The 72,089-nt window shown below is 36.6% G+C and overlaps 1 protein-coding gene across 7 annotated transcripts; it reads right to left on the reverse strand.

Moving 5' to 3' along the window:
* Nucleotides 1-10,519: 10,519 nt before the first annotated feature.
* On the reverse strand, nucleotides 10,520-31,814 carry LOC136234126 (uncharacterized). Of its 7 annotated transcripts, XM_066023897.1 has the most exons (5): nucleotides 31,384-31,814; nucleotides 30,969-31,066; nucleotides 24,975-24,999; nucleotides 24,698-24,761; nucleotides 24,314-24,495 (listed from the first exon to the last, which is right to left on the reverse strand). In XM_066023897.1, exons 1-5 carry the CDS (start codon nucleotides 31,469-31,471, stop codon nucleotides 24,408-24,410), a joined length of 363 nt encoding a protein of 120 aa, XP_065879969.1. In that variant the 5' UTR covers nucleotides 31,472-31,814; the 3' UTR covers nucleotides 24,314-24,407. The 7 variants fall into 7 exon arrangements, 1 of the variants encoding a protein (XP_065879969.1); XR_010691060.1 differs by lacking the exons at nucleotides 24,314-24,495; nucleotides 24,698-24,761; nucleotides 24,975-24,999 and adding exons at nucleotides 10,520-10,931; nucleotides 14,254-14,355; XR_010691063.1 differs by lacking the exon at nucleotides 24,975-24,999.
* Between the last annotated feature and the right edge of the window lie 40,275 nt (nucleotides 31,815-72,089).

Genomic DNA, 72,089 nt, shown 5'->3' on the forward strand with positions numbered 1-72,089 from the left:
TTACTCCTAAGTGTTTAGATGACAAACCTTAATTGTTAATAGACTTCGCGAAGGTGAGCTCGAGCGTTCTCAATTAAAACATGTGCTTGTGAAAAAAACTCATAAATAAAACATGCAATTAACTAGATAAATGAAAAATGAGATATATACCAATTGGTGTAAAGAATAAAATGATACAATTTATCATTTTTAATTGGACCATTACCTAGTAAAACTTATCAGAATATCATCTTAAAAGAAACTTTGTTTATTGAATTATTTAGGTTGGGTTTGTTACGCTAAAATGCAATGATAATAGTGTTAAATTTAATAATATTATAATTAACCATCTAAACCATAATTATTATTAATAAAAAAATCACCACCAATTACCTTAAAAACAAACATAAATATCTAATACACTTACTTCACTCTCATTTTATAAATCATCATTAACCTTAAAAAAATAAAAAGGTCATTCTCTCCGGCATTCCTTGACCACCGCCTCTACAACCACCAATTAAATACATCTAAATTACAAAATTATTGTAAAATGAAAGGACTAAGCAAACCTGATCCGCCTAATGATGAACCTCTGAATATATAATATCAACACGACTATCAATCACGCGACCATATGGTAATGGAAATCTAGGATCCGCCAAAACTGGAGTTAATATATGTTATGGTGCCACCTAAAGTTGTTAAGTCAGTCAAAGTGGTAGGAGTAGTAGAAACTAGAGTTGCATATACTATCCCCTACCACATATGGTAAGAAAAAACACAAGAATATCTCAATTTTTGAACAAATATAGGGTATACGCATTTGTTGGGTAAATAACACACTTACAAGAAATAAATTTGATCCGTATTTAGTAAGAAAAATTGAATTCACTGTTATTTGATTGTTACATAAATCAATTACAACATTTAGATTCAACTTATAGGTTTCGTCCTGGCGTTTGTAGTTCTAAAAAAATCTCTGAATTTTTTCAGGGGCTCCCCGAAAATATTGTGGACGTAATGGAGGATGTAAAACCGTCCTCACACCTTCCCTTTTCCACTATCTTATATTGGAAGAGTATTCAATTTTATCGAGAAAAAAAAGGTAAAGTTAAAACTAAGGATGACCATATTTTTACAGGGAGCAACACGATGGGTTATTTAATTTCTACAGGTTCAACCTATAGTTTTTGTGCGGGCGTGTGTAGGTCCAAAAAATTTCTGAATTTTTTTGAGAACTCCGCAAAAGCATAGGGGACGTAATGGGGGATGTAAAATCGTCCACACACCATCCCTTTTCCACCCCTAGTTCGCAACCTCTATGTCAGGTTGTGTGCATTACTAGAAATGAAATATCCAAGGTAAATGGAAGACCGAATGGCTACTGAATTTTCTAGAAAAGTTATGGTCTTATGATAGGCAAGTAATGTATAGGGACATTGGACTCTGACGTCCTCTATGGGGTATATCTTGTTAGTGCTTCTATATTTGAGAAAATTCGTTATAAGGTGAGAAAAATGTTGATTGTAAAGCTGATTCCTATAATTCTTTATGTTTTAATTGTTTTTTCGAGATTAGATGGATGATTAAATAAATTCTTTATATGACTCCTCACGGTGGCCATAATTTCTGGGGACCCGGCACATGGTCCTACAACATATACAGGAATGATGGTACTGAATTTAGAGAACATCGAATTTTATCTAAGTCTACAAACCAATGTGATTAGTATATTCGTGAAAGTCTAAGGGTAGAGACTAAAAAGTTCACCGAGAAAAACGTTAGGGACTAAACAGTTCATCAAGAAAAAGGTTAGGGACCTTACAATGTGTTTTTGAAAATACATGGAGTAAACAGTGTGTTTTGTCAGGATATAGGGACTAATAAATTAATTACCCTATAAATTTTTTTAATTTTTCCAAATATCTCTATTGATGCTTTTCACCAAATTATTGGCAAGTTCTCTTACTTTTCTTTGTAATGCATTTAACAATCTTCGAATTATCCAGCTCAATCTCCAAAATCCTAAACTCTATGTCTAATTAGAAGCATTCCATATTGGACATGATATCTATTAGCTTCAAAATATAAATATTAAAAGAAAAAACAAATACAAATACTATATCCATTTATTCTATACGAGTTGCATATGTCATTTTATAATAGATTTGGAAATGAAAATTTTTAAACTCAACAAAAAAAATATTTGGATTTTAATTTTTTTAGAAGACATATAAAAACATTAGATATCATAATGATAAAGTTTTGTTAATAATATATGAAATTGACTCAATTTGTTAATAGTAGACTTAAAATTACACGAGCATAAATGTTAAGTGTAAAATTATTTTTAGGGTTAAGGTGCAAAAATACCCCTAACGTTTTGGGCCAGGAGCAATTTTACCCCTAACATCTAAAATGGTGCAATTTTACCCCTAACGTTGGAAGTCAAGAACAATTTTACCCCTAACGTTAATAAATTGGGTCAATTTGAGAAATAATTCATTGAACTGTCTTCTCAGTCATGAATCTTGTCATCTAGACTTCATACGTGTGTCATTTTATTAGTAACAAATCATAAACATACGTTGGGATGTGAAAAAAATAAAAAAAAATATACTGTCTTTTTTGTACGAATTAGACAAAATAAATTCAAAAAATTCACCGAATTTATAAATATTAATCTCAAATTCTATTATTAAATTATAAAAAACATGAAATCCTTTTTTCAGAATGAATTGTTATGCAATTGGTGCTTAATAAGGAACAAAAATATGTGTTTTATAATAGTGTCTGAAATTGACCCAATTTATTAACGTTAGCGGTAAAATTGCTATTGACTTCCAACGTTAGGGGCAAAATTGCATCATTTTAGACGTTAGGGGTAAAATTGCTCCTGACCCAAAACGTTAGGGGTAAAATTGCTCCTGACCCAAAACGTTAGGGGTAAATAACACACTTAGAAAAATAAATTTGATCTGTATTTACTAAGAAAATTTGAATTCACAATTATTTGATTGTTACATAAAGCAATTACAGCATTTAGATTCAACTTACATAAAGCATGTAAAACCGTCCTCACACCGTCCCTTTTCCACTATCTTACATTGGAAGAACATTCAATTTTATCGAGAAAAAAAAAGGTAAAGTTAAAACTAAGGATGACCATATTTTTACAGGGAGCAACACGATGTGTTATTTAATTTCTACAGGTTCAACCTATAGTTCTTGTGCGGGCGTGTGTAAGTCCAAAAAAATTTCGAATTTTTTCGGACACTCCCCAAAAACATAGGGGACGTAATGGGGGATGTAAAATCGTCCAAACACCATCCCTTTTCCACCCCTAGTTCGGAACCTCTATGTCAGGTTGTGTGCATTACTAGAAATGAAATATCCGAAGTAAATGGAAGACCGAATGGCTACTGAATTTTCTAGAAAAGTTATGGTCTTATGATAGACATGTAATGTATAGGGACAATGGACTCTGACGTCCTTCATGGGGTATATCTTGTTAGTGCTTCTATATTTGAGAAAATTCGTTATAAGGTGAGAAAAATGTTTATTGTAAAGCTGATTCCTATAATTCTTTATGTTTTAATTGTTTTTTTCAAGATTAGATGTATGATTAAATAAATTCTTTATATGACTCCTCACGGTGGCCATAATTTCTGGGAACCCGGCACATGGTCCTACAACATATACAGGAATGATGGTACTGAATTTAGAGAACATCGAATTTTGTCTAAGTCTACAAACCAATGCGATTAGTATATTCATGAAAGTCTAAGGGTAGGGACTAAAAAGTTCATCGAGAAAAACGTTAGGGACTAAACAGTTCATCGAGAAAAAGTTAGGGACCTTAGTATGTGTTTTTGAAAATACAGGGAGTAAACAGTGTGTTTTGTCAAAATATAAGGACTAATAAATTAATTACCCTATAAATTTTTTTAATTTTTTCAAATATCTTTATTGATGCTTTTCACCAAATTATTGGCAAGTTCTCTTACTTTTCTTTGTAATGCATTTAACAATGTTCGAATTATCCGGCTCAATCTCCAACAATATAATCAGGGACAGATCTACAGTGGTGGCAATGGGGGCACTTTTCCCCACTGAGATCTAGAAGTCTGTAAAATCTTGAGTATGAATTTCAAGTTTTTTTTTAGTTTGCTCTCTGATTAATCGCAGCGCCATTGTTAACAGCTGAAGTTCTCGCAAGCAAGAAGGAAGAAAATGAGTCTAGGTTTTAATTTGATTGCTGAAACTTGTTGTACAAAACCACGCCAGTGAAACGACATCGTTTTGTGCTGCACGCTTGATAAATCAAAATTTAAACCTAAATGATCTAATCCCTTACACAGCATACCACCTGGGCCCCTTTTGTCCTCTTTTCTTTTCTTTGAGAAACAATCTCTCTTTTCATAACCACAAAATCCCAAATGTCCCTCACTCTCTCTCTCTCAATTTCAAATTGAAATCTCTAATTTCTATTTCCTTTTAATGTATTTTGATTTAATTTGCTATTTTGTTAATAAAATTATGCCTTTTGCATGTGCAATCTCTGATTCTTGCTGTATATAGTAAGGATGACCGTATTTTTATAGAAGCAACGTGATGGTTTATTTAATTTCTTCAAGTTCAACCTATAGTTTTCTTACTGCGTGTGTAGGTCCTAAACCATCTCCGAATTTTTTCGGGAACTCCCCAAAAATATTGGGAACGTAATGAAGGATGTAAAACCGTTCCCACAATGTCCATTTTCCACCCCTAGTTCAGAACATCTATGTCATGTTGTGTGCATTATTAAATATGAAATATCCAAGGTAAATGGAAGACCGAATGACTGCTGAATTTTCTAAGAAAGTTATGGTCTTACAATAGGCAATGAAGTTATAGGGACAATGGACTTTGACGTCCTTTATGGGGTATATCTCGTTACTGCTTCTATATTTGAGAGAAACAGTTACAAGGTGAGAAAAATGTTGTTTGTAAAGCTGATTCCTAAAATTGTTTATGTTTTAATTGTTTTTTTCGGTATTATATGGATGATTAAGTAAATTCTTTATATTGCTGCTGACTGTGGCCATAAGTTATGGGGACCCGGTACATAGTCTTACAACATATATAGGAATAATGGTACTGGATTTAGAGAACATCGATTTTGTTTGGGTCCACAAACCAGGGTGATTAATATATATTTTACTTATAAATAAGATTTGTTTTTTTTGTTTTTTTTGATAAAATTATGCTTTTTGTATGTGCAAACTCTGATTCTTGTAGTATATTGTAAGACGTGCAATGTTCACGTAGGCATTAATACCTTAGAAGTGGTTCTCCAACTGAAACGTGGTAGATTTTGTCTTACCTTTACAACACCTAAGCGATGCATACAACGCAACAATGATGCCAATAAGAGCTTCCATATGGGTGACACTTTAAATTTATTGAAAAAAGATGGAGTAAAATCGGAAGAATACCAATGACATCTAAATGATGCAGTGCAGTACCGAGTTAGGAGTTGAACCTACCAAATTTTTAATATCATTCCATATTAAGTTGTAATTTTTTTTGTAAAATTGTTAATTCTGTATAAATTTTTAACTTTTATTTGGGGATTTGGGATTCCCTGTTACACGTGTAAAACCGTGCTGGCGGGTGTAGGTTCCAAAAAATCTTTAAATTTTTTTGGAAATTCCCCGAAAATATTGCGGACATAATGGGGGATGTAAAATTGTTCCCACACCGTCTCTTTTCCACCCCTAGTCCGGAACCTCTATGTCATGTTGTGTGCATTACTGGATATGAAATATCCGAGGTAAATGGAAGGTTGAATGGTTACTAAATTTTCTAGGAAAGTTATGGTCTTATGATAGGCAAAGAAGGTATAGGGACAATTGACTTTGACATCTTTTATAGGGTATATCTCGTTAATGCTTCTCTATTTGTGAGAATCCGTTATAAGGTGAGAAAAATATTGATTGTAAAGATGATTCCTAAAATTCTTTATGTTTTAATTGTTTTTTTGAGGATTAGATGGATGATTAAGTAAATTCTTTATATGGCTGCTGACTGTGGCCATAATTTATGAGGACCCGGTACATTGTCCTATAACATATACAGAAATGATGGTACAGAATTTAGAGAAATCAGATTTTGTCCGAGTCCACAAACTAGAGCGATTAGTAGATATTTTACTTATAAATGAGATTTGGTTTTTTGTTTTTGTTAATAAAATTATGCTTTTTACATATGCAACCTCTGATTCTTGTTGTATACAGTAACAGGTAGGTGTTAAAACCTTAGAAGCGGTTCTCCAACTGAAGCGTGGTAGATTTCGTCATACCCTTACAACGCCTAAGTTATCCATACAACGCAATAATGATGCTAATAAGAGCTTCCATATGCGTGACACTTTAAATTTTTTGAACCAAGATAGAGTAAATCGAAAGAACACTATTCTTTTCAAGGACCTCTAAATGATACAGTGCAGTACCGAGTTAGGAGTTGGACCTACCAAATTTTCGATACCATTTCATATGGAGGTTACGAATACAATTGCCAAAATTGGAATTCTGTGAGTCGACTTGCTGATTGGCTCAAAATGAAGGGTCATTCATTAGATGTTATTATTCGTGGGTGGATCATAACTCATTGGATAAACGATTCACAACAAAGGAAAACGTTTGAATGATCGGTTCAGAATAGGGATGGCAATGGAGCGGGGAAAAACTGAAAATCATGAGAATTTGAACCAAGAGAGTCGGAGAAAAACCAAAAAATTTGGATGCGGGGGATATTCTAATCTCGAATATTAAAATTGGATGGGGGTGGATGTTAATATCTATGAACCGCGGGGATCCGCAAACCGCCCGTAAATCCCTGAAAAATAAAATAAAATATTATATATATATATATGCGATAATATATAAACTCTAATTAGAAATTGTTTTTAATTAAAAGTCTGACACTAGTTTATATCAGTATGTTGGTATAAACGAGTAACACTGGTGCAAACCAGTCTGCTGGTATACACTAGTGTTAGGTTTATACTAAAATTACTATTAAGTTGCTATTTTTTTTAATCAAATTTCTAATTCTATATAAATTTTTAACTTTTATTTGAGGATTAAGCATTTTGTGTTACACGTATAAAATGGTGCGGGAGGGTGTAGGACTCAAAAAATCTCCGAATTTTTTTTGGGATTCTCCGAAAATATTAAGGGCGTAATAGGGGATGTAAAACCGTCCCCACACCACTCTTTTTCTACCCCTAGTTCAGAACCTGGATATAAAATATCTGAGGTAAATGGAAGATCGAATGGCTACTGAATTTTCTAGAAAAGTTATGGTCTTACAATAGACAAGGAAGGTATAAGGACAATAGACTTTAACGTCCTTTATGGGGTATATCTCGTTACTGCTTCTATATTTGAGTGAATCCGTTATAGGTGAGAAAAGTGTTGATTGTAAAGCTTATTCCTATTTTTTTATGTTTTAATTGTTTTTTCGGGATTAGATAAATGATTAAGTAAATTCTTTATATGATTGCTGATGGTGGCCATAATTTCTAGGGACCTAGTATATGGTCCTACAACATATAAATGAATGATGGTACTGAATTTAGAGAACATCAGATTTTGTCTAAGTCAATAAATCAGGGCGATTAATAGATATTTACCTTATAAATGAAATTTGTTTTTCTATTTTTGTTGATAAAATTATGCTTTTTGCATGTGTAATCTAGGATTCTTGCAGTATAGTAAGACGTGTAATGCACATGTAGGCATTAAAACCTTAGAAGAGGTTCTCCAACTGAAGCGTGGTAGATTTCGTTCTACCCTTACAACGCCTAAGCGATCCATACAACGCAGCATTGATGCCAATAAGAGCTCCCATATGTGTGACACTTTAGATTTTTTAAAGCAAGATAGAGTAACACCGGAAGAACACTATCTTTTTCAAGGACCTTCAAATGATGCAGTGTAGTACCGAGTTACGAGTTGGACCTACCAAATTTTTTATGTCATTCCATATGGAGGTTACGAGTACAATTGCCAAAATTAGAATTCTATAAGTCGACTTTTTGATTGGCTCAAAATGAAGGCTATGCTTTGGATGTTATCAATCGCGGGTAACACTAGTTCAAACTAGCCTGCTGGTATAAACCAATGTTAGGTTTATATTAAAATTACTATTAAATTATAATTTTTTTTATAAAATTGTTAATTCTATATGAATTTCTAACTTTTTCTAATTAATCGCATATCCAATGAGTTACGATCCACCCGCGATTGATAATATCCAATAAATTACCTTTCATTGTAAAGCTAATCAACAAGTCCAATTATAGAATTCAAATTTTGGCAATCGTACTCGTAACCTTAAAATGTAATAATATCGAAAATTTGGTAGGTTCAACTCCTAGCTCGATATCGCACTGCATCATTTAGAAATCCTTGAAAAGGATAGTATTCTTCCGATGTTACTCTATCTTTCTTCAAAAACTTTAAAGTGTCATGTGTATGGAAGCTCTTATAGAAATCAATGTTGTGTTGTGTGGATAAATCAGGCGTTGTATGAGTAGACTTTTATCTACCATGCTTCAGTCGAAGAACCGCTTCTAAGGTTTTAACGCCTATGGTAGCATTGTATGTTTTACTATATACTGTCAGAATGCGATATTGCACAAGCAGAAAGCACAATTTTATCAACAAAAAGAAAAAAAAAATCTCATTGGTAAGTAAAATATCTACTAACCGTAATGAGTTGTGGATTCAGACAAAATCTGATTCTATCTAAATTCAATACCATCGTTCCTATATATGTTGTAGGACCATGTATCGAGTTCTCAGAAATTATGGCTACCGTCAGCGGCAATATGACCACTGACGGTGGGTATAATTCATGGGAACTCGGTACATGGTCCTACACCATATATAGGAATGATGGTATTTAATTTAAAGTGTATCGGATTTTGTCTGAGTAAATAAACCAGGGCGGATAGTAGATATTTTACTTACCCACGATATTTGTTTTTCTTTTTTTGTTGATAAAGTTGTGTTTTTTGCTTGTGGAATATCTGATTGATTCTGACAGTATATAGTAAGATGTACAATACTCATGAATGCGTTAAAACCTTAGAAACGGTTCTCCGACTGAAACGTGCTAGATTACAGTCTACTCATACAATGCCTAAACTATCCATACAACATAACATTGATTCAAATAAGAGCTTGCATACGTGACACTTTAAATTTTTTAAAGAAAGATTAAGTAATATCAGAAGAACACTATCCTTTTCAAGGACTTCCAAATGATGCAGTGCAATATCGAGTTACGAGTTGGATCTACCAAATTTCTGATATCATTCCATATGAAGGTTACGAGTACGATTGCCAAAATTAGAATTCTATGAGTCAACTTGTTGATTGACTTCACAAATTAGGGCATTGAATACTTTGGCCCTGTTTGGTAAAGAGCTTTTTGGAGTAAAATTAGAGATTGAGCCACTTTAGAGGCTTTGACTAGTCAAACCTCTAATATTGGTGTTTGGTGAAGAGAGGTGATAATTTGTGAAAAATCTTCAACCGGAGCTCTTCCATGTGAGGCGTCGTTGGGTTCGGCCGGAGACATTCCGATGCTTAAGTTGGTAATAATTCTAGAGAGAATAAACAGTAAGCATAAAGCAGGGTTAGAATAGTGTGTGTGTGTGCGCTTTTGATCCTAAGAATCTGAGGTATTTATATAGGTTTCTGTAACCTTCAACATTAATGGAAAAGCAGGTGAAGAGTTATGTCATTACTCATCTTTAATTGCTATCAATTCTCCATTAATCTCAACATTTATCCTTGACGACACGGCTGGATGAGATGAAGAAGAAAAAGGAGGAGGATTCCGAGAGTTACCTGGATACGGTCCGAGTAGCGATGGAAGCTCATGTGTTTCAGCTTGCAAATCAGCGCTAGTAGAAGGAGGCGATGCCACGAAATTTGTTGCAGGGAAGAAGTCCTCATGATGCCGAACAAATTTGCAAATATAAATTCTCTTAGTTGAGAAATCAAGACATAGATCACCAGAATGGTTTGAAGAGGGACCTAAATAGACACATAATTTTGAACGAAACTCAAACTTATGTCGATTATAGGGACGAAGTAATGGGAAAATGCCACTTCAAACAACACGCAAAGAGGAATAAGCAGGTTGTTTTTTGTGGAAGAGAAAAAATGGGGATTTATTACAAAGAGTTTTAGTAGGAAGAATATTAATCATGCACATGCTATGAATCATGGCATAGTTCCAAAAACAGAGAGGTAAAGAAGCATTAGCCAACAAGGTAAGACAAGTATCAACATGTTGAATTTTGTGTTCAGCAATACCATTTTGTGCATGTGTATGTGGACATGCAATTTTATGAACAATACCATTTGTTTGTAGGAATGATTGAAGTGCTTAAAATTCACCCCCAAGATTAGTGTAGAAATTATTAACATGAGCATTGTACTGATTTCTAATCATGGCATAAATTTTTTGAAAAGTAATAACAACTTCACTTTTATTTTTAAGGTAGAATATCCATCCAAAACGAGTGAATTCATCAATGATAATTAAAAATTAACGATGTCCATTGAAAGAAAGAACAGGCGTAGGGCCCCAAACATCCAAATGTAAATTTTCAAAAATAGAGGTGCCGGAACGCACAATTGAAGGTAAATAAGTTTTGGCTAATTTTCCTAGAGGACAAAATAAACAACTATTGATTGGTGCTGTTAACACAATCTTATTATTCTTCAAAATTTTGCTAACTGTTTGATTCTGACAATGCCTCAATTGTGCATGCCACCGTTCAAAAGACCCCTTCTCTCCTACTAGCGCCTCCTTTAACCTTGGTGGAAGCACATAAAGCCCATCCTTACTCGGAACGCGTAACAGGATTTCCCCATTTGCTTGATCTTTTACAAGAAAATGGTTAGGTCAAAATTCAAATAAACATGCATTATCTCCTCAGTAAGTGAATGCAGTAGTAGAGACATAACATTATTCTCAAAATCATCCCAAGCAGTATAAGCAGAATTAAGCAATAAACAGTTTTTTCGCGATTGAGGTTGTTTCCAGGTAAGTTAAAGTCTAAATGGACGGGACCATATTTAAATCAAGTCCAGGTAATTGATTTTGTTCAACATTTAGATTCTCCTTGAGAATTCTTAAGGATTATCATATTTTTAGTTTTCGTATTTTAAATTTTGCATTTCATTTTTAGTTTAGTTTACACATTAGTCTTTAGTTTAGAAAATAATAATTAGATTAGAAATAATAATTTTTTTTCATTAAAAGATATTAAAAATATATATTATGTATCTTAGTTATTTGTAATTAATTAGGAAAGTGTCTAAAAAAATCTCAATTGAATAAAAATTAAGAGAAATCACATCAAACTTAAAGTTTCTGCTCATATAAAGATTTTAAAAATCTCTACAGAGATTTTTGTTTTTAGAGTTTGATGAATTTCTGCTCATGCAAGGATTTTTGTTTTTTTTCAGCCTTAGATGAATTTCTACTTGTGCAGAGATTTTGAAAATCTCTACAGAGATTTAGGATGACCAGAGCACAACACAGCACCTTGCCAAAGGGCAAGGCGTGTCGCGATCAAGATTCTGAGAATCTCGATCGCGACACGCGTTTTCTTCTCGTGGTCATCCTAAGACATCAAAAGACATCTTTTCATTTTTCAATAGTCATGATTTTTGGTTTGAAACCTATAAATTAAAAACTTGACATCTGCGTCACGTTCGAAGAATAAGAAAATTGGATATAGGAATATTATTAGTGGAATTATTATTGGTTTGGTTCTAATAATAAAGAAAAAAATAATTATAAAAAATAGGGACACTACATAAAAAAACCTTGTGGTTTCAGCATTTGACAATTTGAGGACTATGAATCTTTTCTTGACAAAATGATACCTGAGGTTTGCTCCATTAGCAAAGTGAGGATTGTTTGTTCACATCATTATAATTATCATTATAATTAAAGGGCCTTTTCATCCATCAACTTATAAAACTGTGAATCCTATTATATGTCTATCAAAACTCTCTCTTTTCTATTACTGTAACCTTAATTATTAGTTATCTACTCAATCTACACTATCCAGACAAGACAACATCAATTATGCACTTGAGATATATACCACTTTGAACAAAAATAAATTTTTTTCTTATTGTGATAGTTAATGTCCAGAAAAAGCATTCCCTGTCACTGGTGTGAAAAAAAGAGAAATGGTAAATTCTTAAGGAATTAGAAAATAGAAGAGTTTTAAGAGACATATAATCAGATTCACAGATTGTTGATGGGTTTTGCCAAATAGCTAAATAAAATATTTTATTTTATGAGTTTTATAAGTTCATGGACGAAAAAACTCTTTAATCATGTCATATGTATTAAAGATGTGAAGAAATAATCCTCAATTTGCAAATGGAACAAACCTCGGGTATCATTTTGTCAAGAAAAAATTCATAATTCTCAAACTGACAAATGCTGAAACCACAGGGATTCTTTTTAAACTTATTCCTAAAAGATAATAATAATTATAATAAGTAATGATAAATTACGGAACTGAATTGAACTGATTGATACTGAAATTAAGTAATAAAGAACAGGTCTTAAAAGCCAATAAACAAAAAAAAAGTTTCTATATCAACTAACAATGAATTAATTCCTACAATGACTTGTGTACATGTAATTTTATATTTCAACTAATCAATGACTTATTCATACAATCAATTAGTAACTATTTTATCTTAAAATTCTCCAAATTAAAACAAATGCTTAATTAACTAAACTTTAGCAGTGCAACTAGTTGAAAATGGGGTAAATAATTTATTAGTCCCCTATTTTTTACCTAACATACTGTTTAGTACTCATATTTTGAAAAACACATTATAAGGTCCCTATCCTTTGTCACTGTTAACCCTTTGATTCTTTTATCTATTTTTTTTAGACTTTTAACCGTTATATTTGGCATAAACAGATATACAGAAAATAACAGAGTAACATGATCATTTTGTATTGTACTATAGCTATCTTGAAAGCCAAGATAAGTTCGGTCAAAAATCTAAAAAAAATAGACAAAAAGGATCAAAGGGTTAATATTGACAAAAGTTAGAGACCTTATAATATGTTTTTCAAAATAGGAGGACTAAACAGTGTATTACGTAAAAAGTTGACAACTAATAAATTATTTTGAGTTTCTAGACAAGTATAAAGAATATAAGAACGGGATGGCTATGAAACAAATAGACTACAGATGAAGTATATCCAAAGTATTATGCAAATTATCTGTCAAAATAGGACATAAATTTTTTTTTTAAATTCAATGGCATAAAAACTAAAAAAAAAAACTAGAACCAGTGACGAATACAGGATTACTCATTTACGGGGGTGATTTTACATGTGCGTTTGAGGATTTTTTTTATTTATGCGTGTTATAATTTGAATTTGATTTCAGATGGACTACTAGGCCAAAAAAAATTAGTAATTTGGATTTAAGGAGGCCTAAGAGGCAAAAAAAAAAATTAGAAATTTGGATTTAAAAAGGCATAATAGGCCAATTTTTTCTTAGAAGTTCTGATTTATAGAGGCCTAACAGACCAAAAAAAATTAGAAATTTTGATTTAGGGAGTACCTAATAGGTATAAAATATTGAAATTTTGAATTTTGGACAAGCTTAATCCATAATGAGATATATTTAGTTTTTTTATTAGTAAAATGCTAGTTTCTAAAAAAATTATAACATATTTTTATTTTTATTTTTAGTTTTAAAATTTAATTTAGAAATTAAGTTGTTTGAGTCTCAAAAATAAGAAATTAATTTTTTTTAATGGAAAAGACATAATAAAAATGAGTTCAAAAGTGTTATGCAAATAAATAAATAAATTAATAATGATAACCTATTTTATAATTATTGAAAAATAAAATTTAAATAAATAAACACTTTCTAAAATAAATTTAGGTTAGGGGAATTGAACCTATGATCTTTTAAAAAGGAACAAATGTTTTTGACCATCTCATCTACCTTTAAACAATGAAAAATTACTACATAGAATCTACATAGAGTAATATTAGGGGGGTCGAAACTACTCATGACCATGGTGGTTCCGGCAGCTGGAGGGGCCCGGGCCCCTGACTAGAACTATCATTTGTAGAATAACAAAATAGGTAGCATGAGAGAAGCATATTCTGTGTTAAGTAAATTCTTTATATATTTTTTTCACATACCCTGCGAGCCTACATTTTCCTTATCCGTTAGTTCTTGCAACAGCCGGAGACTCTCTATTACTCTTGTAGGAACACAAGAACAGATGAATCATCCATCTAACCCTGAAGAAAACAATCAAAACATCAACAATTTTAGAAATCAGCTTTATAATCAACATATTTCTCACCTTATAACGGATTCTACCAAATATAGAATCAGTAAGGAGATATATCCTATAAAAGACGTCAAAGTCCATTGTCTCCATACATTCCTTGCCTATCGTAGGACCACAACTTTTCTGGAAAATCCAGTAGCCATTCGGGCTTCCATTTATCTCGGATATTTCATATCCAGTAATGCACACAACATGACATAGAGGTTCTGAACAGATCATTCAAACGTTTTCTTTTATAGTGAATTGTCTATCCAATGAGTTATGATCTAGCCGTGGTTGATAACATCCAATGAATAGCCGTTCATTGTGAAGCCAATCAACAAGTCGACTTATAGAATTTCAATTTTGGCAATCGTACTCATAAACTCCATATGGAATGATATCGGAAATTTAGTACGTCTAACTCCTAGCTCGGTATTGCATTGCATCATTTGGAGGTCCTTAAAAAGGATAGTGTTCTTCCGATGTTACTCTATCTTGCTTCAAAAAATTTAAAGTGTCACGTATATGGAAGCTTTTATTGGCATCAATATTGTGTTGTATGAATAGTTTAGGCGTTGCAAGAGTAGACTGGAATCTACCACGCTTCAGTCGGAGAACCGCTTGTAAGGTTTTAACGCCTACGTGGGTATTGCACGTCTGACAATAAGCAGGGAAGGTATAGAGACAATGGACTTTGACGTCTTTTATGAGATATATCTGCTTACTGATTCTATATTTGGGAGAATCCGTTATAAGATGAGAAATATGTTGATTTTAAAGCTGGTTGCTAAAATTGTTGATGTTTTGATTGTTTTCTTCGGGGTTAGATGGATGATTCATTTGTTCTTGTGTTCCTACAAGAGTAATTCAGAGTCTTCGGCTGCTGCAAGGACTAACGGAGAAGGAAAATGCGGGCTCGTAACTTTTAGTATGTGAAAAAGAAGACTATACTGAAATTTTTAACATCAGTGACAATAGATGATGACTCATTTGTTCTTGTGTTCCTACAAGAGTAACAGAGAGTCTTCGGCTGCTGCAATGGCTAACGGAGAAGGAACATGCAGGCTCGTAACTTTTAGTATGTGAAAAAGAAGACTATACTGAAGTTTTTAACATCAGTGACAAGAGACGGTTTACATGGTCCTACAACATATACAGGAACGATGGTACTGAATTTAGATAGCATTGGATTTTGCTCGAGTCCACAAACCAGTGCGGTTAATAGATATTTTACTTACTAATGAGATTTGTTTTTCTCTTTTTGTTGATAAAATTGTGTTTTTTGCTTGTGCAATCTCTGATTCTTGCAGTATATAGTAAGACATGCAATGCTCACGTAGGCGTTAAAACCTTACAAGCGGTTCTCCGACTAAAGCGTGGTAGATTCCGGCCTACTCTTACAATGCCTAAACTATCCATACAACACAACATTGATGCCAATAAAAGCTTCCATATACGTGATACTTTAAATTTTTTGAAGCAAGATAGAGAGTAACATCGGAAGAACAGTATCATTTTCAAGGACCTCCAAATGATGCAGTGCAATACCGAGCTAGGAGTTAGACGTATTAAATTTCCGATATCATTCCATATGGAGGTTACGATTGCCAAAATTGAAATTCTATGAGTCGACTTGTTGATTGACTTCACAATGAATGACTCTTCATTAGATGTTATCGACCATAGGTGGATCATAACTCATTGGATAGACGATTCACTATAAAAAAAACGTTTGAATGATCGGTTCAAAACTTCTATATCATGTTGTGTGCATTATTGGATATGAAATATCCGTGATAAATGGAAGCCCGAATGGCTACTGGATTTTCCAGAAAAGTTGTGGTCCTACGATAGGCAGGGAAGGTATAGAGACAATGGAGTTTGACGTCTTTTATGAGATATATCTCTTTACTTATTCTATATTTGAGAGAATCCGTTATAAGGTGAGAAATATGTTGATTATAAAGCTGATTTCTAAAATTATTGATGTTTTGATTGTTTTCTCCGGGGTTAAATGGATGATTCATCTATTCTTGTGTTCCTACAGGAGTAATGGAGAGTCTCCGACTGCTGTAAGGACTAACGGAGAAGGAAAATGCAAGCTCGCAACATTTAGTATGTGAAAAAGAAGACTATACTGAAATTTTTAACATCATTGACAAGAGATGGAATTGTCAACTTCATATACCGTTGCATGCAGCAAGGTATTATTTGAACCTAGAGTTTTTCTATACAAACTTGAACATAGATGATGATGAAGAAGTTCGTTCGGGTTTGATCGAAGCTATACAAAGATTAGTTCGAAACTATGATGAATAAGATAAAATCAGCAACCAACTTCTTTGGGATCGAAATGCTGAAGGTTGTTTGGAAAGGAAGTGGCTATTAGGCTTAGGACAACAAAATCTCTGGGTGAATACATTTTGTCTGTTTGAAAAGCTCAAAGCTAAAATAATTCTAAAAATAGGCAGTAGCATGCGCAACTTGCCTAATAACCTAACTTACAATATCTGTTTTAAAAAATATTCTTTTTTTTTTCAGCCGAATGGTGGATTGCTTACGACACTACAACACCACAGTTGCAGAACTTTACTGTGCAAGTGCTTAGTCTAACTTGCAGTGCATCAGGTTGTGAATGTAATTGGAGTATATTTGAAAGTGTAAGTCAGCCTTAAATTTAATATTTATATCTTAGTTAATTTCTTATGATTTACTGTTTTTATTTAATAATTATACTTATGATTTTTTTTATATATATTTGTAGATTCACACTAAGAGGAGAAATAAGCTAGCCCAAGAACGTTTGAATGACTTAGTATTTGTGAAATATAATCAGGCGTTGAGACGTCGATATGAGATGCGAGATCGCATTGATCCGAACTCTTTGAAGGATATAGATGAAAGTAATGAATGATTGATAGGTAGAATGGAGGGAGAAGAAGGAAATGCAGATGATGCTTTAGTGTTTGAGAATGATGATTTAACTTGGGGTGTAGTTGCTAGAGCTAAGTGGGGTTGAGGAAGAAAGATATCCATCTCGAAGCAAAAGTATTGCTTTGACCTTATGTGGTAAGACTAAAGGAAAGGTAAAAGCGAAAACAACTCCTCGTCCTCATGTGAGAGCTAAGTCATCTATGCCACTAATAGATGAGCGGGAGAAGGATGATGAACATAAAGAGGAGGAAATTGGAGATGAAAATGATAGTGGAGGAGTTTATGGAGAGGAAGATATTAATTTGGAGGATGATCATGATGATAATGATTAGTTTCTGTTATATGTTTTTTATTGACAATGAATGGTTATTAGTAATATCATTAGTTATAATTAGGTACTTTATGAAGGATGAATGGTTTTTGACATTTATGATTTAGTATTATGTTTATGCTGTTTTATCTTGTTTGTGTGGTTATAAATGTTTTTTTGGTTTATACTTAACTAATAAAAGAGTATATATTTTTATTTTATACGCCTTTAACAACTATGTTATTTTATGAACAAAAATTGAAAAACAAATCTAATTGGAAAGTAAAATAACCGCCCTGGTTTGTGGATTCAATTCCATCTTGTTTTAGAATACAATGATTTGAAGAACAACATTGAAATACCACCAGAAAACAAAGACATAAAGCCCAATTTAGCCCTTAAACTACACCTAAAATCAATTAGGTTCCCACTCTTTCAAAATCACCAATGAACATCTTATCCTCTACTCATATTCCCAATCAACTTCTATTTTTACTTAATATTACTTTAAGTATTTGTGGGAGCTATTATTATTATTTTTTTTTTGAAAGGAAGAGTTTCACTGGTTCAAAAAATACAACCATACCATTTTTAAAAGCACTATAGTAGGTAATACTTATTTAAGATAAAATCTCTAATCAGAAATAATACATAATTTTTTTGGTTACAAGATGGTACCTAATTTATTTTTATGGCATAATTGTTAAGGGTTTAACCATTATTATTAATAAAATCAAACTGAGTTTAACAATATTGAACTTTAAAGTGTTATTGTATTAAGGGGTGTTTAGCTTTTCTGAACAGTGTTTATCGTTTCACTCCAAACCACAGAAAAAGTAGTGTAACATTTTTTTTATATAAAAACAACAGCTTTTTAGAGCTTTTCACGAAAAGATGTTTGTATATATTAGATGTTAATATTATTCCTATTTCTATAACATTATTACTAAAAAAACAAGATGTTGTCCTATTCAATAAAATTATTATTTTTAATAATCATTTATTTATTTAGATTATTTTTATTAATTTGAATTGAATTTTTTATTGGGGCAAATTCCAAATGTAATCATGTGGTTTCACCGATTTATAAATAGATGTTTGTGTTTTTTTGTTGCTAAAAAAGGACTAAGGTCCTCGTTAGCAAAACTAAAAGTTTTGAAGTTGACATGATCGGTTTTGACCGTTGATTAACTCAAATTAGAAAACTCCAATAATTGAATTTGTTTAGTACCACATTTACCATGAAACTATGTTTTTTATTTTCCAAAATTATAATTTTTAAAACTTTCTCACTCTAAACGTGCACTCTCTCTCCTAATAAAAAAATACTTAAATGATCTCAAAATTAAAAATTAAAGAATTAAAGTTGCTCAAAAATACTTTCACTGTATTTCCTCTGGTTTGGAATGAAACGTTAAAACGATGTTCCGAAAAGTTGAAACAAGCACCCTCAGTTAATCGCAACATCAAACAACTAACTACAACAAAATTAACAGCTATTAACTAACAACTGAACCAAACAGAATATAAAATCATTAACCAAAAACATTTCAAATAAACTTGACAATCAAGCATGACTAAAACTGTACAAATATTAGCTACATATAATTAATTAAAAAAAAACTCAAAAACGACACTATAAGCGGGAAAAAAGACTTGCATTTAATATTTGTCTCTTAAACAGGTACCAAGTCTTCTCTCCCAAATCTGAACGAAAGAAGGGTAAATGAACCCAAGTCTTCTCTCCAAATTCCTGTTGAATCTGCAAATTGGAGCAACAAGTGGAAATGAGTTAAAAGTTTTACTCATATGACCCAAAAATTCCAAGAATCCACTTGATTCTGAAATTCATGCAAGTTAAATAGAAAAGATTTGCCAAAAACTACATCAGAAATTAATGATTGGAAATTGGAAAATCAACTTACTAAATAAAGAATGCTACCGCCATGGTTAAATTGAATGAAGATCACACTGGTAGAAGAAACCCATAATTCGAATAACACTTTATTCTGAAATTCATGTGAATTGAATAGAAAATGTGTCTCCAATCTCAATTCAGTTGCTGTTATCCCGCTGCAAAAGTGAAGAACCTCTTTGTTTCTTGTTTTGATTTTCCACCCCAGAGACGAGAAATGAAGAAACTGAAGAGATGGTGGTTTTTTTTTTTTTGTAATTATGAATTTTTATTTTAATTTAATGTTTTGAATAATTATTATATATTAAAATAATAATTTACTCCTACTTTAAAGGTTACCAAGTTTTATGTTAAAAGTAGTTTAAGATTTTTATAATTTGACAAAAGTGAAAATTTGTTACCTACCATGGGTTATCTCTATGGTTACTTTGTTTTTGACAAAGTATCGTTACTTGGTGTGTTCTCACCATTGGATGATGGAGCATAAAATTAATCCAACGGTGAAAACATACAAAGTAATGCTTACTTTGTAAAAAACAAAGTAAGCATAGCCTTTACCATTATTCTCTAATAAAGCACTGTATTTTGACTTCTATGTGATTAACCCTATAAAGTTTACATTTAAAAAATTATTTATAATTATATCAAGTTATAATTTTGATTTATGTGAGACTATCTATTTTAAAAAGTGGAATTTATAAATTATAGGTTTAGAATATATTGGCTAGGATTTAGAATTTATGAATTGGAATTTAAAAATTTTAAATTATGATGTAAAATCATACTTTATTTGTTATATATGAAAAATAATGACATATTCATAATTAAACTTACTAAACTGATTTAGTTGTAATTTTGTAGTTAATTATGAAATTTATATAACTAACCCGAAATTCCATTTCTATTTCTATTTCCTTTTTATTTTATTTATTTTCTTCAAATAAATGTTTGTAATTTAATCATTAACTAGTCGAAAACCCGTGCGATGCACGGGGTATGAAACTTTTATATAATTTAGATAAATAAATAAATTGACATATTTACTTTTAAATAATTTTATATCATGCTATGAAAAAAAAATTTATATTATGTATATTTGAAATTAATATATATTTTTTAATGATAATTCAAATTAAATTAATTTTAAAAATAATTGACTACTTTTTTATAGAATTTTAACTAAAGATGAATGATTTATTTATTTTTATAAAATTCAATGATTTGTACTTTTTAGGAATTTTAATACATTTTCATATTCCAAATATTCTGTGAAACAATAATAATAAAATAGCAGATTAATTAAGAAATATATTATAATATAATAAAAAACCAAAAATTGAATTAAACTATAATTAAAATTAAATATTATATTTACGATACAAAAGAATTACAATATAGGTTAAACAAAAATTGAATTAAACTACAATTAAAATTAAATATTATATCTACGATACAAAAGAATTACAATCTATGTTAAAATGGAAGCAACATCAATATATTATTCTATAAACTATTACAATCAATACTTTTCTAATGTTGCATATGAAGAAACTTTATCAATTCAATATGTTACATATAAAAAAATAAAATTCGTAAGAATTAGTCACAAATTCATCTTGATGATAATTATTTTGGTTGATGGAATTTCATGATCACCAAGTATTCGAATTCAATTATTCATTCTGCTACAATAACCCAATATATCTAATTGAATCAATTTAAGATGATGATTTCTCCTATTTTCATCTCGTAATATCTCATCAAGACATTCGATTAATTTGTTCTTCATTCTTTCACTATATAGAATATCAGCAATACTCGTAGATATCACTTATTTGACTTCATTAATATTTTCTAATAATTATATATTCTTGAATTTTGTAAGTAAGAAAAACAAACAAAAGAATTGAAAAAAAAATGAAGGGACGAAAAAGATAATTAGGAGAGAACCATCTTTCTCTCGGGTTTTTTTTTTTGAAAATAAGAGAGAATATCGAGACATAAGCGTATAAAAATGAGAGTGGGAATATTTTTTGCCCATTAATTAAACATTTTATTTTTTCTTAATGAAGTATTAAGTCCATAAATTAATTTTAGTTAAATAGAATTAAATCGCAATTGTAACCACTCAGTACAAAAAAAAACGTTTTATAATTAATATGTGAAATTAATTATATTAATTAGAATCATTATGCTCAACATTTGAGAATTTGAAGAGATTCAAATAATAATATTTTCTTAATTAATATTTTTCAATAATTTGTCCTATGATCATATTTCATTTTCATCTGTTAAAAACTCTTGAAAATACTAACAATTTTATATGAACCATAATATAATAGTTAAAAATTATATAAGCCAATGTTGCAAAAGCAATTATCTCAATATCCATAATTAATGTACATTTTTAGGATTTTGAGCATCAAAATTTATTTTTATTTACCTTGAATTTGAATTCGTATCTAGCATAATCCACATTCTTTAAGAATAAACATCTTATCAAGCGTATTAGATGCTTACAATCTCATTGTCTAGAAAATTGGAAAAAAATAACTTCTTGATGATAATAATAATAATAATAATAATATAACATAATTTATATTGAAATAAACTTCATTGTAAGTATAATATTCTAATATCTCTTTAATATTTTATTTAATATGTCTCAAACTTCAATGAACAACTATCGTGTGAAACTTTATATCTATTTGTACCAAAATGCATAAAAATAAAAAATACAATCCATATCAATTAGCTAAACTCAAACTAAAAAAAATGAGTGGATTTCAACATGTTGCGAATTAGAAAAATTAATCTAACTTCAATTAAAACTAAAAATTGAGTTCATAAAAAGCCGAAAATCTAAATTTTAGTTAGAGTTAACAATCAAAATGATAACACCTAGGAACATATACTAAAAAAGAATGCAAATATACAAAATCTTTATTTTAGTCATTTTGAAAAATAAATAAATAAAAAAGAAAACATGGATAAGGTAGCGAGAGGTATGGAATCTAGATAACGACAGAAATGGAATTTCATCTCTGAAAGATGAAACTATAACAACAATTGTTTAATAAAAATAAAACAACAGCACAATTGAGAAAGCCAAAAATTGAGTTCATATAAAGCCGAAAATCTAAATTTTAGTTAAGAGTTAGCAATCGAAACGATAACACCTAGCAACATATATTAAAAAAGAATACAAATTTATAAAATCTTTATTTTAGTCATTTTGAAAAAAAAAGACAAATAAAAAGAAAACATGGATAAGGTAGCGAGATGTATGGAACCTGAGTAACGACAGAAATGGAATTTCATCTCTGAAAAACGAAACTATAACAATTATTGTTTAATAAAAAAACAACAACACAATTGAGAACAAAAATAACTACAACATATGAAAAAAAAAATCGAATAATTACCTTGAGAAACATAAGAATTTCTTGTAATTTTTGACACTTTTGTGTTTTCCGGTTTTAGTTGTTCATGCATCTTCTATTTCTGTCGGATTTCTTCAATTGAAGTTATCAGTTTGGGAAAAAAATAAATAAAAAAGAAAATATGGATAAGATAGCGAGAGGTATAGAACCTGGGTAACAACAGAAATGAATCTGAAAGATGAAACTATAACAACTATTGTTTAATAAAAATAAAACAACAACAGAATTGAGAACAAAACAACTACTACATATGAAAAAAATCGAATATTTACCTTCGGAAATATAATACTATCTATCGTGACCAATGAATATAATGGTAGAATACTATCTATCATGTTTTATATAGAAGTTTATTTGTGACTTTTGGATTTCCTTTGCTTTGTGTTTTTTCATCTTCCCGTAACTCTTACTTTCTTTTATTATTTTAATTAATAGGCTAGCAATTATTTAATATATTATAAATATAAATTTGTTATTTTTAATTAATTAAATATTTATTTTTAATTAATCAAATATTTTTAATCTGATTTTTTACTACGTTGACAACTCATCAAAAAGACCTCTAAAACACTAAATGAGGTGAATTGAAAGAATTTTTTTAATCCTGAAATAATAAACTCTTATATCAATTCTTAGTCATCTTATAATATCCTCAAATTATATATACCGAACTAAGCAAGTGCATTTACATATAATTAACAAAAGCTTTAGGGTCCGTTTGTTTTATCTGTTGTTTGCTGTTTCTTGTTACGGTTTGCTGTTTGAAAATGTTGCTGTTCCAAAAAGCAGAGATTCCCTGCTTTTATAAAAAGCTACTTTTCGGCTACAAAAGGCAAACAGGAGGTATCTAACCAAACATCTTAAACTCTCCTTTTCAAAGTGAAAAGACAAACAGGAGGTGGAAAAGCAGCTACCAAACACCCCCTTAGTATAATACATATGATTTCAATATGTTAATGAATATCTCAATTAATTAAATGAAAAGCAGAAGCATCAAGAAAAAAATCAAATAGACATTTGTGATCCTCCCAAAGTTGTAATTTCTTTGCTTAAAATATATACCTCCCAGTAAAAGTTGTAAATTAGTTGATTGATTAATATTCTACACATTTGATGTGAAATCTTGGACAATATCATATAATTATATTATAGGAATTCGATTTCTATTTTATATTATTAAATAATGTAATGCTAATAACTAATATGATTAAAAGAAATCTATTTTGAGGGTAACGGTTAACATTCCTATAAATAAAATTGAAATATTGAAATATTACTAAATAATATATTAATGAATTCGTAAATAACATTTTGTTCCATATTGAAAGAGATTTAAAGAACTCATAAATTCCAAAATAATTGCTAGCTAGATAAAAATGAATTGAACCGAACTTTTTTACTAAACATTAAACCGATCAATCTTCCTTTTTAATATTGATCTTTTTGGTGTTGATTTTATTCATTGAATGTTGATCTTCAGTACCAATACTATCTTCAAAATTTCTGCATACATAACTTGATAAGAATCCATATCGTCAATTGGTTAAAAAGGAAATCCCTCATGTTCAAAATCAATACTAATATTAAATCGCTATGCACAATTTTAGAATCTGCTCAAATTAAAATAAAATCCAGCTTAATCTGCAATAGATGAAATTTCATATCAGAAATTCTCTAGTTATACACAGAGTGAGGAGGTGGATACCTTGTTAATGCAATTGTAAAAAATTGAGTTACTTCCAACATGATACCTAGAAATCTTTGGATTGCTAGAGATCCCTCAATTTATATGAGAAGTAACAAAAGAAAAAGTTTAGATAGCCATGTGTATTGCCAAATAATAGATCAATGAAAGAATGGAAAATAGTCAAAAGGAAATAAAAAAAATAAGAACAAAGCATGGAGAAGAGAGAGAGAGCAAGCTAGAAAATTGTGGAATGCAATGTATCCATATGAGAGGGAAAATTTTGAGATGAAAATACCTGTCCAAGCAACCAACCAACCATTCTTCAAGGCACCGTTTATAATTTTTCGGAAACATAAGCAATTAGAATATACAGTTTGAAATTACAAAACAATTTTAACAAATTAAGGAATTCTAATTGAACCCATAATTCCTATCATGTATAACATCTGCAACAATTTTTTAACAATGTCAGAAAAATCACTTCACATCATTCATCAATTCTAGAAATTTAAGTGCTTTTAATTCCAAATCCAAACATACTTTGAGCTTTCATTCATGGCTACCAATGTAGAGTTTTGTTTGTAAACTTAACAGATCAAATCAAATGCTGCTTATTGGATGATGAAAAATATAAAGGTGAGATATGATTCCACAACATGTGTAGAGAGGGCGAAGAAGTAAGGACGAATAGTTTAAGGAATTGAAACTATGGAAGTTAATTTTGGAGAAGTTGGGATTAAGATTGTGAAAGTAGAGGACGAAAACAACAGTTGTGGGAAGAAGAAGTTGAAGATGAAGGGGGCGAAAATTGAGGAGAGAGTAGTGGGAGGAGGAGTGGAGAGGTTATTTTTTAAAGTTAATTATATTGTAAAAAATTAAAAAGAAAATTATGATAGTAAAAATCTAAGAAATTGACATGTCAGAAAATGTATCTTGCTTTAAGTATATAGATTAGTTAGCATCTTACATTTTTTTTGACGAGTTTAGTATCTTACAATTAAATTAGATTATACATGTTTACTCTATGAAATAAAATTGATATCCTTTTGTTCATATTTAATTAAAGAAATAAGTAACATTTTTTTATCAAAATTAATAATTAATGTACTAATCAATTTACAATATAAACATTTAACTAATTTTATGAACTATATAATTTTTTTTTTTTGTAAAATGTAATTAGCAACTATTTATGGTAAAATATCAGTATACCTAGTAATTATAGCAAAACATCAGTATATGGAGTACTTATTTGTATAATGTAAATATTTATAAAATAAATTGGATAAAAGAGTAAAAAAAAAGTTTACCCCGGACAAAATGTGTATTTACAAATTGTCTTTGGTTATCATGAGTGTGATGTGCGAGAATTGATATACAAGAGGTAGAGGTAGAGGTAGACTTCAATGTACGTCTCGAACTTAAAGAGTGTGCGAGAATTGATTTACATGAGGGGTTTCGGAAAAGTAACCCAACAAAGAAATTCTTTGACAGACAATTCGATTGTCGAACATGTTCTTATCAATGATGCTTGTATATATCTGTTTATAGACAAAGGTGCAGTGTGCTTATAATATGAACGCACTCATGGTTGTAGGTTCTCGGAAAGCATTGAATTGTCTGTTTCGAGGATCTAATCCATGAGATCATGACTGTCGGACCACACTTCAAAGAGGCAAACAACTTCGTGTGGCCATTCCAGCTAAGCGCACCACTCGAAGGTCTGAAGAGGAAGAGAAATCACTATGTTGAAGGAGATGATGCTGGAAACCGTGAGTTCGTATTAGGGGGGCCGAAACTACTCGTGACCATGGTGGTTTCGGCAGCCGGAGAGGCCCGGGCCCCTGACTAGAACTATCATTTGTAGAATGACAAAATAGAAGCAGATTTTGTGTTAAGTAAATTCTTTATATTTTTCTTTTTCACATACCAAGTACTGCGAGCCTATATTTTCCTTATCCGTTAGTCCTTGCAACAGCCGAAGACTCTGTATTACTCTTGTAGGAACACAAAAAGAGATGAATCATTCATCTAACCCCGAAGAAAACAATCAAAACATCAACAATTTTAGAAATCAGCTTTACAATCAACATATTTCTCACCTTATAACGAATTCTCCCAAATATAGAATCAGTAAGCAGATATATCTCATAAAAGACGTCAAAGTCCATTGTTTCTATACCTTCCCTGCTTATCGTAGGACCACAACTTTTCTGGAAAATCCAATAGCCATTTGGGCTTCCATTTATCTCGGATATTTCATATCCAGTAATGCATACAACATGATAAAGAGGTTCTGAACCGATCATTCAAACGTTTTCTTTTATAGTGAATCGTCTATCCAATGAGTTATGATCCACTCGTGGTTGATAACATCCAATGAATATCCCTTTCATTGTGAAGTCAATCAACAAGTCGACTCATAGAATTTCAGTTTTGGCAATCGTACTCGTAACCTCCATATGGAATGATATCGAAAATTTAGTACGTCTAACTCCTAGCTCGGTATTGCACTGCATCATTTGGAGGTCCTTGAAAATGATAGTGTTATTCCGATGTTACTCTATCTTGCTTCAAAAAATTTAAACTATCACGTATATGGAAGCTTTTATTGGCATCAATGTTGTGTTGTATGGATAGTTTAGGCGTTGTAAGAGTAGACCGAAATCTAGCACGCTTCAGTCGGAGAACCGCTTCTAAGGTTTTAACGCCTACGTGGACATTGCACGTCTTACTATATACTGCAAGAATCAGAGATTGCACAAGCAAAAAACACAATTTCATCAACAAAAAGAGAAAAACAAATCTCATTGATAAGTAAAATATATTTTAACCGCCCTGGTTTGCGGACTCGGGCAAAATTCGATGATCTCTAAATTCAGTACCATCATTTATGTATATGTTGTAGGACCATGTACCGAGTCTTCAGAAATTATGGCCACCATTAGCAGCCATATAGAGTTCTGCATCGCCAAATTTATCCACATCTTCAAAGTCTAAAATTGCAGCCTTTTCCAGATTAGATGCTTCTGCTTGTTTTTGCCATATATTGCTGAATTTTTTCGGTCACATGGGTTGGACATTTTGAACACTTTATGGTATTACTATTGGAATGTAGGAGTAGAATGGAAGGGTTCATGAAAATCAAATTTGGTGACGATGAAGATTTGGGTTTGAAGAACTCTAACTCTATATGATCGCAGACGGTTGCGATAATTTCTAAGGACCCGGTACATGGTCCTACAACATATACAGGAACGATGGTACTGAATTTAGATAGAATTGGATTTTGCCCGAGTCCACAAACCAGGGCGGTTAATAGATATTTTACTTACTAATGAGATTTGTTTTTCTCTTTTTGTTGATAAAATTGTGTTTTTTGCTTGTGCAATCTCTGATTCTTGCAGTATATAGTAAGACGTGCAATACCCACGTAGGCGTTAAAACCTTAGAAGCGGTTCTCCGACTGAAGCGTGGTATATTCCGGCCTACTCTTACAACGCCTAAACTATCCATACAACACAACATTGATGTCAATAGAAGCTTCCATATACGTGATACTTTAAATTTTTTGAAGCAAGATAGAGTAACATCGGAAGAACACTATCCTTTTCAAGGACCTCCAAATGATGCAGTGCAATACCGAGCTAGGAGTTAGACGTACTAAATTTCTGATATCATTCCATATGGAGGTTACGAGTACGATTGCCAAAATTGAAATTCTATGAGTCGACTTGTTGATTGACTTCACAATGAAATGGCTATTCATTGGATGTTATCAACCATGGGTGGATCATAACTCATTGGATAGACGATTCACTATAAAAGAAAACGTTTGAATGATCGGTTCAGAACCTCTATATCATGTTGTATGTATTACTGGATATGAAATATCCGAGATAAATGAAAGCCCAAATGGCTACTGGATTTTCCAGAAAAGTTGTGGTCCTACAATAAGCAGGGAAGGTATAGAGACAATGGACTTTGACGTCTTTTATGAGATATATCTGCTTACTGATTCTATATTTGGGAGAATCCGTTATAAGATGAGAAATATGTTGATTTAAAGCTGGTTGCTAAAATTGTTGATGTTTTGATTGTTTTCTTCGGGGTTAGATGGATGATTCATTTGTTCTTGTGTTCCTACAAGAGTAATTCAGAGTCTTCGGCTGCTGCAAGGACTAACGGAGAAGGAAAATGCGGGCTCGTAACTTTTAGTATGTGAAAAAGAAGACTATACTGAAATTTTTAACATCAGTGACAATAGATGATGACTCATTTGTTCTTGTGTTCCTACAAGAGTAACAGAGAGTCTTCGGCTGCTGCAATGGCTAACGGAGAAGGAACATGCAGGCTCGTAACTTTTAGTATGTGAAAAAGAAGACTATACTGAAATTTTTAACATCAGTGACAAGAGATGGAATTGTCAACTTCATATACCCTTGCATGCAACAGGGTACTATTTGAACCCGTAGTTTTCTATTCAAACCCGAACATAGATGATGATGAAGAAGTTCGTTCGGGTTTGATCGAAGCTATACAAAGATTAGTTCGAAACCATGGTGAACAAGATAAAATCAGCAACCAACTTCCTTGGGATCAAAATGCTGAAGGTTGTTTGGAAAGGAAATGGCTATTAGGCACAGGACAACAAAATCTCCAGGTAAATACATTATGTCTGTTCTTTTTTAAGAAATGGATATTAGGCTGCAAGTCACTTTTGAAAAGCTCAAAGCTAAAATAATTCTAAAAATAGGCAGTAGCAACTTGCCTAATAACCTAACTTACAATACATATCTTAAAAATAGCCGAATGGTGGATTGCTTACGGCACTACAACACCACAGTTGCAGAACTTTGTTGTGAAAGTACTTAGTCTACCTTGCAGTGCATCAGGTTGTAAACGTAATTCGAGTATATTTGAAAGTGTAATTGAAGTCTAACTTGCAGTGCATCAGGTTGTGAACATAATTGGAGTATATTTGAAAGTGTAATTGGAGTCTAACTTGCAGTGCTTAGACTAAGTTCATTGTGCATAATTAGATAATGTCTATATATTATGAATTTGGTTAGATATGCAAGGTCCTATATTAAGTGATGCTCAATGGCTCCATATGATTCATGAATATCAATGGCAATTTCTGGCAGAAAATTAGCTAATAACAGTCTGAGTTAATGCAGATGAAGAAAACATTCAACCATCAATTCAGTAGGAGGGAAAATTTGTCGAGAACTGATCGATGTTTTTCCATTATTATTAATAATCAAATTGAGTTTAACAAATATTGAACTTTAAAAGTGTTATTGTATTAAGGGGTGTTTAGCTTTTCGGAGCAGTGTTTATCGTTTCACTCCAAACCGCAGAAAAAGTAGTGTAACATTTTTTTTTTAAAAACAGCAGCTTTTTAGAGCTTTTTACGAAAAGATGCTTCTATACATTAGATGTTAATATTATTCCTATTTCTATAACATAATTACTAAAAAAAAAAACAAGGTGTTATCCCGTTCAATAAAATTATTATTTTTAATTATTATTTATCTATTTAGATTATTTTTATTAATTTGGATTGAATTTTTTATTGAGGCAAATTCCAAATATAATCATGTGGTTTCGTCGATTTAAAAACAGGCGATTGTGTTTTTTTTGTTACTAAAAGAGGATTAAGGTACTCGTTGTTGGCAAAACAAAAAATTTTGAGGTTGACATTATCGGTTTTGACCATTGATAACCTCAAATTAGAAAACTCCAATAATTGAATTTGTTTAGTACCACATTTACTATGAAACTATGTTTTTTATTTTCCAAAATTATAATTTTTGAAACTTTCTTACTCTAAAGTTGCACTTTCTCTCTCCTAATAAAAAAAATACTTAAATGATCTCAAAATTAAGAGTTGAAGAATTAAAGTTGCTCAAAATATAAACTGCCGTATAAACATGACCAAACAATGTATTTCATGCGGTTTGGAATGAAACGTTAAACGATGCTCTGAAAAGCTGAAGCAAACACCCTCTTAATCAGATAATAATAAACAGTTAATCGCAACTTCAAACAACTAACTACAACAATTAACAACTAACAACAACAACTATTAACTAACAACTGAACCAAACCAAGCAGAATATAAAATCATTAACCAAAAACATTTCACATAAACTTTGACAATCAAGCATGACTAAAACTGTAAAAAGATTAGCTACATATAATTAATTAAATAAACTCCTTCAATTAGCATACCAAAGCACAAAAACGACCCTATAAGCGGGAAAAAAATGGAAAAAAAACTCACATTTAATATTTGTCTCTTAAACAGGTACCCAGTCTTCTCTCTCAAATCTGAACGAAAGAAGGGTAAATGAACCCAAGTCTTCTCTCCAACAATTAAACCTGTAATGTGTCAGATAAAATTGCATTTTATGAAGCGTTTGATTGATGATTTTGAAAGAACAATGATCTGATTGATTTTGAGTGTATAATTTAAGAGCTAAAATGAGAATTATGCCTAGAATAAACTCTAAAATCTTGAGTTATTGAATATAATTATCTTTCTGAGTTGCAATAAAAGAATAAACCCTAAAATCCCAAATCAACATCTAACTAGAACAGATTCGACCTGTAATTGGATGCTTATATTATATACAAAAAAGAAACAGATTCGACATGTAATTAGCACAAAATAGAGTTTTTATATTAAAAAAAGTTACCTGAGAAAGGAGATATCCACAAGATTTCTGATGTTCTCCATTTCGGTCTCTCTTTTCTATTCTTTGTTTGTATCCTTTGACTGTCCATTGTTTTATGTCTGATTGGTTCTAATTGGATTTTCTGTTTTGTTATTGCTTGAAATGATTTCGTTTGACAGGATGAAGTTCAGTGAAGGGTATGAGAAGGAAGTTCAACAAGAGGGAAAAAAAAACAAAAAAAAAGTGTTCTATCTTCATTTACGACAGGATGATTTTGAGTCTCTGCTCCTCAAAACCAGAACCTGGTCTAAAGAATAGAGGAGCAAAACCTCCTGGATAATAGAAAAATTGAAGGAAAGAGGAAAGTGTGATTGTTTTAACCCGTGAAGATGAAGATGAAAAGTACATTGGAGAAGTGTCCTGGACAACCCCCTCTGCCCTTTCTTGTCCTTTCCTTGTCTGTCTGTTTTACAGAGGAAGCAGATTTGGGGACCATGAAAAATTGACTCGGTCTTTGTATTTTTTTTTTCTATAAGTGTATTGTATTATGTATGTATTTGGATGGGTTGGTTACATAAACATCACAACAAATAATGGTAATATCTAAAACAATGGTAATATCTACTTTTTAGATCAATATTGATAATATAATCCTTAATATATCAAAAACAATGATTTTATTTTACAATTGTCAAGTTGTGGTTTCTAATTCTTGTATAGGATAAAAACGTGGTTTCTATAAATAATAATAAAAAAAAACTGTCATGTGATTTTTTTTTTTTTTGAATTTGTAATCACATCGACTGATTTTCATATATATATATAATTTAAAATTTTAATTTTATATTTTAAAAATATAAATTTTAGACTTTAATTTAAAAAAGGTTAAATACTAAAATAAACGGCGATTGGTTGGCGCAGTGGTAGCATGGCGCCGCGCTTGGTAGGGCGGTCTCAGGATCGATCCCCCACAACGGCGATTGGGAGAGGTTTAAATACCGTAATCTTTGGACCCGCCCTGAATCCGGATTAGTCGGCCAATGACAGGGCGACCCCTTATCTCCATATCTGTTCCTGATATGTGCCGAAGGTCTATCTTCCTTGATTAGGAGAGTTGAGAGCTGTGGAAAACTTAATGGTATCAGAGTAAGCCGAAACAGCCCCTCAATTACTCATCTATTCTTTGCGGATGATTCACTGCTATTCTTCCAGGCGGACAGTAATGAAGGTGCGGTGCTGAAGGAGATTCTGAAGTTGTATGAAAAGGCCTCCGGACAATCCTAGTCAAAACCGTCGCTCAATCTATCCCGCAGTATATGATGAGCTGTTTCCTCCTCCCCAAAACCTTTTGTAATGAACTACAGGCCATCATGGCTAGATATTGGTGGGGCGATAATGACAATAAGAGGCGGATTCATTGGCTTAGTTGGAACAAAATGTGCATTCCCAAATCACACGGTGGCTTAGGGTTCAGGCATTTATTCTCCTTTAACCAAGCTTCACTGGTGAAACAGGTTTGGCGCATAATTGAGAGGCCTAACTCATTATGCTCGTTGATATTCAAATACAAGTATTTGAAGGACAAGCCTCTATTCAAAATCCAGCCAAAGGGGAATGATAGCTATACCTGGAGGAGCCTCCTGAGTGTTCGGAAAATCTTGACTGAGGGGGGTATCTGGAGAATTCAGAGCGGGGAAGAGGTCAAAATCCTTCAGGATAGGTGGGTTCCTGGACTACCGGGCCTACGACCATTAGTTATGTGTAATTCCACTCCGACCCCGTATGTGTCGTGTTTGATCAATGATAACAATCGGACGTGTTTGATCAATGATAACAATCGGACATGGAATACAGAACTTGTCGGAAAATGCTTCTTGCCGGAGGATGCCCGATCAATCCTGAAGATCCCCCTTAGAAGAAGGGCTGGCCGAGATAACCTGTTTTGGCCCGACTCTCGAAGTGGAACTTATACAGTGAAAGGTGGATATAGGACAGCGGTGAATATCTCTGGCATCCTTCACAACATTGGAGATGCTTCCAATGGCCCTGACCCTTTTTGGAAATGGCTCTGGCAACTCCAGCTCCCACCCAAGATTCTGCATTTCCTTTGGTCAGCTTGTAGAAACCTTCTGCCTAGCATGGACAATCTGAGGCGGAAGCAAATTGCAGTAAATACGTCATGTTGCTTGTGTGGTAAACCCGAAAGCTCCTTAATCCACTTATTCAAATACTGTGATATTGTCAAGAATATTTGGAAACAGACTGAGCTGTCAACCAAAGTTTATAAAATTGATGGGTGTAATGTGCTTGATTGGTGCTGTAATGTGAGGAATGTGTTAGACAGAGGAGAATTCAGATTATTTGGCTCAACCCTATGGATGATATGGTACAAGCACAATCTGGTTGTACAAAGTGGAAAGACCATTGAGGATTCAATGGTAATTGCAGGGGCCCTGAATGTTGTGCCTCCGTCACCAGATAAGCACGAACAGATGCAGAATATAAAGGAGACAGTGAAATGGATTGCGCCTCCTGTGGATGTCCTCAAAATAAACTGTGATGCTGCATTCTGCTCCAAAACAAACACTTACGCTGCTGGTTTTTTAGTCCGTGACTGGGAGGGTTCAATCCGTATGAGCGGTGCGTGCCCGCTTGGATCCTGCTGGTCTGTTCTTCATGCAGAGCTCCTCGCAATTCTGAACTCCCTAATTTTTGCGAAACGTAGTGGCTGCAGCAACATCATTCTTTCTTCTGACTGTCTTAACGCTATCAACGTGATAAAGGAGCCCAGAGATGCTAGCTATATTGACTATGTGGCACAAATAATCAGAGAAGAAAGCTCCACCTTCTCTAGTATCCAATTCGTTTTTGAGAGAAGGGAGTGCAATGAAGAGGCAAATAGATTGGCTAAATGGGGTTTGAACCTGTCTAGACCTCAATTTCTTGTTGCTGAGCAATCTGTTTCTATTTTATCTTGTGTAAGAACTGCTGCAGATTCTAGTTAAATGCAAGATATGTTTACTATCAAAAAAAAAAAAAAAAAAATTATTAGTATGGACTAAACGTGGTTGGTAATTGACATAACCAAAAGAGTTTTTAATAATATGATAAAATTCAAAAAGTAGGGCTATTTTATTGTAAATAGTTTTTCAAACTTACAAAGTAATTTTTTGAGGGCCTACTAATATTAGACTTTTCTAGATATGGCCTCAACCTTTGGGTGATTAATTGTAAAGAAATTTAAATATAAATTTAAACATTTAAAAAACTATCTATAATTATATCAAAACATAATTTTGATTTATATTAAATTAATAAAATCATTACTTTTAACCTATTTTAAAAATTGAAGTTTATAAATTATAGATTTATGCTGAAATTATTCTATGTCCTTTTTTTACTTGTTTCCAGTTATTTATTAATATAGAATATGCTAATACACATAAAAGGTAATATGAAAATTAAGTGACGTGAGAGTTCGTTAGTTAGTGAAGAGAAAGAAAAAGTTCGTAAAATTATGTTATTTGACTCATTTGAGTTAGGCTCTGCACATTTAGTAGAGAGGAAAGAATATATTCATGTGAGAGTTGAGTTTAAGATCCATTCGTCTTTCAGTTTATGTTCATTGATTCTAGTGTTCAAGTTTAATAATGTAATTCGATATTATGATCCTTAAATATGACTTTTAAAGTATATATAAACAAATATTATATTTATAATAAAAAAATTAGACATTGAACTTAATTCCCATATACAAGGGAGAGAAAAAATAAAATAAGGAACAAGTTACACTTATAACTTTTAGAGTTTCAATGGGAATATTTCCAACATAAATAGGTAACCGGTTAATCAAAGATCCATTGATTGAAATTTTTAAAAATAGAAAGTATGCTTTCAAAAGAATATAAATATAATTAGTGAGACAAAATTGCTAATAAATTGTCAAATAATTATTGTATCATATAGCATTTTCAAATCTGACCAAATAAATTGCTAACAGAAGAGGTGAGATATGTATTTTTGAACTAGAAAAAGAAGCACAAAAAATTTCCTACTTTGTTGCCTTTTTTTGTTTTTGGTTTTTGAAAGCTTACTTTCTATTTTTAAAAATTTCAATCAATGGATCTTTGATTAACTTGTCATCTATTTCTGTTGGAAATGCATTTAACAAATTGGAAAAACGTAAATTTGAAGAGCTTCCTTCTAGTTATAGAGGATTGAAAGCGATTGTAGTTGATGGAAAACCAGTCAGGGCTACTGTAACTAGATATCATCTAAAGAGGCTCGGTATCCTTGCTGATGTTGCAACTACTCTCAAGTTGTCTGGTGCAAAAAACGCTTCTTTGACATCTGGGTAAGTTCGTGTTTCTTCAAAATAAGATCTTTGAATTGCGTTGAGCCCTTATGTTTGCATTTTCACTTTTGCAGCATTAGCCAGCCGGATATAGTTCTAGTCGAGAAAGACCTGTGGATTTCTGCAGAGGATTCTATTACAAGTGCACGGTTAATGGGCTGGAAACAGAACGGACACGTGTTTAAGTTGCCTAAGATGATACTTGTTGCCACCAATATTACAGCTAATGAATTTAATAAGGCTAAGGCAGCAGGTTTTGCAGATACCGTTATAATGAAACCTTTGAGGGCTAGTATGGTGGCTGCATGTCTTCAACAGGTGCTAGGAATGGGGAAAAAGAGGCCGCAAGGAAATGGTCCCAACGGATCTACATACCTTCGGAGCCTACTCTTCGGTAAGAAAATTCTGGTGGTTGATGACAATATGGTAAACCGCAGAGTTGCTGCAGGGGCGCTGAAGAAGTTTGGAGCAAACGTAGAGTGTGCTGACAGCGGCAAAGCAGCATTAAAGTTGCTTCAACTACTGCACAGCTTCGATGCATACTTTATGGATATTCAAATGCCAAAAATGGATGGGTAAGTTATTGGAGATTTGAAAGTGTTTAAAAGTGAAAGATGGTTTATGTTATGTTAAAAATGTTGTTACGGTCCAGGTTTGAGGCAACGCGTCGTATCCAGATGATGGAGAGCCAAGCAAATAAGCGGATAAATGGTGAATCAGCAATAGAAGGAAGTGGTATAAAAGGGGAGTGGCACGTACCAGTATTAGCCATGACGGCGGACGTGATACATGCTACATATGATGAATGCCTGAAATGTGGAATGGATGGATATGTATCGAAGCCGTTTGAGGAAGAAAATCTATATGAAGCAGTAGCCAAATTCTTCAAATAAAAGCCTAACCCACCTAGAGGCAGCAATTTTGAAGCAAATGTTATGAATCATCCCATCCATATTGGGTAATTATTATTATTATGATGATTATGATTAACTAACCAAGTTAAGTTAACATGAGTAGAATCAGTCAGTCACAGTCACATGTGTTGGTCCCGTGTGATTAGTTCCAAGCGGAGGTTAGGAACTAATATAACTTTTTCACTTAAATTATACTGACTTAATATAATTCTTTAAGTAACTCAACTCAGTTTAGGTCAGTACGGCCGAGAGATGTAAGGCAGCTTTAGTCAGATGCTGACTAGAACTATTTTACAGGTGAGTTGGGAATTAACACTTGAGGTCAGCTTCCAACTCAGCACCAAGATTACTCAGTGTCAGCTTTTACAATTTATGTACTGAGCAATTTAATCAAGCAACACATACAAATATATATTAAGAAAGAGTTAAAAATTACTCAGCAGACTTATCCTGGTTCGGCCTCTCCGCCTACGTCTAGGCCCCGGAATCCCTCCGAGCTTTTTTAATCCAATACTGAGCTCTTTAAAGGTAGAGCACAAACCGTTTACAAGGCAGTTGAATATGCAAGAGTACCTTCCTCTATTCATCTACTCAACTCATACTAAGTGCTATAACCGAACACCTAGATTTCTCTACCGCTGAGTACTTAAAACCGAGTACTCAGCACCACTCTCTCAATTTTACAATTGATACAACTTGTTCTTTCTAGATGAAGAACACTTTAGATGATTACAAAATCAATCTAGCTTTTACACAGAAATGGAAGTTTGGTGTAAGATCTTTTTCTTATTTGAATGTGCTTTGTATGTATTTCTTTTTCTCTTGTATTTTTCTTTGGTAATCGGCTTAGGATCCAAGAATGAACTTGTCCTTTTATAGTTGAAATCTGAAGACTCAATCATTTGAATCCGGATCTATCCATTGAATTCAAACGGCTCTTTCTTGCGTCATTGTTCTGGCCAGCTTCAGATTTGCAAGCCAATCCTGTCGTCTGAAATTAGCAGGCGTCAGGCTTGTCTTCTTTCGACAGGTTGGTCTTCGAGCGCCAGTTCGTCTTTTAGCTAACGGACAGTTGACCCATGCATCTCGAAATTGACTATGTGCGTAATTCCAAGGTTTCTATTATTGGTACAGACAGATGTCAGATCTTGTCTTTTAGCAAACGGATCAATTGCGATGTCTTGACGAACACTCAGCTTGACTTTATTGACGTCGCTTTTGTTCTGTGTTTCTGAGTCACTCTTACTCAACTTCTGTGGTCAGCTTCGTCTGTGAGCTTTAGTTTAGAGAAAGACTTCTCTTCTTTGATACTGAGTTGCGTTCCACTCAGCTTCTTTGGTCAGCTTTATCTTCAAGCTTTTGTTCTGAAGATGACTTATCTTCTGTTATGCTGAGTTGCACTTTACTCAGCTTGTGTTGTGTTCTCATGCTGACTTCGTCCTGTCTTACTTTTCATTTATACTTATACTCAACATTGAACAAACATATTAGTACAATTAAATCAAAGCACTTAAATTTAATTGCCTCTTAATCATGGATTAACTTAAATAATTTTGTCAAATCAAAATCATGTGGAAAGGTGTTTCAACAAACTCCCCCATTTTGATGTTGGCAAAATATTTAATTAATGGAACTCAACATTGAGATTCCCCATGATTGAAATTCTTTTTATGCTTCTAAAGTTACTCCCCCGTAAGGGTTGCATTTATTGACTTAACTTAACTCTAAACCTTCTAAGATTTAATCGAGTAAAATTAAGACATGCCTATACTGACTTAGTTCAATTCTAGACATTCCAAGATCTAATTCAGATGAGCCTAGGTCAGCTTTCAGAAGAGTTCAATGCTTGACACATATGTTCACTCAGTTTGATACATAGTCAGTTTAGGTATCAGAGTTTATGGAAGGATGTATCAGAGCTAATGTGTATTGAGTATGTTTCTTTCTAATTTTGTTTGTTTGTTCATTTAAGACAGATCAGCACAAAGCACAATAAGTAAGTAGGCATCACATAAGATTTATCAGTTTGAATGAAAGATGCATAAATATATAGATGGTCAGCTTAAACGGGATAGAACACGCCAGATTAAAATTACAAGTCAAGAACTAAAAACTAGCCAATCTATTTCTTCCTATTGACTTGAGCTTGGTGAGCAGGATTAACTTTGCCTTTTCCTTTGGCGGTTCCTTGTTGCTGACCCTGAGTTCCTGAACCAGATGCTTCTCTAATTTCTTTCTCCCCCGTTTTGCCAGCATCAGATGAAGGGGGAATAAATGTCTTGCGCAGAACAGCACGAGCCAGTTTTGTGAAGTACGCTTGCAGCTGACTTGTACTCTCCCGAAGACCGTCAAAGACTGCCATTCCATCGTCCAGAGTGGAAGCGGGTATCCTAATGGTGGCACTGAGCATACTGAGAAGATATGTTGAAACACCTTTCCACATAATTTTGATTTGACAAAATTGTTTAAGTATAATATTCTAAACACACTAAGTTTAAATGCTTTGATTTATTCTACTAATGTGTTTGTTCAATGTTGAGTTAAATTGTTTATAAGACACAAGGATTAAAAGGCTCAAGCCCAATACGGAAGTCAAAGCCCAAGTCAAACAGTTTAAAGCAACTCGGCCCGCGTATGTCAAAAAGTTATCGTTATGGACAAAATGCAACTCAGCGGAAGAAGGATCTAGAAGACCTTCAGGGAACAACTTCGGAACGAAGCTGCTGAGTTGATTCGACAAAGCGTACAAGACAGCAGTTGGCTAAGGAAAACTTCTAGACAAAGTGTTTCCACTTTGGGTAAAGTTCAGACGACACAGTATGCTGTCCAGTTGACTTTACCATAAAAGGAGAGACATTCTGCCGAGCTGACCAAAAGCTGACCGAGGACAGAAGATACTCAAATCTGATTGGCCGAGAGCTCTGAGCAAGACAGGATGACAACGACAGGAAGCCGTTTCCCTCCAACGGTTATTTCGAAATTCGAAATGATCGATGTCCAGACGTCTCTATAAATAGTGCCATCAGAAGCTTCATTCAAAAAGAACTTGATCAAGCCATTACGTTGACCAAATTTCTACGCAAGTTCTGCAAGCAAAAAGCAAAGCAATCTTACACTAAATTTCATATCTTTTGTGTAAAAGTCTAGAGTGATTATTCAATCATCTAAGGTGTCTTAGCAATCATTGTTTAGGACAAACACTTATCATTTCTAGAGATTAGAAAGGAGAGGCTGAGTACTCGGTTATAGTACTCAGCGAGAGATTAGGATTGAGTAGAGGTATAGAGGAAAGTACTCTTGTTATACTCAATTGCTAAGATTGTAAAAGGTTTGAGGCTCTACCTTTAAAGAGCTGTAGACACCGAGTCGGAGGACCTGTGATGAAAACCTGAAAACAAGACGGTTGAAGCGATTGATTCCGGAAGTTTTGAAAAAATATATAAAGAATAATAAGCGAAGGAAAATCGGCGGCACGGGACGTGCGCTCGGTGTCCGTCGGACGCACCGCGAGTGGCACGCTCTCGACGTCCGAGCAATGTCCGGGTCCGGTGGCACGGTGCGCGCTCTCGTGGGCCGCTGAGCGCACGCGCCCGGTAGCGCGAAGCGCGCGTTCGGCGGCCGTGACGTGTGAGCGTCCGACGGTGCGGAACGCGCGCTCGGCGGCCGCGGGGTGCGCACGCCCGACGGCGCGAGGCACGCCCCGAGGGTCGTCGGGCAGGCGCCCAACCACGTCGGGCGAACGCCCAACGACCGTTGGGCGAACGCCCGACGAAGGTTGGGCGCGGGCGCCCAACCTTGCGTTGGGCGCTCGCCCAACGCCGTTGGGCGATCGCCCAACGATTGTTGGGCGATCGCCCAACAAATGTTGGGCGGTAGCCCAACACAAGGTTGGGCGGCCGCCCAACCCCAATGGGCGACGCCCAATTTCCTTTGGACGTCGCCCATTGGTCCGGGGACCCGTTTGCCTATAAAAGGCACGGATCCCCATGCAAAAGAAGGAGGATTTTTGGAGAGAGCTTTCTCACTGTAAACATTTTTAGATAGAGAGAGAGTGATTTTTTTGAGAAAAAATATTTTTTTCTCAAAAATTCCAAATTTCCTAAAGTTCAATTTTTACTAAATTTTCATTAAAAACGGAAGATCGTGGTTCGTGGAATCAATCGGCTTCGACCGTCAGATACCGAATTTAAGGTATTATCCGAGGACTAGACTCTTTATTTTATTTAATTTATTCTCTTCTTCTATTTATTTTTTTATGCTATAGTTTTTATTCGTTTAGATATTTATTTATTTTGTCACATTTTATTTAATTAGCATATTTATTTAATTTTCATCTCGTGTTGAATAAAATTCGGTTTTGTTTTAAAATAAAAAACCTCGTTTTGATATCCCAATACGAACCGTGATCCGATAAAAAGGTAGTTTGGGTATCGAAAACGTTGTAATTATAAGTTTTTAATTTAAAAGAAATTTCTAAATAATGTTTTGAAATAAAAAACGTCGTTTAGGAACTTCCGTTTTCGACTATGATCCATCTTTGGTAGTTCGGAAATCCAAAACGATTGAATTAGATTTAATTTAAAGCTTTTGAATAAATCTGGAAACATTTAGGAGTGCTGCTGTAATTTACCTATTCTGTCACTAAATGCTGTTTACCGACGGATTATCCGTCGGTAAATCTGCCAAAACGTAAAAGATGCCATTTCAGTCCCTTTTTCTTAACTTTTAAGCTTTTAATCCTTAATATATATATGTATAATTATGTAATATATGTTTTTCAAATTATTTTGGACCTTTAGCACATATAATTATTTGATAATATTTGTATACCATTTTTTATACTATTTTCTAAATATAAGTATAATTATGTATATGTATTTCCTTTTTATTAATTTAGGCTATGTTTTAAACGATAGTTATTTGATATTTTGAGAAATAATTGATAGATATTAGTATATGTTATTTTTGGTATTTAAAACTATATTAGTTATGTATATATATATATAGTGTTGGGATATTTGGGTTATTTTGTTGATTATTGAATGAAATTATTTTTGGGGTAAATGTTATTTTCTTATTCATAAGATTTACTTATTATTTTCACATTTTTTTAGTATAAATGTGTTGTACCTATTATTTTCATATACATATAGTTTCTTTTGTGTTAACTCTTATTTTCATATGTTCTTTTTTGATTTAAATGTATATATATATATATATGTCTAAATTATTTTCTTTATTCTTTTGGCCCATTCATGGGTCCATGTTTCAAATGGGCTTTATTTAGGAGTGAATTTTGGTTTAAATATGTTTATTATTGTAATTATAACAAGTAGAGAATCCACTAAGGAAAAGGGGAAAATAAATCACAAAAAGAGTTTTCAATTTAATTATTTAAACTAATGAGTTTTTAGAAGTTCCTAATGTAAATAAATGGAGTTGTTTTTTTGTTAATATTTCAAATCGTTTCCAAAACACCACGTTTTAAAACCTTAATCCGTTCCAAAGGCGGATTAAGTGAACATGGTAATTAAAATCGCTTTCATTGTAAATAATAGAGTCTTGAATCGTTTTCTTAAGTGATTTGTACAAAATAAAATTGACTTGTATGTTTAACCACGTTTTCTTATCAAAGGTTTTTTTTATCTCAATGTTTTCAAACACTCGACTTGTTCCAACGGCGATTCGGGTAAACTTCATCAAACGGGGTTTTAAAACGCACCTAAATCGTTCCAACGGCGATTAAGGTGCGAACCATGTAAATAAACTCGTTTTGGGGGAATAAGTTATTGTAGAATAAACACACAACATGACCTTTAAATGCGGTTGTAAATAAATCACTTCTTTCTCCCCTCTCTCTGTGTATGTATAACGTAAATGGGTGATTCTTTACTAATATGGCTTTTCAATAATATATGCTCAAAACGGTTTCTAAAAAGAGAAAGAAAAGGGTTTCAAATGAATTTTAAACTTAAAGAAGTATACGATTAGTCCGTTATCACCTAACATGCTGAGTAGGAGGCCGGTGGTTCATAACCGGGCGATGTCGGGGTGCCTAGTAGCCTTTCTCCGGAAAGGAGCTAGCCTTTTCGGCTCGTACCTAAGTTTTCCGAACCCACACCGGTCTCCCGCAAGGGATCGGTGTTCATTTTCCCATTCGTGGGTGGCGACTCTTCCATATCTCCGAGCTCCGGTCCTACCAAGCAGCTTGATTCCACGATTGGTTGCTTTCGGCGCCAATCACCGCTTACGTCGCCATGAGGTTGTCCACCCTCCGGTCCGCCCGAGAGATTAGGCCGCGGCACCTCGTCTAACAAGTGGCGACTCTGCTGGGGAAGCGAGAAATTTGATTCCGGAAGGCGTGTATTAAGCCCTTAACGGGGACGGATCGTTTTACTTCTTTTCGTATGCATTCATGTGCATTATTGCAAACCCTTTGGGTAATTTCCGCGAAACCTCTAGCGAGAGTCCATTCGTCGCTCGAAAGAGGCTAGCGTAAGTTCCCCCTTACAGTAAGGCGCTAGAGGGTCCCCATCCATTCGTTAGGGGCGAATTTGTGTGGTCCTGTGAGGTCCCGCGGTCAGCCGTGTCAGCATATAGTAGCCTTAGAAGTTTCCATAGGATCATCCGTTACTATTTTTGATGTGATAAATGAATCAGTTCGTGTTTTCAAACCGCCATGATACGTGTCTAATCCTAAAGTATGTAAAGAAAATAAGACGATGCGTTAATATATACTCATGAATCGACATACTAAATACCCTAAAACATCGAAACGATTTGAACTAAAGACGACTTAGTTATCTCGTATGAATGAACATGTGCGACCCGCCTTGTCCCTTTCGGTGTCCCTACGAAGGCACGTGTTCAGGAAATACGTTATGACGTAAGCACGTATTAGTATGAATCGGTTCGGTGTTAAGGATAGTTACATTTCGATACAAAAGACTATGTTAACAGTAGCAGTTATTCACATTCTTTAGATAAATTGGGATAAAACGAGATCACGACGAAACGAAAATGAAGAACATTTCTGTTTCGAACGACCTTGTTGTAACGTGAAAAGTTTCGCACAAGTAGCTCGTCCCTTCCGAATAAAAGACGAGCTCTTACGTTATGCCTTGTGTCATTCTTAAGAGAAATGGACGTGTCCGCAAAAGGTGACTAAGAAAATAAAAAGACAAAAATGAACTAAACGACCAAAATCATTCTGAATCTACGATATATGTTAATCCCGCGAGTAGTTAAAGAAAATAAACCAATGCCATTGAATACGTTCCTCGAACGAGTGTATACCCCGTTTAAAATCTCGAAGCCGAATTAAGCCAAACCATATAATTGCGCCATATAGACGAGACTGCGGGTTTTGACTAACGACTCGATCATTTCGACCGTTACCAAAACTGCAAGAAATATGGCCCGATGTACGTGTTTGCTTAATTCGTGCCTAAAGGAAAGAGAACGGTAATATCCTCGCCTCGAATAAACATGCGATTCAACGAAACGTTGATTTTCTATAACCACACTGAGATGATATATCCCGTGGGTTGGGAGGAACAACGAACTGTTGCTAGCCGAAAGGTTATCGTGCGCTCAAAATAAGACTCGCCATCTTTTCACGTAGCAAAATGAGCAAACGAATCCTCGACGCTAAGAACAAACACGTTACGCGATGAGTCTGTTCCCTAAAATAAAATCCAAAAGTGATTCCATCACTAAATAAACATGTGGTTATGTCTCTCGATAGATCCAAAAGATCCCGTTGTAATCCAAAAATCGAGACACAAACCCGCGCGAACAAAAGGGAACGAGCCATTGATAATAACGAACGATTGGACTAGAAGAATAACTCGTACCCCGTCTAAAAACTGAGATGCGCTCAAAGGGAGTCGAAACCCGAACTAATGCGTCTCGCAAAAGGACAAAAGACGAGTTATTCTGAAAGGACAATCCAACTTGGTCGATTTCTTAGTCACCGAACGTGGATACGTCAAAACGAACTGTATTGTCTGATGGATGATTTAATTTCCCACAATAATCGACGGCATCACGCGTCCCCTGGACCGCAATGTGAGCCAAAAACCAAAATCCTAGGAAAGAGACCTGGACCGACGAGTGTGTGGAGGAATAAGGGTGGAAGAGAGATGTTGTGATACGTGTAAATAGAACTAACGTTTGTTCTTCTTATCTTATATATCCGTAAATAAATAAACGCACACACCACGAATCATGCATATAAAATCATGCATACATAATAATGGATACCGTTCGCGCAGACATCATCATTAAGCGATTGTGGTACCGAGAGAGCAGTCGGCTAGTTAGGCAGTTTGACCAGTTACAAATTGATAGTTCTGAATCGGCAGTTGTGGCTTCGGAATCATCTTCGTTTGAGTATACTCAGTCTTCAGCCAGTATGTCTGCGACCGACGAAAAAGTGGCCGGATTGGAAAACTCTGTGAACAACATTAATGAGCAGTTAGCAGTGATAGCGGCCCAGTTAGCTAAGCTGGCCATGAGAGATGATAAAAATGGCAGTAAACACGCTGAGAATGAGGTGAACGATGGCCTCGCTTTGGGAATGAGGAGGATTATCAGGATTATATCCGAAAACAGCTGGAAAAAGAGAAAGCTAAGGAAGAGGAATGGAAGCAACACATCACACAGGAAGTGCAGGACTTGCGTGGAGGAAGTTCCGGAAGTCAGGACTTCTATAATTTGAAGAATTGTTTGTCGGCAACAGCTTTGCCTTTGAAATTTCGGCTCCCTGACATGAAAAAGTTCGATGGAACGGGAGATCCCACCGCTCACATGAATCAGTATGTTGCTGTGATGAAGCACACGATCCTGACTGAGGATCAAGTCCTAGGGCTGTTTAACACCTACCTAGGGGGGCTGCCCTCACATGGTTCCATGCATTGCCGATGGTGACAAAGAGGGATTGGAAGGAATTAGCGAAGTCATTCATCGCTCAGTATAGCTTTAACACCATGCTTGAGGTCACTTTGAAAGAGTTAGAGAGCACTAAGCAACAGGCTGGGGAATCCTTTTCCGATTTTGTGAAAAGATGGAGGGCTAAGGCCGCAGTGATGAAACAAAAGCCGCTTGAGCAGGATCAGATCTGAATGGTGGTTTGCAACACGTTGCCGTATATCAAGAATGAGTTGCGGTATATGCCGTTTACCGATTTCAATCAGATGTATAGTTGTGCTTTGACTGTTGAAGGGGATGGGGAGCCAAAGAAAGCTTATACCAAGTGGACGAAGTCTGGATATAGTGCCGGAGGGCCTAGTGCGAGTACAGAATCCGCTGCAGTGGAAGTGCTTGATCTTAATGCTATCGAAAAGAGGCAGTTCGCCAAATTTGATCAGACCTATGCAAAAGTTTTCGAACGATTGCAGAAAAAGGGGCTGCTGAAAGCTCTTACTCATTATAACAAGACACCGCCTCCTCCACAGATACAAGCTAGGGGATATTGCGAGTTCCACAGCAATTATGGGCATACAATTGAGAATTGTGAGAGATTGAAACACGAAATCCAAGATTTAATCGAGGAGAAAAAGATAGCTGATCCTTCGTCAGCGAACCCTTCCACTAGGCGTAATCCATTGCCTAATCATAGGGTAAGCATGATCGGAATGGGTCTGACAGAACGTGTAGTGATGGAATCCTTCGAGGAGAATGTAGAGGAGTTGTTGGACTCCGACGAAAAGAACAATGTGGGAAATGGTCTATATGTGTCCTTCCTTGGCGAGGAATAAGAGAATGAACTAATGGATGAAGGGTTGGACGGTGGAGCACCGTATGATGAAGATAGTGCCGAAGAGACCGGGGAAGGGTCGTCTCGGACTATTGTGCCAGAATTGGGTCTGTTTAGTGGTGGAGAAAACCCCGAGGTGCACTTGCGTGAATATATGCGCGATATGTTTGTCGAATCCTTCGGGGTGGATGAGATTGCTCAGTGGTTCCACCATTCTCTGATAGGCGAGCCTTGGGGGTGGTTTCACTCATTACCCGACTCTTGCAAGTATGATTGGGATCAATTGTCAGATTTATTCTTAGAAAAGTACCAAAGAGCCGAGGACAGGGCCGCAGAGCGCTTTGCAATGCAAATCGGACCCATCAAACGTCCGCTACCGAGGGTTAGTAAGTATAATGGCAATAAGGACCCTATGGAGCACCTTCACTTCTACTTGTCGGCTATGGCACCCTTGGGTTTTAAAGAGGAAGAGATCACTAGCTTGTTTTGCAATTCATTGATGGGTGAACCGTTAATGTGGTACATGTCGTTGCCGATGTATGTTAAGACCGATTGGGCGGCAATGACGAAAAGATTTATCAAGGAGTATACAGTATGGATGCTGGCAGAGCAAACCCCGGATTCCCCGTCTTACCAAACACCTGATGCGGTGTTAGCGATGCCTAGGTATGGTGGATACCAGGATCCTGTTGAGCATGCAAGGTTATTCCGCAATCATATGTATGACGCCGGGTTCCCGCAGTGTGAATTACATGAACATTTTCCGGAAACCTTAATGGGAGAAGCCTTGTTGTGGCATCAAGGCCTATCAAAGGAGGAAATGGGTCATTGGGTACTGCTCAGGAGTGCCTTTGTGGCAAGATATGAGATGTATATTCCATGGACGGGATCTCTGGACGATCTGGATAGGATCAGGCAATTCCCCGAGGAACCGTTTGGGGATTATGCTAGAAGGTGGAGACACCGTTATGAGCAGTGTAATGAAACAATGAGTGATAAGGTGCAGCTTATATGCATACAACGAGGTGCTATTCCGTTGGCCGCAAGAAGGATGAGCAGAGTGTCCCTCCGTGACTATGATGAGTTGATAGGCTGGGCTTTGTATGGATCGGCGGATCCCTTTTACTTGAATCCGAATGTTCCTCACGTCATGGATTTAATGGTCGTGGACATTTGGGAGAGTTCTTCGGATGAGGAAGATGCCAATCGGAGGGTTCCTATTAACATTTGGGACGAATCGGATGATGAGCCGGAAATCGCGGTAATGACGAGATCAGGTCGTGTGGCCGAGGGAAAGGCACCTATGATAGAAACTGAGATTGGAGAAGGGTCGGCTCCTAAGCCCGATGACCAAGTTCTGGAGCAGTTGAAGAAGACACAAGCTAAGTCTACAGTCTGGGAAGTTCTATGCCATTCTAAGTACCATCGTGAGAACTTGATGAAAGAATTGCAGAATCTGGTCATTTCCATCGATACTGAGCCGGCAGCGCTAGTAGGGGCGATTATGGCCCGAAAGAAGACTGAGATAACATTTACTGACGAGGATCTCCCAGAAGAGGGGAAGGCTCACAATAAGCCTTTGTATATCCGAGCGGAAATTAACGGAAAGAAGACTAGTTGCGTGATGGTCGATGATGGATTGGCCATTAATGTTTATCCTTTGAAACTCTTGTCGAAGTTGGGAGTAGAAAGAGGAGACCTAACGGCCTCGGAAACTGTGATAAGGGCTTATGATGATAGCCGTAGGCACATTGAAGGAGTCTTCAAGGCCAAGTTGAAAGTGGGGCCGCATGAAGAAGAAACTGAGTTCACGGTGCTGGATATCCCGGTAACCTTTGCTGTACTGTTGGGATGCCCTTGGTTCCATAAGTTGGGAGGTGTGCCCTCCACGCTCCACCAAATGATTAAATTCCCCTTCGGGGATGAGATAGTGACAATCAGAGCTGAGAAATTAAGCTCGGTGGCAGCATTGGGGATTGAGCCTTAACTTTTCTCCGGGTTCCAAGTTTCCGGGATTTACGAGTCCAGCATGACCACCGATGTGGTGAAGATGATGAAGGGAGGTTTCATTCCAGGAATGGGCTTAGGAGCACACCATCAGGGGTTGTCAGAATTTCCGGACTTTAAGAGTCAGAAAACCCGGAGGGGTTTAGGATATGAACAGGGAGGTCCGTCCAACGCAAGTAGTGAAGGAAAAGTGGGCCTAAGGAAGTATTTTGTGAATGAAGGGCATGGAAAGGTTTATTCAGGGACCCCCGAGGCATGGACTAGCACAGAAGGGAAGATTCTTCCGGGGTTCGAAATCTTCAATGATGTTGCCGACTGGGGCAAAGGAAAGGCGAGCTGTTTTGTCGAGGAGATTATGGTGCTAGACTTGAATGCCGAGGAGCAAGTCATCACCATTGAAGCAACTGCGGGAGCGGTGGATGAGCCCAGTACCTCCAAGGTTCATGAGGAGCCCGAGAACCCTGATGATGAAAATTGTATTACTGCTTTGTTCGAATCAGATGATGTAATCACCCATGCTATCAATGAAATGAATTCTGATTTTGCTTACTTGCTTGATGTTGATCATGATCATTCCATGCATTCTCATTCATATAACATGCCTACATTTGAAATCAATGCAATAGAAATGTCAACTTTCAATCTTGGTACGGATGAAAATCCTAAACTTATACAAATTGCTCAAGAATTAACTATTGAAGAGAGAAAAGAATTTGAGAGAATAATTAAAAAATACGAAATTGTATTCGCTTGGACATACGAAGACATGCCTGGAATTGATCAATCTATCGTAACTCATCGCATTCCAACTTATCCCGAAGCAAAGCCCGTAAAGCAGAAGCTCCGACGTATGAGACCCGAATGGACAGATAAGATCAGGGAGGAGGTGAAGAAGCAGTTAGAATCAGGATTCATCGAAGTGATCGACTATCCCCCTTGGGTCGCAAATGTGGTGCCAATCGCAAAAAAGGACGGCAAAGTAAGAATGTGCATTGATTACAGAGATCTTAACAAGGCATATCCCAAGGATGAGTTCGCATTGCCTCATATCGACGTATTGATCGACAGTGCAGCGTCAAGCGTCTTACACACGAATGTGGATGGTTTCATGGGCTACATGCAAGTTCAGATGGCCGAAAAGCACAAAGCAAAAACCTCGTTCACAACTGAGTGGGGGACATACTGTTACAGAGTAATGCCGTTTGGGTTGAAAAATGCCGGGGCAACTTATCAGAGAATGGCCACAGCACTGTTCCATGATATGATACACAAGGAGGTAGAAGTCTATGTGGACGATATGATGGTCAAATCAGAGACAAGAGAAGGGCATTTTGCCGCGCTCGAGAAATTTTTGGCCCGAATTGCAGAATTCAAGCTAAGGTTAAACCCGAAGAAGTGCTTTTTCGGCGTTTCGTCGGGGAAAATCTTAGTCTATGTAATCGGAAATAAGGGAATCGAGGTAGATCCTGATAAAGTGAAGGCTATACAGGAGATGCCGGCGCCGAGAAATGAGAAAGAAGTGAGAGGGTTTCTGGGGCAGGTTCAGTATATCAGTCGGTTCATAGTAAGACTCACCGCAATCTGCGAGCCAATCTTTAAGTTGCTAAGGAAAGACCAACCCCCTGTTTGGAATGATAAGTGTCAGCAAGCTTTGGAGAGCGTCCGGAGCTATTTGTCTAATCCGCCAGTGCTGAGACCGCCTAAACTGGGAAAGCCGCTTCTCCTCTACGTAGCAATTGAGGAGCGATCTATTGGGGCAATGTTGGCTCAAGAGGGAGACACCGGTGTGGAGCACGCGGTGTATTATTTGAGTAAGAAATTCCTGGAGTACGAGCTCAAGTACAACATGATCGAAAAGACATGTGTGGCAGTGGTGTGGTTGACAAAGAAACTGCGGCACTATTTCCAATCGTATAAAGTGATCATTATTTCTCGGATGGACCCCGTGAAGTATCTATACCGAACTCCATCCTTGACGGGGAAGTTAGCTAGATGGTTGTTGCTTTTATCCGAGTTTGACATTGAATATGTGACGAAGAAGGTTATCAAAGGGAGGGCCGTGGTAGAATTTCTGGCCAACCAACCCCTGAATGCAGAGGAAGAAGAGATAAGTTATGATTTCCCCGATGAGCATTTGAACGCAATCGAAGTCATACCGTGGAAAATGTTCTTCGACGGAGCAGTTAATTCGAATGGAGCTGGAGTAGGAGTACTACTCACCTCACCAGAGGGAGAAAGGATCCCGATGGCCAAGAAGTTGTCGTTCCCTCTTACCAATAATATGGCGAGTATGAAGCGTGCATTTATGGTCTAGAGTCATTAGCAGCACTGAGAGCATCATATGTCGAAATTTGGGGTGACTCCAAGTTGATCATCGAACAGGCACAAGGAAACTGGGAAGTAAGGGAAGAAAGGCTACGTCCATATCTAGATCAGCTAGAAGGGTTGGCACAAAGATTCAAGGAATGTCGTTTCTATCATATTCCTCGAGCACAGAACCAGGTGGCGGATGCTTTGGCCACTTTGGTGTCAGTTTGGGACAACCCCCGGAACCTTGCTTCGAAGCCATTGGTATTGAGAAGATCTCACAAACCATGCTATGAAGACGTAATGCTGTTAGGGACAGATGAAAAACCGTGGTATTTCGATATCGTGAACTTCATGAAAGATGGGACATATCCGGCAGAGTCAGAACTTAGGGATCAAGCTGTGATTAGAAGGCTAGCTCGTCAGTTCGTCATCCACAACGACTTGCTTTACAAAAGGCACATTGATGGATTACAACTAAGATGCTTGGATGCGGGAGAAGCCCGCGAGGCAATGGAATCACTACATTCAGGAATTTGTGGAGCCCATATGGGGGGAGCAGTACTAGCTAAGAAAATTATTAGGCAAGGCTTCTATTGGCTCACCATGGAAAGAGATTGTAACGAGTATGCAAAGAAATGCCACGATTTTCAAATCCACGGCGATTGCAGTCATCTTTCGGCCATGGAATTACATGTGTTAGCACCTATTTGGCCATTCGCTGCCTGGGGCATTGACATCATCGGCGAAGTAAGGCCTAACGCTTCAAATGGACATAAGTTTATTGCTGTCGCCATCGATTATTTCACCAAGTGGGTAGAAGCAGAGTCGTTTAGCAAACTGGGATCCAAGCAGATGAGAAAGTTCATTGAAAAACACTTGATCACCAGGTTTGGAGTGCCTCATCACATGATTACGGATAACGGGGTCCAGTTTCAGGGGGAAGTAAGGAATCTTTTCCAAGAATATGTCATTGAACATCACAGATCTTCTCCGTACCGGCCACAGGCTAATGGGGCAGTAGAAGCAGCTAATAAGAACCTTAAAAGGATTCTCGTAAAGACGGTGGAATCACATCGGAACTGGCATGAGCACCTCCCACTCGCGTTGTGGGCTTATCGCACGATAATCAGAACCTCGACTGGGGCAACGCCATTCTCCTTGGTATACGGAACAGAAGCAGTCCTGCCGATTGAGATCGAAAAGCGATCGTTGAGAATCGCAGTGGAAGCAGAAATCCCCGAGACGGAATGGGTGAAGAGGCGATGTGAGCAGTTGGCTCTAGTTGACGAGAAAAGGATGGAAGCCCTTTACCACGTACAGTTATATCAAAGAAGGATGGCTCGGGCTTTCAATAAAAAAGTCAAGACCAGCCCTATCAAAGAAGGAGATTTGGTGCTGAAACAGATCCGTGTGACGCACACCGACCCTAGGGGCAAGTTTAGGCCTAACTGGGAAAGGCCATTCGTCGTGAAGAAGATACTAAGCAAAGGAGCGGTGAAGTTAACCACAATGGACGGCATGGAATTCTCCGAACCTACCAACCTGGATAGGCTTAAGAAATACTTTTCGTAAAAAAAAAAGAAAAATAAAGAAAAATTCCCGATAGGTTGAAAACCCGCAAAGGGCGACCTATGCAACAATAAGGGAAATCCCAATGGGTGAAAACCCGAAAGGGCACTCATTTAAAAATTCCGGGATAGTAAAAGGAGAGGAGAAAAATCGCCGGGATCCGAAAACCGAAAGGCGGGTCCTGGTAACAATAGTTATGACTTGAGCAATTACAAAAACAATGTATAAGAGACTAAGTATTTCTGTTGTTTGTAAATAAATAAAGGGCATGAATATATTTGACGAGAATGATTCGAATCATCATAATCTACTGAATGCATGGTAATATGAATCACGAGTTATACATTTCCTATCCTACTTTTCACAAAAAGCCTACCTACTATCCACCCCACTCCCTATACATCAGCTATACATCGGGGAAACTCTAATAAAAGCTACAAAGCAATAATGAAAGCTACAAAGCAATACATAACGAGCCTAATATGGAGGGAAGTCCCAATAGTCCTCAAAATCTCTCAGGTGCGATGCCCGCTCCGCAGATAGTGCCTCCTCGGCAGCACGCGCTCTCTCATCAGAAACTCGCGCTCTCTCATCAGAGGCGCGTGCTCTCTCATCAGCAACTTGGGCTCTCTCCTCTGCAGCAAGGCGTCTGGTCGACTCATCACGCGCCCTCTCTTCGACGGCAAGGCGACCCTCAGTCTCCCATCGCATCATCCCTGACCAGTGGTCATTTCTCTCCTGATACACCTGACCAACCCGGGCGTCGGCCTCCCGCACCAACTCGCTCTGCCTCCACTCGTGGGCATGCAGATCACTCTACAGAAAAAGAAAAAAAAAGAACAGATAAAAAGCAGTATAGGCAAAAACATAAATCATACATACATGCATACATTCCACTACACTAAAGTAAAGTAATGATACATACCAGGTGATCGGTGCAGCGCAAGCTGAGGCAATCTCGTAGGTAACCAGACAGCCCCACGTAATCCGTACAAGTCTCCCTCGTGGTTAGAGAAGCGTCTGAGGGATCAAATGGGACCCTCGAGGAGAAGATATGAGGAGCCGCCTCGAATCTCGTATAAGCTGCCCCGGACTCGTCATAGCAAATCGTGGCATAATCTCTCCCGTAGTCTGGTAGGGGCACGCCTAGGGAAGACCTCTCCGGTCGGGCAGCGCTGGAGGACTCACCGACGTAGTAGGGCTGCTCGCACACAGGCGTCTGAGCTCGAGTACCGTCAAAGAAATCAGATAAATGGGCACTCCTCTAGGACCCCTCCTGCAAAAAAAAACACAATAAAAACCCCTAAACATCTCATGAATGAAAGGTAAAATAAGAAGGGGGTAGAACCACTTACCGGGACCTCCTCCTGACCAAAGACTGCCGCGACAGCCTCCCTCGAAAATACATCTGCCACCGGATCCACCTCCATCGCTGCCGCCGGGGCATCCCTCGCGCTCAGCAGAGTAGATAAGTAAGGCTCACGGCCCCCGGCGTGAATCCACACCGCTCTACCAACAAACCGACGGGTCAAGTCCCGACGAACGGTCGAGAAGGGCATGGTCCACACCACGAACATAGAGACGGGGATCTCACCCGGTGTCCAATGAGCGTCCCTAACTCCAGTGATGCCTCGATCCCCTAAATACCATGCCCGCACGTAGGGGCCGGTGAGCACACACTGCTGCTCTTGGATCATCGATACATATGTATAATCGGGGCCGAAGTCGAGGTCGTCCCACCTGAACTTAATCTAAAAATGCACAAAGAGAAAGTCAAAAAGACTCAAACAAAAACCGAGCATGATTAGGCAAAATCTACCTGTGTGAGGGTCAGCGAGTCGATCCAATCTAGGAGCTGTGGCACCGTCCGACTCCTTTCGGCGCTCAAGTCAAAATCCCTCCATCGAGTCATGAAAGGCGGCCTCGGTACTCTCGGTCGAGATCGAGACTGGCTGGGAAGGATGTGCCTCTCATACGCCCACACCTGCGGTAAAAACAAGGACTAGGAGTGTGAAAAACGTGAAGAAGATAAGACGGGCAAGTCAAGAAGGCGTCACGTACCAGCAGAGCAAAGGTGTAACCACCGAAATCCTTGCGCTTCCGGCAAGTCAGATCCAAAAACTTGTAGAGAAAGGCTAAGCCTGCCCCCGCCCAATCATAGGAAGCCGCTGCATCCAGATCGCTGAGCGCCTAAATGAGACCTGCGTGTACCTTTCCGCCCTTCGTGCGGAAAATCGTCTCACTCAGAGTATACACTAAAAAGCTGCGAACCGCCAAGTCGGTATCGTCTGTCTCGCAGAAATCTCGCCGACTCAAGAGGCTCGCTGTGGAAATAAACTTCGCTGGAGTAGATTTGGCGCATAGGCGAACTCCCGGTCCAATCAAGGCAGCGAGCCTAGCAAGGTCGACCCGTGGTCGCATCATACCGAAATGGAAAGGAACGGGAGTGTTGCTCCCTCGCAACCCTGTCAGCAGCGAAAAATCTCGGGGCGAGATGGTCATCTCCCTAAAGGAAAGATGGAAGGTGTGGGTCGAGTCAACCCACCGCTCACATAAGGCCCGTAGGCCAAAATGATCACATACCCCGTTGGTGCAGGGCAGCGCTGCAATAAAAGGCTCGAAGCCCAACTCGCGCACGCGGGCTCTCGCCGCGGCACCTAGCCTATCGTACCACGAGTGAATCTCGGCGGTGGTCCCCGAAATCTCAATGAACTAAAAAGAACAAGACAAGAAAATTTAAATACAGCTCCTAAAGCATGCAATTGATAAGAACGCGTTAAGACTAGGTATTCTTTCATAGAGACATCCGGTCAGTTAGGACCAATTTTCTGTAAAAATCTCTCTTGTAGGGTCATTCACGTAGGGTTTAGTCAATTCTTTAATCCACCCTCGTCTGCGGGGACGAGGAGCATAGATTAGGTTTTACTATTTACGTGCATTAGTTAAGTTTTTACTGTTCACGTTTTACTATTCACGTGCATTAGCTAAGTTTTCACTATTCACGTGCACTATTCACGTTTTTACTATTCACGTCTTCACTATTCACGTTGTTTGTACCATTAGCATGCATAAATTTGTAGTGTCACTATTCACATGCATATAGCGCGCATTCTTACAAAAATAAACAGGTGTTACTTGTGAATAAAGGAATTCACGTTTTCTAGCTAAAGTCCTCTAAGGCAGTCTAAGGGTTAGCATGCAAATCATGTTCGGATAGGAATGCTAAAGCCTAGAGTTCGAATCAAATAAAAGTGAGAAATTACTTACCTCGTTGCAGCGTGTCCTGCTCAAATGCGTCGTAGGGTCGTGGAAGGTATCCACTCTATCCAGGTTTACGTAAACCTCGTCCATGCCTCTAGTGCCATCCCATTCATCTAAATCCATCCCGAGAATAGTCCAAATTGAAGTCTAGTGAGAGAAAAAAGAGAGAGAAGGTGTGGGGTTGAAATGAAACCCCACCACCTTATATAGGAAAAGGGAATGGCATTCCCGTAAATAGTGAAAAAAGTACGATTTGACATAAAGGTAAAAAGTAAATAATTAATTACTAGGTGCACAGACCTCCGATTTGCAGTCCGTTTCAGTCTGCATTTCTCCCAGACAACGACCAACATTGCCAAGATATGAACTCCAGACAACAGCCAATTTTTACAGAACAGTGACACCAGTCAAAATACAGACAACAGTCGACAGAAAAATAATCATTAGTCTATATCATTCCAGACCAAAACACGTTCCCATTAAACCTCCGAGACACTAGCTCCAGACAATGGTGTTTTAAAAGAATTCAGAATCGTTAGAAAGAACTTTTCTGCCCTTGAGCCATCTTACCTACGGTTCACGACCGAGGTAGCTTCTTAGCCATCTTACCTACGGTTCACGACCGAGGTAGCTTTTTAGCCATCTTACCTACGGTTCACGACCGAAGTAGCTTTTTAGCCATCTTACCTACGGTTCACGACCGAGGTAGCTCTTTAGCCATCTTACCTACGGTTCACGACCGAGGTAGCTTTTTAGCCATCTTACCTACGGTTCACGACCGAGGTAGCTCTTTAGCCATCTTACCTACGGTTCACGACCGAGGTAGCTTTTTAGCCATCTTACCTATGGTTCACGACCGAGGTAGCTTTTTAGCCATCTTACCTACGGTTCACGACCGAGGTAGCTTTTTAGCCATCTTACCTACGGTTCACGACCGAGGTAGCTCTTTAGCCATCTTACCTACGGTTCACGACCGAGGTAGCTCTTTAGCCATCTTACCTACGGTTCACGACCGAGGTAGCTTTTTAGCCATTTTACCTACGGTTCACGACCGAGGTAGCTTTTTAGCCATCTTACCTACGGTCCACGACCGAGGTTGCTTTTGAGCCATTCTTACCCATAGTCAACGTATGCTAGATTCCGAGAAAAGAACATTCATCGACGGCCACTCCGAAGATGACGATGGAAGGAATCAGAGGACGACACCGGAACGCGCAGCGCAAAGGTCAGGTATGCTCCCTCCTACTCTTTACGTGTCTTTTACTTTTATATGTTTTACATTGCATGTGTTATGTTAGCAAAAAACGTTTTCGAAACACACACATCACTATCAAAATAGAAAAGTAGGGGCAACTGTAGACACCGAGTCGGAGGACCTGTGACGAAAACCTGAAAACAAGACGGTTGAAGCGATTGATTTCGGAAGTTTTGAAAAAATATATAAAGAATAATAAGCGAAGGAAAATCGGCGGCACGGGACGTGCGCTCAGCGTTCGTCGGACGCACCGCGAGTGGCACGCCCAACACAAGGTTGGGCGGCCGCCCAACCCCAATGGGCGACGCCCAATTTCCTTTGGGCGTCGCCCATTGGTCCGGGGACCCGTTTGCCTATAAAAGGCACGGATCCCCATGCAAAAGAAGGAGGATTTTTGGAGAGAGCTTTCTCACTCTAAACATTTTTAGAGAGAGAGAGTGATTTTTTTGAGAAAAAATATTTTTTTTCTCAAAAATTCCAAATTTCCTAAAGTTCAATTTTTACTAAATTTTCATTAAAAACGGAAGATCGTGGTTCGTGGAATCAATCGGCTTCGACCGTCAGATACCGAATTTAAGGTATTATCCGAGGACTAGACTCTTTATTTTATTTAATTTATTCTCTTCTTCTATTTATTTTTTTATGCTATAGTTTTTATTCGTTTAGATATTTATTTATTTTGTCACATTTTATTTAATTAGCGTATTTATTTAATTTTCATCTCGTGTTGAATAAAATTCGGTTTTGTTTTAAAATAAAAAACCTCATTTTGATATCCCAATACGAACCGTGATCCGATAAAAAGGTAGTTTGGGTATCGAAAACGTTGTAATTATAAGTTTTTAATTTAAAAGAAATTTCTAAATAATGTTTTGAAATAAAAAACGTCGTTTAGGAACTTCCGTTTTCGACTATGATCCATCTTGGTAGTTCGGAAATCCAAAACGATTGAATTAGATTTAATTTAAAGCTTTTGAATAAATCTGGAAACATTTAGGAGTGCTGCTGTAATTTACCTATTCTGTCACTAAATGCTGTTTACCGACGGATTATCCGTCGGTAAATCTGCCAAAACGTAAAAGATGCCATTTCAGTCCATTTTTCTTAACTTTTAAGCTTTTAATCCTTAATATATATATGTATAATTATGTAATATATGTTTTTCAAATTATTTTGGACCTTTAGCATATATAATTATTTGATAATATTTGTATACCATTTTTTATACTATTTTCTAAATATAAGTATAATTATGTATATGTATTTCCTTTTTATTAATTTAGGCTATGTTTTAAATGATAGTTATTTGATATTTTGAGAAATAATTGATAGATATTAGTATATGTTATTTTTGGTATTTAAAACTATATTAGTTATGTATATATATATAGTGTTGGGATATTTGGGTTATTTTGTTGATTATTGAATGAAATTATTTTTGTGGTAAATGTTATTTTCTTATTCATAAGATTTACTTATTATTTTCACATTTTTTAGTATAAATGTGTTGTACCTATTATTTTCATATACATATAGTTTCTTTTGTGTTAACTCTTATTTTCATATCTTCTTTTTTGATTTAAATGTATATATATATATATATATATATATATATATGTCTAAATTATTTTCTTTACTCTTTTGGCCCATTCATGGGTCCATGTTTCAAATGGGCTTTATTTAGGAGTGAATTTTGGTTTAAATATGTTTATTATTGTAATTATAACAAGTAGAGAATCCACTAAGGAAAAGGGGAAAATAAATCACAAAAAGAGTTTTCAATTTAATTATTTAAACTAATGAATTTTTAGAAGTTCCTAATGTAAATAAATGGAGTTGTTTTTTTGTTAATATTTCAAATCGTTTCCAAAACACCACGTTTTAAAACCTTAATCCGTTCCAAAGGCGGATTAAGTGAACATGGTAATTAAAATCGCTTTCATTGTAAATAATAGAGTCTTGAATCGTTTTCTTAAGTGATTTGTACAAAATAAAATTGACTTGTATGTTTAACCACGTTTTCTTATCAAAGGTTTTTTTTTATCTCAATGTTTTCAAACACTCGAGTTGTTCCAACGGCGATTCGGGTAAACTTCATCAAACGGGGTTTTAAAACGCACCTAAATCGTTCCAACGGCGATTAAGGTGCGAACCATGTAAATAAACTCGTTTTGGGGGAATAAGTTAGTGTAGAATAAACACACAACATGACCTTTAAATGCGGTTGTAAATAAATCACTTCTTTCTCCCCCCTCTCTGTGTATGTATAACGTAAATGGGTGATTCTTTACTAATATGGCTTTTCAATAATATATGCTCAAAACGGTTTCTAAAAAGAGAAAGAAAAGGGTTTCAATAGTCGTTATCGCCTAACATGTTGAGTAGGAGGCCGGTGGTTCATAACCGGGCGATGTCGGGGTGCCTAGTAGCCTTTCTCCGGAAAGGAGCTAGCCTTCTCAGCTCGTACCTAAGTTTCCCGAACCCACACCGGTCTCCCGTAAGGGATCGGTGTTCATTTTCCCATTCGTGGGTGGCGACTCTTCCATATCTCCGAGCTCCGGTCCTACCGAGCAGCTTGATTCCACGATTGGTTGCTTTCGGCGCCAATCACCGCTTACGTCGCCATGAGGTTGTCCACCCCCCGGTCTGCTCGGGAGATTAGGCCGCGGCACTTCGTCTAACAAGAGCTCAGTAGAGGATTCAAAAGCTCGGAACGTGTTCCGGGGACAGGACGTAGGCTTAGAAGCCGAACCTGGATAAATCTGTTGAGTAACGCATTTCTTACCTTAAACTCCTTATATATATTGCTTGCTTAAATAACCAAAAACTGACCAAGTAAAGAGGTCAATCTGAGTTGTGCGCATCAAACATCTGAGCTCAGGAATAGACTCTAAGTGCTATCTCTTGACTCAAGTTAAGAAACTGACCTAGTCACCAGTTGACTAAGCCAGTATCTTGCTGTTTACTCAGCGCCGCTGTTAAAACCTTTTCTCTTAAGAAAAGAAGTCTGCCCTAAATTAGAAAAGGTTTAAATAGTTCCTAACCCCCCATTGGAACTATACTTGTAACGTTATAAGGGACCAACAAGTGGTATCAGAGCCTAAAAGCTCACTGTAAAAGGTTTAACAACCTTGAGCTGATCCCCACTATGGGCGAAAACAGTACTCGGTTTCTCCTAGGAAACCAAACAACTCAGATATTGTCTGAGGGGCTGTCCATCACTCGGCCTGAAGGAAAATAGGCAAATGTTTGGCAGCGGAAATATAAAATTTTTAACCTATTTCCTTAAACCAAGATCCGTTAATCGTTATTTCATACAAGGAATGATAGAAGGAAATACCTTTTAGAAGAACTATCTACTGTTGGTAGCGAAGTGCCCTCAACTCTAGTTCCGAGTTCATGAGCACAAACCAAAAGACAAGATCAAACAAGTTAGAATCTCAACCAATGAATAGCAACCAAAATAGATTGCCTCTAACAAATCAACACAAGATCAAGGATAAAGAGAAAGAGATGAAATCAATAGAATGGAAGCGAGCGGAGCAATTTCTTCCTCTACAATAGACTGGTCGAAATTCTCTCTCTGTTCCGGATTAACCCAATATACCTATAAGGGGGGATATATATAGCCTCTTGTATCTAAAACCTTAGTTAGATAGAATTAGGTTACTTCTTTTGAGTTTTATTCTAAAATAAAACTTCATAAATATTATCTATGGTTTTTAGATAACTTCTTTATAGTTTTATTCTAAAATAAAACTTCATAAATATTATCCACAGTTTTAGATAACTTCTCTATAGTTTTATTCTAAAATAAAACTTCATAAATATTATCTAAAGTTATATCTAAATATAAAGATAACATTAGGTTGTTTGGTAAAATAATATTTAGAAGCATTTAACCATTTTAAACCTTCTAACTTAATTATTCAATAATTATAATCTAATCATAATTGACTAAAATAAATTAATTCTCATATATATATATATATATATATATATATATATATATATATATATATATATATATATATATATATATATATATATAATACATGTATTTCCCCTTTTTCTATTTGAGCCTTTATATTGGGCTTCCATCTATTAATTAACATCCATTCCTCTTTTGGTTCCAAGTCTTATGTGTGACCCATTAGGTTCTTACTACTTCTGGCCGTATGCAACTATTAAATTAATTTCTTCAAGAATTATATTTAATCCTTGCATAACGGAATGATGTACTGAGTATGTTATTGGCAAGTCTGTAATCATTCCCCTAGAGTCCGTTAAGAAGACAGGTTGAATCTGTCGTTAACCTTTCCGTATTAGTTACGGTATAATTCGATCCTTTATCAACTACATCCTTGAACAGAATCTTATGACTATGGATAATGTCAAGTCACATATAGCGAGACGTTCGTTTTACTTGTACAGGCCGAGTCAACTCAAAAGATAGGTTAAGTGAAATCTGTATTTCTTACTCTTAAGCTATCACCTTGCAAGGATTTAGAGTCGAGTCTTCCATAAGTGATCCTTGGATGTATCTCCCATTAATCGGGAGTGATAAATGCTCAATCCAATGTATAACTACCCTGACATTACCTCCTCTGACACCCAACCTTTGCAGTTCACACCCCAGAGTCATCTCTGTTAAGGATCATGGGACCGCAGGATCAAAGTCTCACATTCAGTAATTCAGGATGACCAATTAACATTCCTTTGAGTCTGAGGATTAGTTATACCTATTAATACCAATGAGATGAACAGGCGAAAAGGATAAATCTACCCATCCTGTTATCTCAAATCGGATCCCCAATCCTAATGAACAATGTTTCATCGGATCTATGTAACTTGTTGAAACACCTTTCCACAGGATTTTGATTTGACAAAATTAATTAAGTGAAAGTAAATATTCTATAACACACTAAGTTTAAATGCTTTGATCTAGTGTTACTAATGTGTTTGTTCAATGTTGAGTTTATAATTTATTATAAGACATAAAGATCATAAGGCCCAAGCCCTATATGGAAGTCAAGGCCCAAGTCAAGCAAGCCCAAGATCACTCAGCCCACGTATCTCCAAAACGCTGCCGTCGAAGTAATGAAACGCATGCTGAGCAACGAAGGATCGAGAAGATCCACGTAGACAACTTCGGTATGAAGCTGCTGAGCTGTCTCGACAAAGCATACAAGACAGCCGCTGACTACAAAGCAACTTCCAGACCAAGTATTTCCTCTATTGGTAAAGAACAGAAGACGCAGAAAGCTGTCTGTTTGACATTACCCGATTTGGAGGAACATACTGCCACACTGACCGAAGAACAGAAGATGCTGGAATCTGATTGGCTAGGAGAACTGCTGAACAGACTGAGTGAAAGCGACTTGTAGCCGTTTCCCTCCAACGGTTATTTCGAAATTCGAAATAACCAGAAGCTCTCATAGCTCTCTATAAATAGAGCATTCAGAATCCACATTCTTCAGAGAACTTTGAGCAAGAGTCGCTACGCTGACCAAACGTATACAAAAGTTCTCCATCAAAAGCAAAGCAAAATTCTTACACTACAAAGTCTATTCATTTGTGTAAAAGTCTAGAGTGATTTTTGTTCAATCATCTAAGGTGTTCTAGCAATTGTTGTTTAGGACAAAATCTTCATCATTTCTAGAAGTAGAAAGGAGAGGCTGAGTACTCGGTTTTAAGTACTCAGCGGAGAGATTAGGATTGAGTAGAAGTATAGAGGAAGGTACTCTTGTCATACTCAATTGCTGATATTGTAAAAGGTTATTAGGATTGAGTAGAAGTATAGAGGAAGGTACTCTTGTCATACTCAATTGCTGATATTGTAAAAGGTTTGAGGCTCTACCTTTAAAGAGCTCAGTAGAGGATTTGAAATCTCGGAGGTGTTCCGGGGACAGGACGTAGGCTTAGAAGAAGCCGAACCTGGATAAATCTGCTGAGTGAAGTATTTCTAAACCTTAACTCCTTATTCATATTGCGTGCTTAAAACAAACTAAAACTGACCAAGTAAAAGAGGTCAAGCTGAGTTGTGCGCTACAAACGAGCAGGTTCAGGAATAGACTCTAAGTGCTATTTCCTGACCTAAGCAACGAAGCTGTCCTAGTCACTAGTTGACTAAGCCAGTGTCTTGCTGAGTGTTAAGTGCCGCTGTTTTATAAACTTTTCTTAAAGAAAAGAAATCTGCCCAAATTATTTTTAAAAAAGGTAAAATAGTTCCTAACCCCCCCTTGGAACTATATTTGCAACCTTACAAGGGACCAACAAGTGGTATCAGAGCTTAAAAGCTCATTACTAAAGGTCTAACAACCTTGAGTTGATCCATACCATGGGCGAAAACAGCACTCGGTTTCTCCCTGGAAACCAGACAACTCAGATATTACCTGAGGGGCTATCCATTACCAGGCCTCCCCTATTCTTCGGGTCAAACTATACCTTTTGGAAGAATAGGATGAAAAACTTCATTCAAGCTACAAACATGAGTGCCTGGCTATCTATAGTCCAAGGCCCGTTTGTACCTGTGAAAGTTGTTGATGACCAGTCAGTTGTTAAAGCTGAGGTTGAATGGACAGAGGATGATCTTAAGAAGCTTCAAAACCATGCTTCGGCTATCAATATGCTTCACTGTGCGCTCGATGCTGCAGAATATAACAAAATCTCAGGTTGTGAGTCAGCACAAGAGATCTGGAAAAAGCTGGAAGTCACCTACGAGGGAACAAACAAAGTAAAAGAATCCAAGGTGAATCAGCAGATGAGACTGTACGAGCTGTTCGAGATGAACAATGATGAGGGCATTTCAGACATGAACGCAAGGTTCACCAACATCATTAATGAGCTCAAGAGACTTGGGAAAATCTTCACTGAGGAACAACAAGTCAAAAAGGTACTCAGGAGTCTTCCAAAAGACTGCAAGCAAAGAAGACAGCAGTTGAGGAAGCTCAGGATCTAACCACCTACAAATATGACGAACTCATCGGTTCATTACTGACCCATGAGATATCAATGAAGAACTTTGAGGTGAAAGAAAAATCTGATGACAAGAAGCAGAAGTCACTTGTCATGAAGGCTGACTCCACTGACGGGAGTTCAACTGATGATGAGGAGATGGCTATGTTTACAAGAAAGATGAAGAGGCTGTTCAGGAAAAACGACAAATATTCCAAAAAGCCTTACAAAAAGTTTGATAAGTATAAGGCTGACTCAAGCGACAGCAAATACAGAAAGGACAGCTCAAAGCCCATTACCTGCTTTGAGTGCCACCAAGATGGCCATATTAAGTCAAACTGCCCCACGCTGAGGAAAGACAAGAAAAGCGGGAAGATGGCAATGGTGGCTACTTGGAGTGACAGTGATGAATCTTCATCAACGGAAACTGAGGCCACCGAGTCAGCGAAGATATGCTTTATGGCTGACGAACTTGCTGAGCCATGCATTTCTGAGCATGCTGACCAATCTGATGAGTCAGATAATGAAGAGCAATCTAATGAGGTAATCTCACTCTCTCAACTCAGAAATGAAATGGGTAACGCCCTGAGTGATCTCTATACACTTGTTAAAAAGTGTAATAGGAAGATTAAAGCACTCAGCCGGCGCTGTGATGAAGTAGAAGAGGTCAAACTGAGTGACCTCAGATACCTTCTTCAAGACAACTCAGTTTTGGATGAAAATATGAAAATCATTCATGAGTCTGTCTCTGAAGTCCAGTCAGTTTCAAAGAAACTGAGGAAGGATGTCACAACCATTCAGAACCAATTAAAGGTTCCAAACAAAAACAATTTTCCGCTGAGAACTCAGTACCAAGGTACTCAGCAGAGAAGAAATCCCCAGCGAAAAGTCCAATGTGATTTTTGTGGGAAGTTAGGACACACTACTAAAGTGTGCTGGCACGCTCAGCACTGGGGTGCAGACAAGTCAGTAAGAAATCCTAAACAGAAGGTCAGTTGTGACTTCTGTGGAAAGAATGGCCATACTGTCCATGTATGCCGCCATAAAATAAAATATGATGCTATACCTGTTGCACCTAACAAGTCAGGACCCAAAAAGAGTTGGGTACCTAAAAGTAACTAGTTACAATGCAGGTAAGCCTGAGATGTGCCGAGAAGTCAAAGATGTGGTATATTGACAGCGCATGCTCAAGGCATATGACGGGTGATGAAACTCAGTTCATCACGTTTGAACGTAAACGAGGAGGGAGTGTAAGTTTTGGAGACAACAAGAAGGGTAAGATAGTGGGCTCGGGAACCGTCGGAGGTAACCCTACTATTGAATCTGTCTCCCTAGTCAGCGGACTCAAATATAACTTACTCAGCGTAGCTCAGCTATGTGACAATGGGAGAAAAGTTATATTTGATGCTACTGGATGTAAAATATACGAGGGTAAAACTAATGAGTTAATCTTAACTGCCCCTCGGATAGACAATGTCTTTATGCTAAACCTCGAAAAGAAGTTTTCAAAAACTGTATGCTTAGTCACAAAGGAAGAAAATTCCTGGCTATGGCACATGAGACTTGGTCATGTAAGCATGGACCTCCTGGCCAAATTAGCAAGAAAGCAATTGGTTGAGGGACTGCCTGAACTTAAATTTCAAAAAGATCAATTATGCCATGCCTGCCAAGCTGGAAAACAAACCAAGCAATCTTTTCAAAGTAAAAACATTGTCTCAACTAAGCGTCCGTTAGAAATGCTACACTTGGATCTCTTTGGTCCAGTCCAGCCGATGAGTCTGGGTGGAAGAAGGTTTTCCTTGGTTATTGTAGATGATTTCTCTCGGTACACATGGGTTATCCTGCTGACCAGTAAGGATGAGACCTTTGAGACATTTTCAAACTTGGTTAGAAAAATTGAAAATGAGAAAGACCTAAAATTAGCTCATATCCGTAGTGATAATGGTGGAGAATTCAAGAACCAGAAGTTTGTTGAATTCTGTGAAGCCAGCGGCATTGACCACAATTTCTCTGCTCCTAGAACGCCTCAGCAAAATGGGGTTGTTGAAAGAAAGAACAGAACTCTGGTTGAGATTGCCAGGACAATGCTGGATGAGCATAGGCTTCCAAAGTATTTTTGGGGAGAAGCTGTCAACACAGCATGCTATATTCTGAATAGGGCTTTAGTTAGACCTATACTTAAGAAAACCCCATATGAACTTTGGAAAGGACGAAAGCCCAACATTGGATACTTTCGTGCCTTTGGCTGTAGGTGTTTTATTTTAAATACCAAAGATAGCTTAGCCAAATTTGATTCAAAAGCTGATGAGGCTATCTTTCTAGGCTACTCAACAAACAGTAAAGCATACAGAGTTTTTAATAAGAGAACTCAAGTATTAGAAGAATCTATACATGTGCAATTCGATGAAACTAACCCTGCAGGAAGATACCAGCCGCTGACAGAAGATGAACCAAACTCAGCACCTGCTGATCAAGAACCAGCTACTGAGTCCTTCATAAAATGGCTGACCAAGAGTAAGAGTGAACCTAAAATTACTTCGGTATGAAGCTGCTGAGCTGTCTCAACAAAGTATACAAGACAGCCGCTGACTACAAAGCAACTTCCAGACCAAGTATTTCCTCTATTGGTAAAGAACAGAAGACGCAGAAAGCTGTCTGTTTGACATTACCCGATTTGGAGGAACATACTGCCACACTGACCGAAGAACAGAAGATGCTGGAATCTGATTGGCTAGGAGAACTGCTGAACAGACTGAGTGAAAGCGACTTGTAGCCGTTTCCCTCCAACGGTTATTTCGAAATTCGAAATAACCAGAAGCTCTCATAGCTCTCTATAAATAGAGCATTCAGAATCCACATTCTTCAGAGAACTTTGAGCAAGAGTCGCTACGCTGACCAAACGTATACAAAAGTTCTCCATCAAAAGCAAAGCAAAATTCTTACACTACAAAGTCTATTCATTTGTGTAAAAGTCTAGAGTGATTTTTGTTCAATCATCTAAGGTGTTCTAGCAATTGTTGTTTAGGACAAAATCTTCATCATTTCTAGAAGTAGAAAGGAGAGGCTGAGTACTCGGTTTTAAGTACTCAGCGGAGAGATTAGGATTGAGTAGAAGTATAGAGGAAGGTACTCTTGTCATACTCAATTGCTGATATTGTAAAAGGTTATTAGGATTGAGTAGAAGTATAGAGGAAGGTACTCTTGTCATACTCAATTGCTGATATTGTAAAAGGTTTGAGGCTCTACCTTTAAAGAGCTCAGTAGAGGATTTGAAATCTCGGAGGTGTTCCGGGGACAGGAGGTAGGCTTAGAAGAAGCCGAACCTGGATAAATCTGCTGAGTGAAGTATTTCTAAACCTTAACTCCTTATTCATATTGCGTGCTTAAAACAAACTAAAACTGACCAAGTAAAAGAGGTCAAGCTGAGTTGTGCGCTACAAACGAGCAGGTTCAGGAATAGACTCTAAGTGCTATTTCCTGACCTAAGCAACGAAGCTGTCCCAGTCACTAGTTGACTAAGCCAGTGTCTTGCTGAGTGTTAAGTGCCGCTGTTTTATAAACTTTTCTTAAAGAAAAGAAATCTGCCCAAATTATTTTTAAAAAAGGTAAAATAGTTCCTAACCCCCCCTTGGAACTATATTTGCAACCTTACAAGGGACCAACATAACTGTCCAGATATCTATATATATGAAGCTTGTGAGATCAGCTTTCTGTCGGACAGAAGACATTGTTACATACAAGTCTCAACAGTGATATATCAATCCTAAACATATCACTTGACTTGGGGTGGTTTTAAGTTTATTAGTTTATTATAAAGTTTTGTCTCACTTCATGCTTGTATGAACACTTTATAATCACTTTAAACAAACTTACAGATTTCCTTTTATTAGACTTTATTTAGTGCTTAAAGGGATTGCCTTTATATAGTTATAAAACATATATCTCATTAAAACAAATGATATAAAGAACAATTCATTTACATTAAGTTTGTATCCTGCAACAATTGTCTATAGGACACTAAACCCCAACATACTCCCACTTGGACTAAAGCCAATTATTTCTAAAACTTATCCCAGTAGAAGCTAAATGACGATCATGTACTTTCTGAGTTAAAGGCTTTGTCAACGGATCTGCAACGTTGTCCTCTGTAGGTACTCTTTCTATTCTCACATCTCCTCTAGCCACAATCTCTCTTATGATGTGGTATCGCTTTAGGTAGTGCTTGGATGCATTATGAGACCGTGGTTACTTTGCTTGCGCAATGGCTCCATTGTTATCACAGTACATAGTAATGGGATTGACAATGTTAGGCACCACACCTAGTTCTATAATGAACTTTCTAATCCAAACTGCTTCCTTTGCTGCTTCCGCAGCAGCGATGTACTCTGACTCGGTCGTAGAGAAAGCTACGCTTCCCTGCTTGGAACTTTTCCAACTGACCGCGCCCCCATTCAAGATAAACAGGTATCCTGATTGGGATTTAAAATCATTCTCATCTGTGAGATGACTAGCGTCTGAAAACCCTTCAATTTTCAGATCTCCTTCTCCGTACACTAGGAACATATCTTTAGTCCTTCTCAAGTACTTAAGAATGTTCTTGACGGCAATCCAATGCTCGTCTCCCGGATTCCCTTGGTAACGACTCGTTACAGATAACGTGAACGCTACGTCAGGTCTAGTGCATAGCATAGCATACATAATCGAACCGATCGCGCTGGCGTACGGGACTACAGCCATGCGTCGTTTGTCATCATCAGTTTTAGGACATTGATGATTGTTTAACTTTATTCCATGTAGCATGGGTAAGTTACCTCGTTTCGATTCAAGCATGCTAAACCGATTTAGCACCTTTTCAATGTATGTAGCCTGTGAAAGACCAAGTATTTAAGCTGCTTCACCAAGGTCTTTCATTGAGAAGTTACCGGATAACCATACTTTTACCGACTGTAGTAGAGCAATGTCATTTCCCATTAACAGTATATCGTCCACATATAGTATGAGAAATGCTATAGAGCTCCCACTTGCTTTCTTGTAAATGCAAGCTTCTTCGCAATTTTGGTCGAAACCAAATTGTTTTATGGTTTCGTCAAAACGCTTATTCCAGCTTCTAGACGCTTGCTTGAGTCCATAAATGGATCTCTGAAGTTTGCAAACTTTATTTGCGTCCTTTGATATGAAACCTTCAGGCTGCATCATGTATACATCCTCAAGCAGGTTTCCTTTTAGGAAAGCTGTTTTCACATCCATTTGCCAAATCTCATAATCGTAGTGAGCGGCAATAGCAAGCATGATTCTGATTGATTTGGACATAGAAACATGAGAGAAGGTTTCGTCATAATCAACACCTTGTTTCTGACGATATCCTTTCGCTACCAGCCTAGCCTTGTAGGTGCTAACCTTTCCATCCATGTCAGTCTTCTTTTTGAAGATCCACCTGCACCCAATAGGAATTATCCCTTTGGGTGGATCAACCAAAATCCACACTTGGTTAGTATACATGGAATCCATTTCAGAATCCATGGCCTCAAGCCATGCTTTAGAATCTGGACTAGTAAGATCCTCTTCGTAGTTTTCGGGTTCGTCGTCTAACACGGGAACCTCATTATCATCTCCCACTAGAAAACCATATCTAACTGGGAGTTCATGAACTCTTCGTGATCTATGAATAGGTGCCACTGGAGTCTCATCTAATGGGACTTCTTTGGGTACCTCAACCGCTTCTGTTGTTTCAGTCGGTGTTTCTTCCTCTTGAACTTCGTCGAGTTCAATCACGCTTCCTTTTTGTGTTTCTTTGAGAAACTCTTTCTCTAAGAAGATTGTGTGCTTGGATACGATTACTTTCTGATCATCTGGATGATAGAAGTAATATCCCATAGTTTCCTTAGGGTATCCAATGAAGAAACATTTATCAGATTTAGAATCTAGTTTGTCGGACGCAATGCGTTTGACATACGCTGAACAACCCCATACTCTCATAAATGAGAACACGGGTTTCCTACCAACGAACAATTCATATGGTGTGGAACTAGCGGATTTAGTTGGCACTCGATTTAGGGTGAAGAGGGAAGTTTCTAAGGCATAGCCCCAGAACGACTTTGGAAGTAAGGCCATGCTCATCATGGATCGCACCATATCTAATAGGGTACGGTTTCTCCTCTCGGATACACCATTGTTGTGGTGTATAGGGAGGTATCCATTGTGAGCATATCCCACATTCAGTTAGATAATTCAGAAAATCATCTGAAGGATATTCGCCACCTCGATCGGATCGAAGCGTCTTTATTTTCTTTCCTAATTGATTTTCCACTTCATTCTTGAAACATTTGAACTTGTCAAAGGCTTCTGATTTGTGCCTCATCAAGTAGATGTAACCATATCGAATATGGTCATCTATGAAGCTTATGAAGAATCTGAATCCTCCTCTTTCTTGGACTGACATAGGACCGCATACATCTGAATGAATAAGTCCTAGAGTGTCTGATACACGCTCACCTTTATTGCTAAAGGGTGTCTTTGTCATTTTACCTTTTAAACATGATTCGCATGTTTCCAATGATTCAGGATCAATTGGATCTATAAGCCCATCTGAATGTAGCTTTAGCATGCGTCTCTTGTTTATATGACAATGCCACAAGTAAGTTGAATTATCTAGCTTATGTCTTTTGGTATCAATTGCGAAAACAGAAATCAACACATAAATCCCATTTTGTGATATTCCTGAGAAATAGAAAATCGAATCTCTATAAAAATTGCAATGTTTGTTCTTTATAGAACATACCAGACGTTGGAGTACCGGCTTTTCCCTTCTAGAGGGTAGCTCGTACAAAGAACAATTTCTCTTCCAATGCCCCACGTCACCATACTAGTGGCACTTTCTTTTGGGCTTCTTCACTTCCTTTCCCTTAACTTTAGTGGGCATGGCTTTCTTACCTTTCTTGGGATGTTTAGGATTGGGAGAATTCCCTTTCCTCTTCTTTGATCCCTCTATGACAAGAGCCGGTATAGCCTTGTCTTTCTGAATATTGGGCTCAACTGACTTGAGCATATTTGCAAGTTCTTCAAGAGAGGTTTGCAAGTTATTCATCTGATAGTTCATGATGAACTATGAATAACTCTTTGGGAGGGATTGAGAATTAAGTCTACACTTAGTTCGTTATCCATCGCGAATCCAATACTAGAAAATTTGGTAATGTAGCCAATCATCTTGACACAATGTGTCATTACAGATGTGCCCTCTTGCATCTTGCAACGATATAGCAACTTGGATATCTCGTAGCATTCGCAGCTGGTCTGTTTCCCAAACAGTTCCTTTAGGAGCATGATGATGGAACATGCATAGTTGCCTTTGTAATTCCGATGTCATCGATGCAAGTATGATGCATCCGGCATGATCGTCATCAGCCTTGTGCTTCTGGTAAGCATCGATTTCCTCGATGGGAGCATCATCCTCAGGGATAGGGGGTATCGATGTATCAAATACATACCCTATTTTATCGAACTTCAAAACAATTTTGAGGTTGCGATACCAGTCGGTGAAGTTTGAACTATTCAACTTGTTATCGGTAAATGTATTTTGCAGATTGGTGTTAGTCATGATTTTAAGAGTGTTTAATTAAACTGAGAGTGAGAAAGAGTAAACGTATGTTATTCATTTGCTTTAAAGTATAACAATATAAATTTATAGGCCTTTTAATTTATTTCAGATTGCTCCCACTATTTTGCCAAATTAATAACCCTCCATATTAATTCGAAGAATTTCACAAATCCTTTAGTGAGCTAGGATCCTAACTCCTGAGATTTCGCCTTGACTTTGGCCAACAAGCTAGTCCCATTTGTTAGGTAGATTCATGCAATCAATCACATCTCGAATGTGATTCCTAGGTTATTGGGTTACTAACCACATTAGTAACTAATATGTCATTCATATTAATCCCAACCATTTTGTCCATTAGTTTATGACAACATGAGTTTGCCCATCCAATTATCATAATCTAATTTAAGTATTACCCCATATTCATGAAAGAACGATTTTTGATAATCCAGGTGTTACCATAAGACCCCGAGCTTGACTTTAGCCAACAACCCAAAGGCCCCCAGTACTGCCGGCTGAATTATAATATTAAGGAGGGGCAACCGATTTTAATAACTTGCTTATTTACTTAACTTTTTAATGAGGGATTTTTATTTAAGTCTCATAATCTAACTTAGTCTTGATTTGTTTTAGCATACATCAGACACACATACATACATACATTGGCGTTATGGACATATCATCTAAATTATTCCGTCGAGCCAGAGACGGAATAAAAGGCCAAACCTAAGAAAATACTAACTATTACA

This window comes from Euphorbia lathyris, chromosome 6 (assembly GCF_963576675.1).
Source record: "Euphorbia lathyris chromosome 6, ddEupLath1.1, whole genome shotgun sequence".
Taxonomy (NCBI): Eukaryota; Viridiplantae; Streptophyta; class Magnoliopsida; order Malpighiales; family Euphorbiaceae; genus Euphorbia; species Euphorbia lathyris.

Bases quoted from the DNA above. Each gene is read 5' to 3' on its own strand.
- LOC136234126 (XM_066023897.1), bottom strand. From the start codon at position 31,471: ATGGACAGTCAAAGGATACAAACAAAGAATAGAAAAGAGAGACCGAAA. The intron at 24,762-24,974 runs GTATTTTCATCT...AGGGATCTCTAG, and splicing joins TTGGTTGGTTGCTTGGACAG to CAATCCAAAGATTTCTAGGT. The intron at 24,496-24,697 runs GTATCCACCTCC...TTATGTATGCAG, and splicing joins TTTACAATTGCATTAACAAG to AAATTTTGAAGATAGTATTG.